General features: G+C 44.3%; 2 protein-coding genes across 4 annotated transcripts; both read left to right on the top strand.

Annotated features, from left to right (window-relative positions):
• The first annotated feature begins 25,588 nt into the window (after window positions 1-25,588).
• On the top strand, window positions 25,589-56,708 carry LOC147460484 (uncharacterized). Of its 2 annotated transcripts, none has more exons than XM_086507812.1 (2): window positions 25,589-26,044; window positions 56,421-56,708. In XM_086507812.1, the coding sequence occupies exons 1-2, from the start codon at window positions 25,721-25,723 to the stop codon at window positions 56,634-56,636; spliced, it is 540 nt and encodes a 179-aa protein (XP_086363938.1). In that variant the 5' UTR covers window positions 25,589-25,720; the 3' UTR covers window positions 56,637-56,708. The 2 variants fall into 2 exon arrangements, with proteins under 2 accessions (XP_086363938.1, XP_086363933.1); XM_086507807.1 differs by lacking the exon at window positions 56,421-56,708 and adding an exon at window positions 54,916-55,267 and having other exon boundaries at window positions 25,599-26,044.
• A 4,876-nt stretch (window positions 56,709-61,584) lies between these two features.
• On the top strand, window positions 61,585-62,660 carry LOC147460483 (uncharacterized). Of its 2 annotated transcripts, none has more exons than XM_086498694.1 (2): window positions 61,585-62,130; window positions 62,224-62,660. In XM_086498694.1, exons 1-2 carry the CDS (start codon window positions 61,789-61,791, stop codon window positions 62,227-62,229), a joined length of 348 nt encoding a protein of 115 aa, XP_086354820.1. In that variant the 5' UTR covers window positions 61,585-61,788; the 3' UTR covers window positions 62,230-62,660. The 2 variants fall into 2 exon arrangements, with proteins under 2 accessions (XP_086354820.1, XP_086354815.1); XM_086498689.1 differs by having other exon boundaries at window positions 62,210-62,659.
• The last annotated feature ends 9,429 nt before the right edge of the window (window positions 62,661-72,089 follow it).

Below are 72,089 nucleotides of genomic sequence, written 5' to 3'. Positions count from 1 at the left end.
GGCTTGTCGAAATTGGCCGTTGACCTTATCTCTTTTGCTTTCCATTGGTAGCTTGTTTTGGCCGGGTTTTTTAGTTTTCTTGCTACTTCCTTGGTTGCCACTGTTTTGTTGTTGATGGGCACCCACATAAATTGGTTTGTTGGTTCCATATGCAGTTGTCTGTCGTCCGATGTTGCTTGTACTGAAGGGAGTTCCTTTTGCTTCGGTTTTGGTATCCAAATGCGAGTCACATTTGAGTTATTGCTGAGCATTTTCTTTGAGATCCAGATCTGTTTTATTCCCTTGATTTTTGGTTGAATTATCTGCTTCGGTTGACTTCTTCCGTTGTATTGTTTTTTGTCTGCCATGTCATTTCTATCCTTCCGCACCCATATTTATTTTTCTCTTGTTGGTAACTCTGATCTATTCACTATGGACGGTGACTTTTCATATCTGTACTGAACATGGTTGGCAGTTTCCTGTTTATTAGCCTTGGGTGTCATTTTGTCCCTTAGTAGCACCCTTCCTTTCGGCTTTTTATCCAGTGATTGAATTGATGGCATCTGATTATTCTGGGGTTGTTGAGCAAAGGCTATTACCTGTTGTTCTTGTGCATGCTGAATTTTGATTGCATTCGCATTCCAATCTATCTGTACATTGTACTCTTTTTGTCAAGGTTGTCCCAACAACATGGGGTGTTGTGTGCTTTCATCCTCGACTACATAAAATTTGTGTGGGTAAATATATGTACTTGTACATGCAATATAGTCCAGCCCAATGTTTTCAACGAATGTGATGTACTACTTTCTAGGACTTGTGGAGTAGGATGAAGTTGACATGTGGACTTGAGCTGTTTGTATAATCTGTAAGAGATCAAATTTGCTTGAGCTCCAGAATCAAGCAATGCCGTCGATTCAACTTGATTGCTACCCACTTTGACTGCAATTATTGGCTCCATTGTGTCTTCATCAAACCTCGTTAGTCGAATGGCATTGATTCGCAATGGTGCTCCACATTATTGTTGTTGCCGCAGAAGTCTTCTTTTTACAATGCGTTCTTGTGCTTTTGCTTGAGCTTCTTCTCGTACCCTCTGTTTCTCCTTCATTCATTGTTTACCTTGATGGATTTGTTGAAGCTTATCCTGTGTTAGTGGTAAATGATATTTCTTTAATCGACACCCACTAATCCAATTTGGCATTTCTTCACCTACTAATGTAGCAAGCTTGACAGCTCCGCTTTGTGATAGGTCACTAATCACAAAGGGTCCCATCCCTCGCTTTTTAAGTTTCTTGGCATGTTTCTTCAAAGTATAAACAAGTACATAATCACCTATTTTGAACTCTTTTGTGCGCACATGCTTGTCAAAAAACTCTTTTTGTCTCCTCTTTTTAGCATAGATCGAAGCTACAGCTCTCAAGCGGAGTTCATCTAGATTTTCAAGACCATCTATTCTTAAAGAGAGCTCATGTCCTGTCCATTCTAGGTGTTTCGCTACTCGTAGAGTTGGAATTAAAAACTCTATGGGTAATATAGCATTTAGGCCAAACACCATGTTGTACGGTGTCGTTCCTATCGATGTTTTGTAAGCTACCTTGTATGCCCATAGTGTTGAGTGTAGCTGTTGATCCCAATATGTTCTTGTCTCTGACACAATTTTAGTGAGAACCATGCAGAGTGTTTTATTTGTGGCCTCAGCTTGTCCATTTGCTTGTGGATGGTATGGAGCAGATTTCCTATGTATGACCATGAATTCCTCTAGCAGATATTCAATGACTTCATAAAGAAAATGTGTTCCACGATCACTGACAATTTCTATTGGTAAACCGTATAGTACGAAAACATTCTCATACAAAAATTGTGCAGTGGTCCGTGCATCTGCTTTTTGTGTTGCCTTGGCTTCCACCCATTTTGTGAGATAGTCCGTAGCCACAATGATATATTGGGTATGGGTGCGATATGCAGGGGGTGAAATAGGCCCCACAAAATCAATGCCCCATTTTGCAAATGCCCTTACTCCCATCATTGGCCGTAGTGGCATCTCATCTCTCTTTATCCGTACCTTGGTGCGCTGACATGCGTCACAACGCTTTACAAACTCTTCAGCATCCATATGCAATGTAGGCCACCATATTCCTGCGGTTAAGACAATTTTTGCCGTCTTATCGCCTGAGAAATGGCATCCACTTATTCCGCTATGTGCATGTTCTAGAATGAGTAGGTATTCACTTTCACTTGCACAGATTCTAAGTTGATTGTCCTTTCCTCGCTTATAGAGTTGGTTCCCAATTAAGTGAAAGTCACGAGCCTCCAGCTCTATAGCCCTTTTCCGTGCTCTTGTTATGTTTTCAGGAAACGTCCTTGTGTTTAAGAAATCAAGGATATATTAACTCCATGCAAGTGCAATGTTTACCTGAAACAATGTCGCGTGATCCACTGGTCTTTTGGCACTACATATAGTACAATTGTTAACATAAGCATGTGTGTCCACGTACATAGTTGGCCAATAAACCCCTAACTGTTTCAGTCTCTGGTGTGTTTTCACTGTTAAACAATGAAATGCACAATCATGGACATGTGCTTCTTCAAGATAACACTCGAATTCTTTCGAATTTATACATAATTGTAGAATTTGGTCCGATCCTAGATGATACAGCCGTCCTGCAATCAACTGGAAGTTTTTTGTTTGTTGAATTGTTTGTTGTTTGGATCTGTCTTCCGTGTTATCAAACCTCCCTCCAAAGGAAAGAATGCTAACAATTTCCTGAGACCATTTGGGTATCATTTCAATATTGAAAAGATAAGCATCTGGTATGTCATCATCTACTCCTTCAGGAGCTTCCCCGTGGTGTAGCCTTGAAAGATGATCCGCCCGTAGATGGGTTTTACCCTTTTTGACCACCACTGTGAAATCAAATTCTAACAATATAATAAACCAACGTACAATTCTCCCTGTATTGCATGGTTTATTCATCAGATACAAAAGAGCTTGATGATCTGTGAAGAACACAAATTTTTTTGCGAGCAAATAATGCCGAAATTTCTTTACAGCATAAATCATTCCTAACCCCTCTCTTTCGATGGTTGTATAGTTCTTTTCCGCACTATTTAATTGTCAGCTGGCATAACAAACTGGAAAATCCATTGTTCCGTCTCCAGGTTGAGCCAGAATACTCCAGATTGCATATGCAGAAGCATCGATGTGAACATGGAATATCTTTTCCCAATCCGGTGCTTTAAGTACAAGTGCTGATACAAGGTTTTCCTTCAGCTTTTGGAATGAAGTTTCACACTCGGTCCAGTCGAAATTGACTAGCAAACGATACAGAGGTTGTGCGATGACTGCATACATATATATGAATCTTTGATAATACCCACAGTGTCCTATGAAGGATTGCACTTGTTTCACATTAGTAGGCTTGGGTAGGTCTACTATGACTTTGACTTTGTCTAGGTCAGTGGTTATGCCATTTCTTGAGACAATGTGTCCTAAGATGCGGCCTTGCCTAACCATAAAAATACACTTTTTTGGGTTAAGACAGATTCATATGTCCTGCATTTTTCAAATACCTTTTGCAAATGGTCATTATGTTCCTGTCATAGAAGAGAGTGTACACAAAGATCATCCATGTATATTTCTAAGAATATTCTCAGGTATTCTTTGAATACGTGCGTCATTAACCTTTGAAAGGTAGCTGGGGCATTAGTTAAGCCAAATGGCATAACTCGATACACATATATTCCCCATTCTGTAGCAAACGCTATTTTGTGTTGATCCTCCATTGCAATTGCCAGTTGGTTGTATCCCGAAAACCCATCTAGAAAGGAATAAGCCCGTTTTTTGGCCACCCTCTCAAGTACATGTTTCGTGATCGGCAAGGGATAAGTATCCATTATGGTGGCTGCATTTACCTTTTTGAGGTTCACACACACTCGCAACTTTCCGTTCTTTTTGGGGACTACCACAATGGGTGACACCCAATCTGTATGTTCAATTTCATAGATGAATTCAGCTTCCATCAGCTTGTCAATCTCCTCTTTGATTTGTTTAGCAAATGTGTCATTATATGTATAAGGACGCTGTTTGCTAGGTTTTACATCTGATTTCAAAGGAATTGTATGTTGGCATATCGATGGATCAACTCCTTTGAGCTTTATAGGACCATGCAAACACATCTTTATACTTCTTGAGAAGTTGTGTTACCGTTCTTCTTCTTCAGGCTCTAAATCGGTTGCGATATAGACCGGCTGAGGCTTCTCACCTGGTTCCGCGAGGTCTATCGTTTTTGCATCTTCTGGCCCATCGTAAGATTCCTGGTTTGTTCTTTCCTTGACTGGTGGTGTCATTATGATTTTTCTGTCATGGATGGTGAATTTTCGATAGTGTGATGGTACATTCAAGAATCCCTTTTCTAACTCCCCTTTACCATCACTATCTTCCTCAGTAGTCCATATCTCTCGTAAAGACAGTTTCAGTTCTTGATATTTTTGTTTACGCTCCAGTTTGGTCCACTCTTGATCTTTCGTTGTTTCTTTTTTTTATTTTTGAGATTTCTGTGATTTTGTTGCTGTTTTAGCTTTTCGTACTTGTCTTTTTTCCTCTTGCGTTCTTTCCCTTTGAACTTTTGAGAATCTTCCTGATATTTGATCTTTTACACAATTCTCTGCTTTTACAAGCATCAAATAGTGAGTTTTATCTTTCATTCTGGGCATCAGGTTCTCTCTCGCTTTGTTTCCCTGCTCGTTTTCTCCTATAACGTTCCTGGCGTCTAGGGTGCTGATTAGCAAAATCATAAAACTTGATATTCTCTATTTTCCCCCCACGCTCACTTGAGCTGTCTGAACACTCATTATCTGCATCGTTGTTTACTTCCAGATGTTCAGAGGAGTTATAAAACTCTTCTTGTTCTGGTGGTTCTATCATCTCATCTCCTCCTGGTATAATGCTTACCATGTAATAGGGTAGCACATCATAGCCATCCTTATTGCAAAATTTTGTTGTTGGACTATCTGTAATGGTACAGACATCCAATGTTGCTAGTATGTGTTCCCATTCTAGAGGTTCCAAAGCTTCTTCAGGAAAAGGTTCCGAAATATACTCCTTGTCCTCAATCGCTCTTTCTAAGACGCATTCCTCTCTTTTTAGGCTTCCACAATGTGAAGCTCCGCACATCCATAGCTCTTTTTGTTGCCCTAACCATGCTGGGAGTTCCGATCCTGCGACTATAGCTGAATCAAACTCTTCCACTGGTGTCTGATTCACATCCTTGTAACTATGGTCTTTCAGGTGTATTTTGGTTGTTGTCTTGCCATGTTTGAGGTATATGTAGTCGTAACCCCAATCTTGGACTGTCTTCAATTGTCGCATGAATGGTCTTCCCAAGATGATCTCATAATTGTTCTTTTTGTCAAAATCGACTATTGCAAATGTATGCTCATACTCGATTCTACACGAAGTGACAATCACTTTTTCTAAGAGTCCTAGAGGCTTTTCCATGAACCCATCTGCCAATTGCAATTTCATTTTGGTAGCTCTTAAAGCTGGTTTTCCCCATTTTTTCCAGATTTCCTTGATGGCTATAGCGACTCCCGCACCACTGTCAAGAATAGCTTTGGAAACTACTCCTTGGAATTCTACTGGTAGCGTGGTGTTTCCATCTTCTGCTTCGCAATACTCTCCAACTTTGTTTAATGGTACTGGCCTAGTGTTTAGTTGAGGCCTGCCCAATTCTCTGATCTCTTCCTGAAGCTTCGAGGTGGGGTCTTTCACTCCAAATTTTTCTAGGCATTTGCCTACTATGGTCCACATGTTTGGTCGTAACCTTAGGAGTTCTGCTAATGTGATTGTGCATACCACCGGGGTGAACAATAACTCAATCAACCCTTGTAAATCCATCACTTTGTTAGAAGAAAGTCTTTGAGATGGGATTGCTCTCACTTCAGACTTGGCTTCATACTCTCCTAGGTAAGAGGGTAGAGTTTTCAGCGAGTCTGGTTGGATGTGCCCCGAACTAATTGATCCCTGGTCTCCCCCTTGTGAATGTATATCAAAGTTCACTTGTGATCTTGCCTCAAATTCTTCAATAGGAGGTAAGATCTCATTTTTCTCTTTTCTCATGTTGTTCATGTGGTTACTCACCTTGTTAGCTTCTTTGGCCTCACGGATTTGTTTCCACAGGTCATCTAGGCCATTATAATCCTTACCCATTTTTGCCAATGTTTTAGGTTGGAACCCATCACTTGCCTCATATGTTGTATTTGGCACTATGATAGGTTCTCCCCTAGACTCATAGGCATTCGTGAGTCTTTCCTTCGTTTCTACTTGTTCCTCTAAAGCTGGTGGGATAGGGGTTGGTGCTAGTACTTCATGCCAATTTGCAGGTTTACCAAGCGGGTTTTCCATCAAAGATTGAGTTGTTTCAATCATGTTTCTACACATTTCCAACCTCTATTTTCTATTTCAGCATATGGATAAGTCATCTATCTTTGCTCTTGGGTTTGGTTCTTTTTGAGTCTGGCTTCATAAGCTTTTAGAAGTGCATCCAACTGCTCATTTACCTTGTCTGCCAGCATTGATCCTCCTGATCCTGCACTTTTGGGTTCTGCTATTTCCTTGGGTGCTATGGTTGCCGTGGTGTGTGAGCTTAAGCTAGCTAGATCCTCTAACCGCTCAAATCTATCCTTTGTGTGTTTTAACTCCTCGGATAGAGCCATTTGCTCTCGTTCTTTCCTGGCTTTTATCCGCGCCTTTCTAGCTTTCCATGTGCTTCTCTGATTTTTCATTTCTAAACTTGGGGCATCGGTTTTTGGCTCTTCAATTATGGGTTCGTTCATCATTCTTTGAGCTTGGGCTCGTGTCACCACCTAAATAGGTATGATTATTTCATTTTCTGACCCTCCACTGGAAGGCACTTCTTCCAACATGGTCAAGGTAGTTTTTGCTCCTTTGCTCGGGTTCTTAGGGCAATCAGGAATCAAATGAGTAACTCCACACTCGGTGCAATATGCGTTGACTCTAATGATTTCATCATGAGGATAGTCTCTTAGCCAATGGTCTCCACCACACTTGTAGCAGGGTCCCTTAGGTTGTTGAGGTGCTCCTTAAGCTCCTCTTTGTTGGTATGCATGTCTCTGTCCGCCCATGCCTCCGTTGGCTATGAACAACAATGTTCGTTTATCTAAGCTATATCTTCCTTCTCCTACTGCCTGTGCAGCTGTTGGAGGTCCTATCTTTCCTATCATGCTCCATGTTTCTGGTGTCAAGGGTTCTTCCGATGGATAATAGATAAGGCTTGCCGCATATCCATTGGGATCTTCATAATATGCATGCATAGGCACCAAAGCCTTCTCTTCTGATTCGATTACGGTTGGTGTGTATCTTATGCCGACTGGTTGTAATCCTGGTAGGGGTGGTTGTTACCCCAACACTCGTTGTGGTCTTTCTACACCTAGAGGTCCTGGTAGGTTGCCTGCTTGATACCTAGGCATCGGTGGAACTTGAGGAGAAGCTACCTGAGCTTGGGGAGCGTAAGGTCTCTCTCTCACATATCTCTTGTTATAATAACATTCCTCCGTCCCATGGTTTGTCCATTTTTGTTCAATAGCACACCACTTAAGCTGTTTAGCTTGGGGTTTGGCGTACAAGTTAATCTTTTTTAGCACTTACTCTACAAGCTGCTCCTGGTTTACAGCTACTTCTCCTTTCTGGGCTGTCTTAAAAGACTTGCTTCCACTTTGTTGTGAAGATGAATCGTCGTCAAGATCCTTGAACTCACCCTCTTTGTAGACCGCACAATTCTCCACAAGGTAAAGAGCCTCCTTGGTTAACTCATTCAACGTCGTGCTCCTCTTCATATGTAAGTCCTTATGGAGATCTGCATTCCTTAGTCCTTGGATAAATATAAGCATAAGTCTGGATTGAGTTGGCAGTCCTTCCACAGGATAGAACTTAACATACCTTTTTAGTCTTAGGACTGCCTTTCACACAGATTCCCCATCTTTCTGTTTGAATTTATGGATTTGTGAGACGATATTATGAGCTATCCCCCTTTGTGAGAATTCCTCAATAAACTTGTCAAACACTACCTCCATAGACTCAAAGTCTCTACACTCCACAGAGTCAAACCAAGTAGCAGCATCATCCTCTAAGGTTAGTCCAAACCTTGCAAATTGGGTAGGGAAGTCTAACACCTCTTCCGCTCTAATTACACGCACAAAGGCAGCTACATGATCTCTTGGATCTCTGTTTCTTGTGTATTTTTTGTTTACCCATTTTTGCACTTGAGAAGGTCTAATTCTACGATGGTCTACAAACCTCATCATTGGATCTCCCCGTCCCAATCGATATACCTCCTCTGGTCTTCTCTAGTAGGCTGGTTCCTCTCCTAGTGGTGCTCCTAAGCCATAATTTCTAACAATTCTTGCAAGAGATGGTTTCTCTCTTCGAACTCGTTCTATGGGTGGTCTTCCAGGCTCTGTTGACCCTTGAGTTCTTGGCTTACTCTCTCCTTGATACCGTGAATAGAGTGGTGGTTCCTGTAAATCCCTTAGCCCTCGTGCGGCTTGATAACCATCTCGATTTCGGTCTTGCTCCAATGTTGCAGTCTGTCGAAGCCATGCCTGCAATGATGGTTGAGTTGCTGGTTGGTTTTGATTGTTGAATGTCTGCGGTCGAGTAGAATGTGAGGTCGCGTCATACTCTTCTGAAAAGGGATTTGTCGACTTGCTAGGGGTGTAGGTGGCTCTTGGCACTTCGTCGGGGGCATATGTTGATGCTCCTGGAACTGTTGCCTTTTCTACCTCCTCTGGGAGAATACGTTGGTATTCTAGCCCGTACCTATCACCAAAACTATATCCTTTCCCATAGCAGTTTCATAAGAGAATAAGTAAAGAACCTTGTCTTTGTTTAATTCGGTTGGGTATGGTTCTTTGCAATGAAAGTAAAAGACTATTCCCTCGCTCTCATGCTTGTAGATTCCCACATTCTTATTATAAGTTGAAACCCTGGTTGTTTTCTTATCATACATAAAAATTGCTCCAGGTCGATCAATGTTTGGTGGCGGTTCTTAAGTTTCTGAAACCATTTTCCCATTCGCCACGTTATCTCCATATCTGTTGTAATCTTCAGGGTTACTAATTATCAGATAGTGGTTCCCCTTTTCGTCTCAGAATCTATCTCCATCATCATAGACTCGAATTATCTCCAATCTCTGAGCCGGTCTTTCTTCAATACAAATGCACTTGCGTCCTCGATAGTCATAATAGACTAGGGCTCCCCTCGAGTTTGTTCCTTCTAAGAAGATCACAGTGAACTTGGAATCATTCAAAGGATTTAGGGAGGTGCTTCCTCCTGGCATGGGTCCGTCATAGGTAAAACCTCCTGGCTGTTGACTACCCATCACGAAGAAAGATTTGTCTGACGAAGTGTCAGTATCACTACCTTCCTCAATAATCTGTGCTAATGGATCTTGCCTTGCCTGAGTTACACTCTCCTCGGTGAACACTAAGCTACCTTGGTCACCTGCCACCTTTTGGTCTCTAAAAATGTATCTTCCTGACCTTAAATTCATCAAACTTATCAATGCAATCTATCACAAATCCAACCACTCACCTGGCAATGGATCAGTCTCCGCACAACTTCTTGCTTTGCTGCTGAGTATACCTGTACACAAGCGTTTAATTTCGGCAATCGAATCAAAGCATTTAACTGCTAGAGGTGATTTTAGTAATGATTGGTATAATTGGAGAGTTAATCTCAACCACTACTGTATTTTATACACTGCTGATGTTCTGGATTAGGTCTGCTAATCTGGAACTGTACTTCCCTCGAATGTTGGTCAATTTACGTGAAAAAGTCTGAATTCAGTCTCTTTGCTCCGTCAAATGGACAAACAAGGTCCAAATTCACTTCTGAAAGAAGTTTTGGAACCCTTAAGCCAAATGGAACCTCACTGTCTAAGCCCAGTCAAATTTTCTCTTCACTAAGCCCCAATAGACATCCTACGTGTAGGATGTCTCCTGCTTTGTCTTGCCTGGATTCTTGCACTATGAATTCCCCTTGATGTGCTGAGTCCACAGCTGTTTTTACTTTTTGATTTGGACAACTATAAGTTGGTCAATGGATCAGAAATCTGTTCCGACAGCTTGCTGCTGGTCTTGATCAGTCTAATTAACTCCAATTTGGACCAAAATTGACTAGGAGGCTTGCCTCATGCTATACAACACCTTGTTATGCCCACAGTCAGTATCTGGCTTCAATTTCTTGCTTTAAACATCCTACGTGTAGGATGTCTTTTTCATCAGAATGGCTTCAAATTCAAAGCACAGGCTCCCCTTGAGGTGTTGATCACTTTGGTATGCTCAAAATTGAGGTTTGGAGTACAAAATCACACAGATGACATCCTACGTGTATGATGTCTTTTTGGCCTGTTTGACCCCATACTTGACCCATAGCTTCCCCTTGATGTCAGCAACCCAGTAGTATGCTTAGATTTTGGTTTGGATTTCAAAAGTCCCCAATTTTAGTTGTTCTTGTCTTTTTCAGTCAAAAGTGCTAAAGTCTGCTTAGAACCCAATTTTCTCACTCAAATGAAATGAAACCTCTCTCAGTCACTCAATATATCATGCAGATCATGCTCATGCAGGCATCCTATGGTTTTGGTCTTAAAATAATGCTTTAGCACAATTTGGGTAGGATGTCTGGCAATTTCAGTCTATCTGGCCTTATCCTGTCAAGATATGGTCAAATTTCCACTTTCCAGGTGAAAATAGGGTAAACCCCACCTTTTGAACACACTGGTCTACTCAAAATTCCAAAATTCCCACCATATTAGCCTGTAGACATCCTACGCGTAGGATGTCGCCTGGCTTAAAATTAATTTTTTTCCTAACAAAAATGCTCCCGATGCTCTGCAGCTCTATCAGAAACACTCACAGTAACTTTTGGACTTCACTTCAGCTTTCAAACACACTTTTGCGTCTTTTACATCCTTGTGATGAATCTACCAAGCAAGTATACATGTATGAAGTGCTCTAGATCCTGAATCATGATGTCCTACTTACTCTACTCCTACTCATCATGTGAAATGGTGTTAATGGTGTTTTGGTTGCTTCCTGGCCTCTCTGGACTCTCAAGCTCTCCTCTCACGGCTTCTACCACTCCAACTCTTACTCTAGAACTCAACTAATATCTAAAACTATCTCAGTCTACCTAAACCTACCTAAGTCGAAGGATCTAGGCCAGACACACGCTACCTAGACTCCCTCTAAGACCTAGAGAGTCCTCCACCCTTTGATCCTATCTAAATGTAAAACAAAACTCTTGGCAAGCCAAAGAATCCCTATCCTCAAGGACTATTCTCGATCACCTACCTAAGGTTTTCATCCCCGGCAGCGGCGCCAATGTTGGACGGATGTCAGCACAGCGAGAACTCACCTAACAAGATTTGTCAGCTAAGGACGAAGCTCGACCCGCATGTGCGTGGAAGCAAGCATAGGGTGTCAACCTACACTCGACCGACTCCTAACTAATTCTTACAGAGGTCTCTACCCAATGTCCAAGTCACAGCCTTCAGGAGTGCGAGGAAACTTCCTACAACGCTTTCTAGAGCCGAACACCCATCAAACAATCTCGAAACACCACAGAATTTGAAGGAGACCCTACTAACACCAATAGATCGCTCTCCCTAAGGTCTATGAACCAAAACCCCAACCCAAAACACACGGTGCAAAATCACGTAGGATGTCTGGCCGAAATTTGCAGATCTTCGTTTTCGAAATCTAAAGTGCCTAATGTGTAGCTCTACTCAATGTGAACGCGTGGATATGCTACAATGCAAAATCGGACAACGTATGCTCACCGAATCACCAGATGAAGCTCATAGATGGAGCTTGCAAAACGGAGCGTACGCGCGCAATGTAGGTATCGACGCATAGCTCTCGTCGGGGGCAACACGCTGCACTTCTCCACACTCGATCCGACCACCGGTGCACACGTAACGTCAAGATGAAGCTCACACTCTCTCTTGTACACAGTACGCTCACTCACAGACTTCAAACTTTTTAAAATGACAATGGTTTTTTCATTAAGGTCAAAAAGTGGTATAAATACCTTACAATTCTCAAACCCTAAAGTTCCAAATTAACCATCTACTCAATCTAAATGTCAAAACTGAGATACAATCTGGAAACTTTTGTAAGCCCCAATATTTACAAGGTGAAATGTCGGGTTTTCTCAATAAATGAATAATTACAAAAAATGATAATCTACCGAGCCGTCATTTTCCGTAGGCTGTGTCCAGCATCTAACAATTGTGGATAGCTTGGATAGAGTTCTTTGATAACTCAGTTGGAAAAAAACAAAGATCTCAAAATGCACACCTTTACCATAAAAATTGAACCAAAGTTGGACACCAATACTCGAAATCAAAAAAGACTTCCAAGTCGGCATAAACCCACTCAATCTAGTCTTAAGAACACAACTCCCAATACAAGCAGCAAAGGCATGCACAATCCATAGATCCCAAGACTTGACAATGGCAGCAGTGGCATTTGACGCTAGTGGCATTCAATCCCAGGCTTGGTCTACACAGCTTTGTCATGTATCAAAGACCCCACAAATCTGCACATGCTTAGTCCCATTCTTAAGACCCACATTAGAATTGATCCCATCGTGCTAAAAGAGATCGAGCACCTGCAAATAAATGCTTAATAAACCTACTTGAATAAGCCCTTGCTTGCACTAAAACAGACCCACCACATTATTGAATCATTGAATGTTGTATCGATTAAGAAACACATTGACCACATCAAGAATGATCCAAACTTCATGTCATTGAGCATCCTATGCTTCCAAGAAACAAAACAAAAAAGAGAAACCAACCTCCTCACACCAAACTTCCAACATATTCAACATCATAATGGTTATGGCCTATCCATATTCCATAATCCAAACATCCATGATAACCCCGAAAGCTGTCTCAAGATCGAGCCTTGAAATATTGGACACCACCTTCTCTTTTGGCAATTAGTCTCCAAGTCATATCCATGTCACAAATGTGTATAAGTCACCCGAGGCACCAATAAACACAATTATTTCACAGCTCCAACTCTTGATACAAAACAATGATGGAAACAACTTGAGCATCATACTAGGAGACTTCATATCACAAACACCCATTATCAACATTTGGAAGCTCTAGCCCATTCAAACGACTTATCACCAAAAAAACTAAAGAAACAACAACCATATACAAATCAATGCTTGACCATATTTGGGTAAGAATCCAACAACCTCACTACGTTTGTGGCACAAGATTTTGCTTTTGGTCAGATAATTCATCCACATATATACTGCTTCCAAAATAATCTCCATTAATAGACCAAAGGTCATCGGAGGGGGCACCTCCCCCTTCCTTCCCATCATCCCCCCCCCCGTCCCCACCCAAATTTTGAGTTCTCCCCTTACCAACTAATAGTCACTCCTCCAACTAACCATTGTAGTTCAACACTCCTTCCCTCAAAACCCTATTCATCTCACCATGTGTACCAAACAAAAATTTTGTAATCCATAGCTACTTTATCAATATGCTTTTTGCATCAATATCAAATTTGAGCATAAGCACATAACAATTCTTTCGGTCTTTCCATTCTCCGTCTCCATCCCAATTTTAGTCCAAAGGGCAAGCCTCGTGATTTTATCACTTGTTTTCTTTTTTCAAAGGTGAGAAAAGTCTCCATTAGTTGAGAAAGATGTTGGGTGTTGATTACAACAATCATATGTAAAAATAATAATGAGTTTGAGGTTCTCTAGTTGTGGCTAGCTAAATATGTGTTCTTGGTTTATGACCTTATTGCAGCTTGAAGAAATTTCTGATAGGTTCAAGATGTAGTGGAATTTTAATGAAGACGTGGTATAGGACTTTTGAATGATACCAAGATCCTTAACCTTGGGATTTATCATATCACTTGGTTAAAATTGAGAGAATCCCAAGTCTGGTTGGCCTTATCCTTCATTGCATCTCTAGCCCACTGAAATGCCTTTTCGGTACTTGCTAGGCTTTCTCCAAAGTGGCATGTATGGCACCGCCCACCTTCTCCATGGCAGGCACTGTCATCTTTCCTTAAGCAATAGGCTATCCTGGGCTTTGCCGGTGGCTAAATTTCTTGGTCTCCTCTGCTTTGCAGGCTGTCGTATCTTTGATTTATTGTGCATGGTCTACCATCTCCTCCTCAACCTTGATCGACATAGCTTCTACGTATCAAAATGGAATACTACTCTAGCTCTTCTGATCCAATTTCTACAATAAACCTTCTTCTCTCTTTCTCCCCTTCTCTATACCAATTCTTCTATCTACTTGATGCACAAACTAGGAATGATCATGGCACTTGACTTCACCTCCAAGCTCCATCTACAATAGCCCTAAAACTATAGTGTGGGGAGGGTACCATGCACCTCCTTCCATGATTGTTTTGGTGGGGAGAAGCCACAAAAGACAAACCACTAGCTACACTCTCCCCAGCACTTGATGTTGCTAACGCTTTCAAACACACTGATGGAAACACCAGCTCTCAGGGCTCATGATGTTGGCAACCTCATATACTCCCAAACTTCCCAAGTTGTTGCCAAAATTTGTCTTACTCTTTATCAAAGAAAAATAGCTTGTTGTAGGCACACTATCTATGTTCTCTTGCCGCCATGAGGTAGGTAATAATGAATCGGATGACAAAGCATGAAGCAATCCTTGATGCCTTTGAAAGTGTGCAACCTTCCTTTTGTGAAGCAGTTGACAATAAAGGCTGACGTTGCAAAAAAAAGAAGATGATGATGTAGTCAGTGGGTCATTCCTTATTGCTCTTGAGGGCCCCCTTTGAATCAAGTTACTATCCCCTCTATGGTTTCGACCATGGTTGGATGCTCTACAAGCACCTTCTTTGGCCTGCTCTTGCAGGCAAATCCTTTTCACAGCGTTCCCTTTTTCAACAAAATAACTTATCCCAAGCTTGAGTCCCAAGACCTCAAACACCTTCAAAGGTAGAGAGAGCTAGCAGGGAATGAGGAAAGATGGAGAGAAGAAGATGTATCATACTAGAAAGAAGTATTCTTCTCATCATTGATTACTCTTAGAGCATAGCATAGCATAGCATAGCATAGTAAAGAATATGGAGAAGAAGATGAGCATGCTTTTATTCTCAGGACAAGGGCAAGGCCAAAGAGTCATGGACATGCCAAGGGCCAGACTAGGCAATGTGAAAAGGGAATCCAGCTAGGGAAAAGGGCTAGGAGCTTGGCCTATATAGTGGAAGGTTGGGAGGTGGATTCCAGGCACTAGTCTCCCCTAGTCTTCACACTAATATCAAGAGCCAAGTTGCCTTTTTTGGGAAAGGAGGGCATGGTGTTTCTAAGCCACAAAAATCTTTTGCATGTTGCATGCCGTGGAGACTTTCTCTTGCTAAGGGAGGAAGGCGAAGTCGAAAAGCGTGTGCAGAGGGGCTTGGGAAGGAGGAGCCGCCGGGTGAAGGTGCAGCAAATCGGCCGCGGGCCAACTCAACATGAGCGCCACTGGATTCTGAGAAACTTTCGATACAGGGGCGGCGCTTGATTCTCATCATCTCGCTCCCCCTCAACTTCCCACTGCTTTGCACGATGTCTGCTCGACAATCATTGCTTGGTGAGCTTTCTGTTCACATATAAAATGCATAAGGCCCTTGGCCTCAAGGACTTAAAGTAACCTAAGGGTGAGTACCCACATCGCATCAAGCAAGTCGCATCGCAGCTTCGAACGTGTGACCACATATTCAGCTATGATCGGCGAAGGGGCCGGCAAGTAGATACTACCCTGCATGCTTGTTGCAAAAAATCAACAAATCGATAAATTTTTCAAAGGGATTCATTGGCAATCGTATTCATAGAGTCAATTGCATTAAAGCAATAACAATTGCAACCGATTTGGCTACGACGTGTCCAAGTAGGGTACCTGCACGGTTGGATTTATGGATTGATTACAACTTGGACAATCAACGTAATTAGCACAACTAATTACCATTTGTGGTGCCAATTACGAGTGTGGGATTATTTTTCCTCGACTCAAGGTATTTTTCCTTCTGTTCCTTCCACTGCACGGTGTTGCCATGGGTTCAAATATTAATATGACTTTTGATTTCGAGCATCAAACGCCTGATCCTGTGCCCGTGATGGCTCGTGGTTGGATGCTCTCATGAAGAGAGCCCTCGACGCTATGACGGGTGACGACGCTTATGAACTGCTTGATATTCAAGAATTTCGTGCACTTCAAACACGCATATTAGTCATGGAAGGAAATTTTGCAGCTTTAAATGAAAACGTCACTAAATTATCTACATTAGTGATTCAACTTACGCAACAGCAGGTCAAGGGCCCTATTGCCACACACATGCATGAGCACGTTGCTACACAGGGGCAAGGGCCTTCTGATCATGGACAAGGTCCATCTCCAGATTCTTTGCACACTCTTACTGCAAAGGAGGTGGATGAGTTGTTGAAAAACACCAAACCACCGACTTTTAAGGGAGAAGATCAAGATCGCAATAAGGATGCAGTGAATATCTTTCTCAGCAAGTGGGATGGAATTCACGCCTTACAACGTACTTCGGACGCAGTCAGAGCACTGCAAACCAGCTTAACTCTGGAAGGCGAGGCCTACAAGTGGTGGATGTCTCTCAAGGAGAAGAATATCATACAACAGAGTTGGGAGACCTTTGAGACTATGTTTTGCAAAGAATTCTTGCCTACAAATGAGGCAGATTGGAATTGGACGGTTTGGGACACGCGTTCCATGCGCCAATACCCATCATTACTTGAATATATATCTCACTATCGGGATGTATCCTCAAGTTGAAAGGACTAGACACCTTTCAGCAAGTACGTGGGTTTATCCACGGTGTGATGCCAGAGCTTAAGAAGCACGTCAAGACTCAAGACCCTAAAACACTTGAGGAAGCCATAATGAAAGCACACATTCATGATGATCCAGATGAAAAGAAATCACATAATAATCACGTGCCTGCTAATACACATGGTAATACAACATGGTAATACACGCACACCATATGGGCACAATAAAAGGAAATTTACAATAGCCAATTCTGAAGTAGCTAAAAAACCCAAGGGGTCTAGAGGTTCTCTCTCTCTTGAGGACTTTGATAAGGCTAAGAAAGAGAAATTATGTTTTCAATGCTTGGGAAGTAGTCATGGCAAAATGAATTGTCCCAAGGGGAAATCTGCTGCTCATGGCACGAAGAAAGCACTGTACACGGTGCAACTGCTGCCTCTTGAGTCTTCCTCAAGATTCTCTACAATGGAAGTAACACACACCGAGGTGGTGCATGAATGCTGTCTCACAGCTTCCATGTGGCAACAGACCTTCGGACCACATGAGTTAGTACGCATGCATGGATCTCTGCAAGGGCACAAGGTGTGCATCTTGGTAGATGACGGTGCTACTCACAACTTCATCAATTATAGATTGGTGAAAAAACTCAAATTGCCTCAAAATCCGAGTACCCACCTCTACAGGTAGCAATGATGAATGGACATGATGCCGGTCTGGGATACTCAAATCCGAGTTGTACCGTTGGAAGTACAAGGCTACTCCACATCCTTGGATTTTCAGGTTATGAACATGGAGAGGGCAGACGTGGTCCTTGGTAGGGAATGGTTGCATAGCCTAGGACCATCACTGAAGCGTAGCTATGAGCACAACAACTTGATGTTTGAATCCCATGGCGCACATGTGTTGTTGTTAGGAGAGAAGGATGTACCTTCTTCACCACTGAAATGTACAGCTGAGCTTATGCAGCTCGTTTCTGATAATGAAATAGATTAAGTTTTATTTGTTACTCGTTGTCTCATTTTCTCTCTAACATTGAATCTGTTGAACATTCCTCAACGCCACATGCTTCTCTCTCATCTCTTCCACCAATGGCTACTTCCCAACAAACAAAAGTTGCTAGTGATTTAAAAATTTTATTAAAGGAATTTCACAATGTTTTTCCTAATGATTTGCCATTACCACAAACACGATCGGTGCAACATAGCATTGATGTGGTTGCAGGCAGTAAACCTGTCAGTAAACCACCCTACCGCATGAGTTACCATGAAGCTACTGAGGTGGAACATCAGCTTGCTAACTATCTTAGCAAAGGGTTTATTCAACCCTGTTCTTCACCATGGGCTTCTCCTATCCTATTAGTGAAGAAAAAAGATGGCAATATGCGCATGTGCGTAGACTATCGTGGCTTAAATGCGGTTACTCTTAAGAACAAGTACCCATTGCCATGCGTGGATGAGTTGTTCGCCAAACTCACTCATGCTCGTATTTTTACAAAAATAGACTTGCGGTCAGGTTATCACCAAGTACGTATTCGACTTACTGATATACCCAAAACTGCATTCCAAACAAGGTTTGGACACTACGAGTTTTTAGTTATGCCTTTTGGGTTAACCAATGTGCCCGCAACATTCATGACACTTATGGATAGTGTCTTGAGACCGTACTTGGGAAAATTTGTTATCGTTTTTCTCGATGACATTCTAGTATACAGTGCTTCTGAAGAAGAACACTTACAACATCTGAGGCAGGTGTTTGAATTGTTACTAACAAATCAATTATATGCCAAGGAATCTAAGTGTGTTTTTTTGAAGGAAGAGATTCACTATCTTGGGTATGTTATTTTAGCTACTGGCCTACATATGGATCAATCCAAAGTTGATACAATTCGGCAGTGGCCTTCTCCCAAAAATCTGGAAGAGATACAGATTTTTGAAGGATTCGCAGGTTTTTATCGAAGGTTTGTTAAAAACTATGCTAACATTGTTGTTCCCATGACGGACCAACTGAAAGGCTTTTCAGTGGGGACCCGCTCAACAACATAGTTTTGATACGCTCAAGGATGCATTAGCTATAGGTCCAATACTAGCTATTGTAGATCCTTTGAAATCATTCGTTTTGGAAACGGATGCCAGTGACCGTGCTATTGGAGTAGTGCTGTTACAAGACGTGCGGCCAATTGCATTTGAAAGCAAGAAGCTTGACGTAGCACAATAGAACTACTTTACTTATGAACACGAACTCTATGCAATAGTGTCTACCTTGAAAACATGGAGACATTATTTGTATGGTGCTTAGTTTGAGATGTGTTTGACCATGAAAGCATCAAATGGTTTACACAACAAACCGATTTGAAGGGTCGGAAAGCCAGGTGGACTGAGATTCTTCAGGAATATGACACCAAGCTCCGGTATCATAAAGGACGACACAATGTGGTGGTTGACGCTCTTAGTCGTATGCCAGAAATCAATTCTCTCTTGTTCACGGAACTTCGTAGTGAATTTTTGGATTCTCTAAAGGGCAAATATGAGCAAGATGATGCATATTCCAAAGTGTGGAGCCATGTACAGATGAGGGATCCTTCTCACTCCAATGATGGTAGTGTAGCGTTAACCTCCATACATAGTTGTCCTCTGTCAAGTGATGAACTACAGCGATGGAAGCATTTCACCATCGACAATGGATACCTACTCCATAAGGGGAGAGTTTGTGTACCAACGGACATAGACATTTGGCACCAAATTCTTCATGAATGTTATGATAGTCCAAGTGCAGGGCACCCGGATATTAGAAAGACTTATGCTCTCGTATGACAGTTTTACTGGTTAGGTTTACATGGCTTTGTTCAAGATTATGTCTTGCATTGCCAAAATCATCAGGTTAACAAAGCAGAGCGCTTGAAAGTAGGAGGACTCTTACATCCTTTGGAGATTTCCAATGGTAAATGAGAAAGTATCCCTATGGATTTTATTGTGGGTTTACCAACCACTGTACGAGGTCATGACTCGGTATGGGTGGTCGTAGACTGGTTGACTAAACTATGTAAGTTTATTGAAACCAAATCAACAATAAGACTCCAGAGTTAGCCAAGTTATTTGTGAACAACCTATACAAGTTGTATGGTTTGCCAAGTAACATTGTCAGTGATCATGATTCCAAGTTTAACAGTCATTTTTGGAGGGCTATGTTTAAACGATTGGGTATACAGCTAAACCTCAGTACAGCCGATCATCCAGAAATGGACGATCAAACTGAACGAGTTAACCAAGTGCTAGAGGATATGCTACGCGCATACGTTAGAAATAAATAGTCAGACTGGGAAGAATATTTACCTCTTCTTGAGTTTGCCTACAATAGTGCTAAGCATGCCACGACTGGATTTATTCCTTTCATGCTCATGTATGGTTTTCAACCTAGGTCACATGTCATGGTCGGGTTGGCAACCTAAAAAGTCCAACAGGTTAAGGATTTTCTCCAAGACCACATGGATATGCTAAAACTCGCTCGTCAGAACGTCCGACAAGCGCAGGATCGGTATAAGAAGTACGCTGATGAGAAACGTCGACAAGTTACCTTTGAGGAAGGGAAGGAAGTATTTTTACGTGTGCCAGAGCATTCAGAAAGTCTGAAAACTGAGCCAACACCTAAATTATCTCCACGATATTGTGGGCTTTTCAAAATACTCAAGCGAGTGGATGATCGTGCCTACAAACTGTCGCTACCTACACATTTTCGTATTCATCCGGTGTTTCATGTAAGTTGTTTAAGTAAGCGGTTACATGGGGACGACAATGTCATTGGCCAACAAATTCTGGTCGATTTCGTTGAACCTCCTACCTTACCACATGAACCTGAATGAATTCTCGACTATCATGATTTATGTACACATCATCATGTACGTCGACAAGCTTTAATCAAGTGGAAAGATCGACCTGAGGAAGGTGCCACTTGGGAAAACATTAGTGTTCTTAAGAAGAAGTTTCCCACTTTTGTTTTCGAGGACAAAAACTCTTCCTTAAAGGGGGAGTAATGTCAGGACAAGGGCAAGGCCAGGGAGTCATGGACGGGCCAAGGGCCGGACTAGGCAATGCGGAAAGGGAATCCAGCTAGGGCAAAGGGCTAGGAGCTTGGCCTATATAATGGGAGGTTGGGAGGTGGATTCCAGGCACTAGTCTCCCCTAGTCTTCACATTTATCTTGTCTCTTGCTTGGATTTGCATTCCATTGTGAAGAATTGTTGGTGTAGGCTCTTTACTTCTCATGCCTTGGAGAAGGAGATCAAGCTTCACACATGAGTGTGTGTGTGTGTATGTCTTGTGTGTGTTCTTCTTCCTTCAAAGAGAGAGAGAAAGAGAAATCAATTTTCCCATTTACTCATGCCTGTATCTGATTAGTTCAAACCCGGGACTGGCTAATGAGAGCTCTTCTTCATTTGAGGCAATAGGCGTAGCATTGAGACAAGTGTCCCTCCTTCCCCCTTTCAGAAAATGGCTTTAATCCTTATTTATTTGAAGCTTAATTCTCATTGGTCCACTAAATCATCTGGCCAATAGGAATTAAGCTTGCCCATTTCTCATTGAACCCCTTGGTAGACTGTCCAATAGCATTAAGGAAAGTCTTAATTCTTATTGGTCCTTTTTGTAGACTTTTCTAAATTGTTTAAGCTTAATTCTCATTGGTCCATCCCATAAGCCATCCAATAGGATTCAACCTCACTTGGGGGGAACCTTGCTAGAGGCCTGACATGTGTCCTTTATGCCTCATGGGAAACGGTAGCTCCTTGGTGACTGTGTGTGTGTGTGTGTGTGTGTGTGTGTGTGTGTGTGTGAGTGTGATCTCTCATCTCACCTATCTCCCTACAGAAGTGGATTCGTGGGATCTTTTGTAGGAATTCTATTGACTTTTGAGCCCAAGCACACCCCTTGCTTGAGTCCCGGGGGATTCACTCTATATACAAAACGGCACGCCACCTCGAGCGGAAAACTTTGATAAAACCCCTATATACGACTCATATTAGGGAATATGACCCCCCTTTCTATGCTTATACGACAATCAATGAAGAAAACTATCATACCCTTATCTTACACATAAAATTTAGGTCTCACATGATCTAACTAAGTAAAACTAGTCAAAGAGTGTGTAGCATAGTGGTTGGCAACATACTAAGGAGCCACTTTTGTTGATAACTAGATGTACCCTCAATGTATCTTAGTTTGAGTTTCAAACTATGTGCCCGATCAGCCTGCACTTTGGCTACTTGTCCAAGTTTGACTCATCCAAAGCTGGTGTAAATCAGACCTTGACCTGCTCCAAATTAGCCCTTATCTATGACCGGCTTGATAAAAAATATGATGTGTGCCCTTATAAAAACTTCCCCAAACTTCATCCGAGTTCTAGTGCACACCTGTGACCAATCATTACAAGTAATCAAGCCCGATCAGTCCCCCCTCCCCCCCTAAACCCCCCTCCATTACTTTTAAGCTTGGGAGATAAATTATTGGGGGCCTGCCCCTAACTTATATGCTTATGTAACTTGTAAAAAAAACCCCCTCCCGTGCACTTACGTGGTGCGTTAAGTTTCCAATGATGATTCCCCCGGGGCTTGATCACCCTTTCCCACCAAGGTTCAAAGTTCTTAAGACTGGCGGATGTCTTGCATCTTGCTCCACTGCTTAATGACTTTTAACAACAAAATTTTGGAGGCTTTAATGAAGCTTACCCTAAGGTCTTTTAAGCTTCATTACATGCACATTGCTCTTTGGTTGACTACCTCTCCTTTTGTACTATCTCTACTCTTGGTCCCCTGTTGAGATAGGTCTAGCAGCACTTTTGCTCATTGCTCTTTGGTAGTCTATCTCTCCTTGTGGACCCATATAGAGATATAACTATCTCTCCTTTTGGTCCCTTGTTGAGATAGATCTAAAAGCACATGTGCTCATTGCTCATTGGTAGTCTATCTCTCCTTGTGGACCCATACAGAGATATAACTATCTCTCCTCTTGGTCTCTAATGGAGATAGATCTAAAAGCACTTTTTAATATTTTAACTATTGTTTCTTTATCTTCCCATATAATGATCAGCCTAATATAAGAAAACTATTTGGGAAAGCTAGATATTAAATTTTATAACACTGAGCTTCCTTTCCTTGTTCCAAGCTTCAGAGGCTCACTTGATCATGTGGTTGCAGACAAGGCTTGATATGGAAGCATTGATAGGTGCATGAGCCCTCCATTAAATTGAACTCGACATGTCTGTAGTACTCCCAGCCTTCATGAAGCTCTTGTCAAAGTTAGCAGAACTCTCAGTCCACCTTTGCTAAAGTGGCTACTCACAAGTATGGTACAGAACTTTCAGCACATGTTGCCTTGCCCATTTTGTGCAAGCAATCCTTGTGATCATTTTTTGCCCAAGATCTTATCTTGTCACCGCTCGCTCTTATGAACCACATGTAAGCTGAAATCATCCTTTTACAGTCCACGCATTAAAAGTTTTCCCTCTTCTAAGGAAGCCCACCCTAAGCAGGTCCTTGATTTGCACATCCTTCTGCTCTTAACCTTTAATCTCGGGGGGTGCACTATGTAATCATGTTAATGTATAACGTGAGTTCGAAAGGAGGGGTTTTAAAATATCAAAAAAATGGGCAATTTAATAGAGATACATTAAAATAAGGGTTTTTTATATTCAATTCTGGAAAATAAGGGGTCATTTTATTCAGTTAGACATGTTTAAAAGAGAGGTTTTTTAAATACCCCACGAACGCACGTTATATAGGGGGGTATTGAACAGTGAACCCCCCGAGCCTTTAATATGGTTCTCTTATTGATTCAGCAAATGGGAGTCACTCTCTATGTTGTGGCAAGTTTCTTCACACTTCGTCAAGTTCAAACCTTACATTCCATATGGGCACACTATTAAGATAGGCGACCTTAGGCTCTCATTCACTCGCAGGAGGGAATTTATGATATCCAAGCCTCCCAAAAGCTTGTTACTCACGGGTTGCTCACATTAGGCCCTTGAACCGGAACTCATCTATATGATGTTATTCCAACTCGATGAAGCTTCAAACATTCATGACTTGTATTGATAGCTACATCTTTTAGCACAATTCTCATTATTGTTTATGATGGATTTTAATTCTCTATGCAAGCTGCATTAGCTTCTAGTTGAGTTATTTATCCCTACAGAAATCTAATTCTTGTCATGGAAATTGGGCTTCACTCATGCAGCTCAATTTTCTCTCTAATGTTAAGCAAGTTTGTTTTCTAAGAGCATGCTTGTATTGTAGAATTGCAAATTTTCACAACTATCCTCTTTCAAATAACAAGGAAAGTGCTTGTTAGGATCATATTTACCAATTTGACCTAGTGCTGTTGTTGTTTTGAATGTTAACGTCAGAGGGTCTATTCCCACGTTTCTTGGGCATAACCTCCTACAAGACCTTCACTGCATTGACAATCTCATGGTTGAAATAACAAGGGAAGTGCTTGCTAGGATCATATTTACTAATCTGGCCAAGTGTTGTTGTTGTTTTGAATGTTAACTTCATAGGGTCTATTTCCATGTTTCTTCAGCATAACCTCCTACAAGACCTTCACTGCATCGACAATCTCATGGTATGTGTGCTTCCATACTTGAAGAGAATGCCTTAATATAAGCTTCTACATGAGCTATCCATCCTTTCTAGCTTTTATTCTCAAATAGGAAGAAGAGGTGGTATGAAAACAAAGAGGATGATGTTAAACGTAGTAACCAAAATGAAAAGAGCACGCAAGAACTTATTAGAGGACCTATGAAGACAAAGAGGGACATGATAAATCTAGTGATCAAAGTGACAAGATCACACAAGCACTTATTAGAGAACCTATCCGTGGTCACATCATATTAGTTTTGATATGTGTGCTTGTATGTATATATGTCCCTCTTATGGAAAGAGACGCTTTCCTACATATGAATAACTAGATGATTTCATCTAATTTAGAGGTGCTTAAATATGGGTGTTCCACATTGAGATGCATCCCATGAATGGCAAGCCTCCTGATTTTATCACTTGTTGAAAAGCAACTGGAAAAGCATTCCAAAGTAAAGGATGGCAACAATTTCACTACTCGCATACCTTTAAGATACAGGGGTATTTTGGGTAATACTGTCGCTCTGCCTTGCACAGATGGTCATCTCTCTCCCCGCTTTGAAGCAGTGCTCGTGCGCTCTTGGTCATAGCTTGTTGCCCGTGCTCTGGTGTGGTTGTCCGAGTTGTAGTCTGCATGTGGTTGCCAGCAGAGCGCTACAGGTTGAGGTGGTGGCGAGCATACTGTTGCCCAGCTTCCTGCCTGCCAAAGAGAACACGTTGAGCCCGCAGGCGGTCAGCAGGTTGAGCCTGCCGCCCGGGCTCCCTGTCTGCCAAAACCTTATGTAGTGAAACTTTTTTTACTTCGTTAGCGTAGTGGCCATTTTGCAATCCCTTGCCTATCATAACTCCACATGGCTCCTACACTTAGAAGCTCTAAAAAAAACTACGCCGTCAAAAGCCCAGCGCTGAAAAGCCACAGTAGAAAAAACTACGCCATCACCAAGCAAATAAAATAGAAAAAGCATTCTGCGTTGCTCTCAGGAGCAATTCGATGGAACATAGCTAACGAAGCACTCTAGTTGTGGGTTTTCTGAAATCCTTTTTTTGGAAAAAAACCTTGACTGAGAGCTTTCACGGGAATCAGCAGCCTTTTATGAAATAAAGCAAGTAATGTTTAAAATACATTCATAAGTAAGTAAAAGCGAGAGATCTTCTGCTTACACAGCAACCCGACGCACGCACACAGGAAGCTTCTGCGCACGCACGGGGAGAGAGACAGAGATTCTGCGAGCTTACATAGCACACACGTGCACATGGAGATGGAGGCCGACAAATCATCATGGAGCGGGGAGGATTGGGACAAGTACATGAATGTGACAGAGAAGGAGATGGAAGAGGAGCTCGAGGCTTTTTTTTTGCACCGACGTCCCATTTGCATGGCCTATGAAACAGATGGTGTCTTGACGCGAGCCAAGAGAGCGAAGTTGGGAAAGCAGCTAGAGGGGCGATGCTATGGCGTAGATAAGTGGGTGCTCAAGGGAGCAAATAAAGAAGAGTCCAAAGTCATGAACGAGTGGAGCGCCAGAGTTCCCAAGAACGATTGGAAACATCCAGGGCATTTCAAAAACATCACAGAGGTGCACATCTCTCTCTCTCTCTCTCTCTCTCTCACACACACACACACACACACACAAGAGCTTCCTTTGAATCACACAAGTGGTCCTCAATATAGCTTTTTAAAATCTGCCACATGCGTTAGAAGAAGTGGAGTAGGCTTTGTGCTCTCACATGATTGGAAATGTTCCATGAGATGCGAAAATGTAAAAGTCATGCTTGTCCTTAGCTTCTTTGAAAACTTAGTAAACATTGCAGCAATGTCTTCGTGCGTATGAACCACCATTAAAAAACCCAACTGGATCATCTTGAATGTCCCTCGTGCAACTAGCAATGACAAAAATGCAAATAGATAGCGATTTTTGTTTTTTGACCCACAATTATCCAATTGTAATAGTAAGTTATCGGGCAACTTTTTGAAGCCATAGACATCACCATGCCCTACATCTTCATTTTCACATTTTGATCCTTGTGTGATCCCTTGATGATGATCTAGTGCTTTCCTGGAATTTAGAGATTGAAGCACTATAGAAGAAGACCTTGGCATTCCATCTAGCTCAAGGTCACCCTTTTCATGACTATCCAACCTCTCTAGATTTCTTAAGCATAGAGATGAAGAGCCAATTGTGAAGTTTGGGTCATGTGGCTTCTGAGAAGACTTGCGTGGCTGTAAGGTGCAGTAGAATTGTTGTTGATTGAGAACTCAGAGTTCTTACTTAACACAGACTCAAGGTTCCTTAACTGTGAGTGAGAGATTGGAGAAAGAAAAATGACACCAGATGGGGTCCCAAACACCCCTCCAAGGACTCCCCACTCTATTGCTAGAGTGGTATTTTCTTTTAGATTGTGCAAAATGCTATACAATGATTCTGATGCTGATACCGCTGCTTTTGGTACTTTTCTGATATTGAAGCTGATGCTGAGTGAATGCTCCAAATGCTAATGGAGCAGAGATCGCTAACCCCAAGGGATAATTGTAGGGGAAAACATTAGGCCTGGCAGGATGCCGAATGATAAACGTTGGCCAAGGTGTTCGCCAAAGGAGAAAACGTTGGCCCTTTGTGTGTTGATGTTGAGAATCGTTGGAGCTCCCATAACGCCAACGCGGAAAACGCTAGAGCTAGGGGAAGCGATGGGTTGCCCTAAACGCTAGAGCTAGCTAATGATTCCATCGTAGATACTTGGGTACTGCTTTATACTTAGGTGCTATGATCCTTTGATGATTGAAAGTACTTGCTTGAGGCCTTCTTTTAAGCAAAAATAACCTCAAGTCTTATAATGGGAAAAAGTCACTTATTAATAATAATAAGTGACTCTAAAAATGCTCTAAATTTCTCAAAAATGCTCTGAAAAATTCTCTAAAAATCTAACAGTCTCATACACACACGACCGTGTAATATTGCTTGATTCTGCCTTGCGTAGTCAGAGGGTATGCATCCTAACTAAAACCGTGTGGTCATGCACGTCGTGCATACAGACTCACAAATGTGCCAGAACAGTCTCCTAAGATATCCTATGCCAAGCTGAAGATGTAGCTTGTCCACATGCACATAGGGCTAGATGTGCATGTGACAATGACACTATAAACAATTAGTACATGTGGAGTTTTCAATTGACACATTGAATTTGTTCAAATTGATTTCCCCAAATTCGATTTTACTCTAAGGTATAATATGTCCTCTTCATAGTTTTTTCTAACGTCAACCATGCGGCATACGCGAGCGGGTATGGAAGCCCGCCACAAGCCCGGTTCAGCCCCCTCGAAGATTCCATACGTGGGATACCATACGGCAACCTAAAAAACACTAGAGAGTAGCACAAAAACCACAGAATGCAAGTTTAAACTTTAAAACACTAGAGAGCATTGGAGCAACACAAAACCACAGAATAGATTAAAACTTTAAAGTTTGAAGTTTAAACATCATAGACAATTAAATTTTGCCAGATTATTAAATTCGCTGCCCCACGTATGGAAAAGGCAATCATACGTCAATCATGCTCATACGCGTCCGGAAGCATGGTTGGCCAATCGGGCGCGTGAGAAAAAAACTATGGTCCTCTTTATGAAAGCTTGGTCCAAAAGTTTTTAAAACTCTGTCATTTTAAAGTGTGAAATCTGCATAGTCACTAGTGCTTAAATTAAGTCGAGAGAGTTAAAAACTCTCATAACTCATGCTCTCAGCCCATTTTTGCCTCTCCCATTTGCTCGTACTCTTGTGCTTGCGCCATCATCATTCCTGTGCTAGACGCTCCCACCAATGGGGCTGTCATTATTTTTTTCGAATTTTGCGATGAGAAAGTTTTTTAAAAAGCAGTTTTTCAACGAAAAATTGAGGTCTTCTCTTCAAAATCGAGCCATGGATTCTTCCATATCCGAAGTACAGCGTAACGAGACTCTAGATAGCACGCCCATTCCATTTATGCATGCATTTTATCAGTGGATTATGTCCATACTCTAAAATTTGGACCAGTGTGTTTCTGCTCTGGAACGTAAGGATGCTCAGATGAATGTTAGGGTTACGCGTCTTGAAGGAAGCACGCAAACGTTTAATTCACGTGTACTACATCTAGAGAATGTTGCTCAATTGACAACATCGCGCTTTTTAGAATATGATACACAAGTTAATCAATTGCAGATGCAATTGGCGGTCTTTGTGCGTCAACTGACATGACCCACAACTACTATTCCGCATAAAATCACTCATATCTCTCGTGAGGAGAAAGAGTATACGGAACTGGCGGTTAATAAATAATAATTGGATTCATCAGTGGGCAACCTACTTCGATTTGCATGCGGAAACTAATGAGCAAAGGATTCTGGCGATTCCTTTGTATCTGTGGAAGTGTTCTGGAGTGTACATTGCCTATATGCAAACTCCCATTGGTATCCTTGTATCATCGGTAAACTCCTCTTTGGGCTCTTATGGGTCTCGGTCAGTAAAATGATCTCTCTCTCTCTCTCTCTCATCACCTCCTCCAATCTGTTTGAATGTGTCCATAGATCTCCATTGCAGTTCCAGAACGCAATGTGGATCTCCTCGTGTCCCATAGGCCGCAAATCCCTATGCGATGGCCTTGCTGTCGATGATGACTCTTCCATCTCTGTATGTTGCCTTTCTCCCCTACTTGCGAGCTTGATGCACTCTTGGCGGGTATGCCACTTGCATTGGTGTGATACCTGGACATGTGGTGGGCGGCGGACCAAATATAGGACGCTCGAACAAAAGGCAGGCGGCCGCGGCCCAAAAGTGACTGGCCAGACACTGATGCAACCTACATGATATGCGAAGGGTGGCCGGATCGGGAGACATAATAGCCATACAAGTATGCCCTAGTGCATGGTGAAGCAAAAGAGTGCTGTATACTCTTGAGTCTTAACACCCCCTCTCAAAACCCGATGCTGAACAAATTGCCAGGAGTCTAAGTAATGAGGCCAATGATGAAGATTTGTTGCAAACTCCAAGAGTGTGGTAGCAGCTCACGTCCAAGAAATCTCCATCCACCATGCCGTAGAACTCCGCAATTGCAGAAGAAAGAAGAGGATACCGCTCCAAGAGAAAAATCCCAAACTGAGTGTCAAAACTATTCTTATGATAGACCCACCAGTCGTAGAAAGAGTGCCAATAGGCCTACAAATGTCCCTGTCAAACCAGTGCCAAGAAAGGAATTGTCGTGTTGATAGTCATATGTCTGGAGAAAAGATGAAGCAACCCAGGAACTGTCATAAGCATGCACGGAAGCCTGCTAGTCGATGAGCCTGTAACCCAGTGTGGCTAGGCGGCTGAATCCATGTGAACTCCAGGAAGGTCAGACGAAGCAGTCTGCACCGTAAACATCCTCCATAACAAGGAAAGAAAGCCAGACTCAGCAGTCTCGCTGTAGAAGCTATCGTATGCTGCAGCAGTCACCGATAGACCGCCCGGACCACCACTGGACTGTGTCCTGTCAGTAGGTAGGGTAATCCAAGATGAGGGAAAGCTAGAATAAGCATTTTGCAATATGAACATCTCCGAGAGAGGGAAAGCTAGACAAAGCTGTCTGTGCTGTAGTCATCCTCCGGGAAGAGGGAAATCAAGACTAAGCAGTCTACGCTATGTAAGGATCCTCTAAGAAGAGGTGTGGCTAGATCAAGCTGTCTGAGCCGTCGTGCCTCCAATCCTCTGGTGTCAACCAAAGCACGGTCCACGCAAACAACTCCACGAGCCCGCAGCTCGGTGTGGCTCTCAATCTGCATGAGCTGGGAGAGCACCTCTGCCCAAGTCGAGCGGTAAATCTGCTGTGCGGTTACGGAGGGTGAGTGTAAGCAACTCTGGATGTAACAATCCAACGGATCAAGAGTGCAGAGGAGCAACTGTATTGCCATCCAAGCCAAGCTCTGGGTGACTTTGGATGCAGTCGAGGTATACTTGATCTCCCGCATCTCGGACCCTCCATAAGAGTCCAAAGCATTGAAGTCACACTCCAGTCTGTAGATCGAGGTGATGAACTTGTCCAAGAAGAGATCATAGATCCTCTCATAAGTCCATGTTGCTGCTCCTCAGTAGGCAAGTGATATGTCCTATCAAGGTCAAGTGGTAAATCTCCGTCCACGTAAAGTAGTGGTGTCTTCTCTTGGAACGTCAAGGTACCATATGCTAATAGCACGGCCATATCTCGTGTGAACTCCTTTGATGAGTGCATAAGTGTGTCCAAAACAATCCACAAGTCACCACCCCCTCTGGAGTGTGCAACCTCGAAGGATGGCTGGAAAGAATGGATTTCCCGAGAATCGTACGCCCATAGATGATCAAGCCGATGTCAAAGCTACCGTGTGTTGCAGTAGTCAATGGATCACCATCGGATGGTGTCCTGGCAAGAGGTAGCCTCATCCTCTGTGAAAAAATGCAAACCATGTGGCTGCGAGGGTGTAGGGAGGGTGGTGAATCAATGTAACAACCTCTGATAGGCTGAAAACAGAGAAAACAGCAGGGATATATGGCTGAAATCTGATGAAAATCCTGAGGATACGGGCCAGCAAAGCACCGGATGCTAAGCCAGGTGGGCGTAGGCAAGATCCGAAGTGGGCTGGGCATAGCGCTTCCCTCCTCTGGCTGAGAACGGTGGTGTCCCACCATAAAACGCAGATGGCAGAAAAAACGCACTCCAAAAAACGCACATGAAGCTGGGGATTTTTTGGCGATGAAAAGACCATAGAAGGCCAGCGCTTGGTGTAGAAAGCCCAGATCTTAGGTCCAACAGCAAAAACGTAGGTGGCAAAAGGAATGTTTGCGACGAAACCTTGTCCAGCAGGTGGCGCCACCCCCTCTTGCAGAAAACGCTGGCTGATTTGACTCTTGGGAGAAGAATCGATTGTAGAAGGTGATGCGCTTGATCCCAGACCATGAAGAGCGTAAGCTTAGATACCATGTGAGAGTGCGCGTGTGCGAAAGTGTGAGAGAGGAGAGATGAGAGTAAACGCCAAGGGCGTGTATGAGAGAGAGATACAGGAGAAAAACGTATGAGCATGAGAGAAGGGGAAGGGGGCGTCACTGGTCAACCCCCCCCCCCCGATCATCATGACAGAATGACACTGTAGCGTCGTGTGTATAGGCCGGCCACTTTCTGTTGGGTGGGCGGACCAAATATAGGACGCCCGGACAAAAGGCAGGCGGGTGGCCCAAAAGTGGCCGGCCGGACACTGATGCAACCTACATGATATGCAAGGGTTGTCCAGCTCGGGAGACTTACTAGCCATCCAAGTATGCCCTAGACCATGGTGAAGCAACAGAGTGTTGTATACTCTTAACATACGTATCTGGCGGATGGCACACCGCACCCCATGAGATAAGTGTGTATCCATGTAACTAGGTCTAATCACCCGACCATCCGCCATGAGCTGGAGAAGATGCTCTCTGTAAAAAGCCATCTTCGTGCCCAACTCCTGAATCGGCTCTATCCATGTCCTCCTTGTGTCCAACTGAATCAAGTCCTGATGTATGAGTCTAGTGATCTCTGCCCGTGTGAGAGTGAGAGAGGACGCCTCCAAAGAGGATCGGAAGGGAGGCAATCTGTCCGTGCAAAAACCATGTATCGGGAACCATGATGTTATCTGTCCATACCAGTAGGCTGTGTCTCCTTGTAAAGCTAACTGTCGAGAGGACTCCTAAGCAAGTCCCACAAGCTATGTATAAAGAAGACCGATCTAGTGAGTGCCTCAACCACCAAAGGAGCAGCAACCTTCTCTGCTCGAATAATCTCATGAGGTATTGAAGCCTTGGCTCTGATCATGTGAGAAATCATAGAGTTTAGAGGCCTCTCCATCCCTCTCCACCCATCCGTGCTATCACGTCTGGTGTGTCGGCCCACTGAAGGTCCCTAAATCTGCACCCCATAAAGCATAGCTGATGTCACAAGAGTATCAAAGAGCCAAAGTTTTGTTCGAGGTTCCTGGAAGTGAACCTGCGAACACATCCTCTCCAAACCGCCCAGTGTTGCATAGGCTCTCGTCAATCTAGTCTCTGCTTGTCACGAGTCTGTGGCAACTTTACTTGTTGATTTCTTTTTGGGGGAGTTTTATTTGACCTATTTTAAAGCACCCCTTTGGAAATGCCAATGCCCGAGTTGCATGGTGTGAGGCTGACAGTGAGAGTCTAGGCCGGACGGCCAGTGAGCACTGAAGTTAGGCAAATGGTCTAAGGTTAGCCACGGTGGGGCTACGAGTATAAATCACCTGATAGCTGGCCGACATTGCATTTTCCGATGTGGTTCCAGTGGTGATTGATGGTCAGACGACCAATGTGAGTGCCGTGGAAGCATCTCCTAGATTTAGGAAACTGCTATTTTGGACCTGAAAATGTATTCGCGTCATTAGCTCTGGAATGACAAGGGGAACATTTTATTGCTCTGCTGCCAAGTCAACTGACGCACCAGTTGAGGTATTTTTAGCCAAGTTGGCCAAAGTCGGAAACTGGGCGAGGCGTCACTCTGTGAGCGCTTCTGCCACTCTGGGCGAGTCTACAAGAGAAAGGGGGCGCCATTTTCAGCTGTAGGCGGATTGCAACAGGTTGCAAGAGCTACGGAGTGCTTCCTTTCCCTCTTTGTACAGTCCGGTGCCAGGACTGATGCCCTGCACGCTACGCACTGCTCTCTCTCTCTCTCTCTCTCTCTCTCTCTCTCTCTCTCTCCCCTACGAGCAGTTATGTTATGCCCCTCTAGTGGGCTTCTCATTTGACCAATGTACAATTGTGTGGGTTCATGCGCGATTGCCGAGGCAAGAGCCTCTTGCACAGGTACTGGATTAGGTAGTGGCTAATCCCCCGTAGGTACAGGTGAATTCGGAGAGGTTTCACATGAGAAATCTTGTCCGATTCAAAGGGCAAGTAGCCCTACAAGTGCGGGAGCTTGAGGACTTGGTACGGATGTGACCGGCATACGAAACGGAGCCCGAAACAGGGAATTACAGCCTGCTGTGTATTTTTGCAGGTTTAGGGTTTCGGCCCTAAACGGTCCCTAATACCCCCAAGAAGTTCGGGGACGCGAAGGGACCGCTGTAGAGGTGATCTGGCACATTTTCGGGGCAGAAAACAGAGAATTCAGCGTGCTGCAGATCCTCGCCAGGTTTTGCGAAGTGTCCGTATGCATCGGGAAAGTCATCTATTGCGTGGGGTTACTGACTGTGAAGTGACCTAGTATAGTTATGCTGCCGAAATGGGGCCAAAACAGATGCAATTCAGCCCAGATTGTGCGGGGCAGCTTGTAGGAAATCACAGGTTTTATTCCCTCTATTAAAGAATAAAGAAATACCGAAAGGGGCGCCAACCTTTGTGGCCTACAGGTGTCGCTGTCTGCTTGGGAGCATTCTAGCTTCCTGGCCGTGTTTTCGTTTAAAAGTGTAATCGCAGTCTCAGTTACAGGTTCCTTTTAAGTCATTGCTTTGTGTCGTAAAGTCAAGTGTTGAAGAATCAGGTGAAAGCTAACGTCTACAGCCCTACGGGCCAGTTTCATGGTTCCGTTGCCGGGACAAGATCAACTTTTGCTTAAGAAGTGAGCCTTGGTTGGTTTGCGGCGTAGACACAAAGCACAGGAACTTGGAATTACATTATGGTTGACAGGACAGACAATGCTAGAGAAGAGGGTTCCTCTTCCCAGGGTAGACAGGCTATTCCTTTACAGCATGAAGTTGGCGAGAGTTCACGACCGCCACTGTCTATGCCTTTTGTTCGTGTGAATGCACAGCGAGAACAAGTTCAAGGCTTCATGATTGGGCACTTTGAAGAGGATTCGTTCAGGACGCAAATAGTTGCTGCTGTGAATGTCTTCACTCAGTTGGTGCAGAATCCCAGGTTTATGGATTATCTGCAAGCACCATTAAAGTCACAGCAGGCAAGGGAATGCCCTCAGTGTACAGAGCCTGTTGAGGCTCAAGCCGAGGTCCTCCATGTGACTGAGCAGGATAGGGAGCATTCACATGTTGCGGAATCACGTCAGGCTCCTAGACAGGTCCCTCCTATCCATGAACAGGTGGCGAGGATCCCTACTCCACAAGTTTTGCCAGTTCAGCCCGCCACCTTTCAGGGTCAAATGTTGCATTGAATGGACAGGGAACCAGTCTCCAGGCAATGCGTCAGGTTTTTCCACCACCCACGGTACATCCTGGGTATTTCAGGGGTGGATCCGTATTCCAAAGTATGGCTGGTTATGCGCCTGGAAACCAGCAGTACATACCTGGAACAGTGTTTGGGGGTATGCATGGCATGACGCCAAACCCCATGTATGGTAACATTGGCATACAGCAAGGCTTTCAGAGCAATCAGGGCCAGTTTGGGGTGCCACAGGTCAATTTTGGCATGGCTGGTTTTTCTGGACAGCAGCCAGATATGGCACCGTTGATGCAGAATTTCAATGACCAAGGGGCACAGATGGTCCCTACTACAGTGCCCATGCTGCAAACTCTTCCCTAGGACAATTTGGGGCCAATAGAGAAGCCAAAACCATACAAAGAAGGAGGTGCAACTGTGAAGTTCAGCACCTTTAGTGGCTTCGAGGATAAAGCAAAGGCTCTTACTTTCCTCTAGCAGTTTGATACAGCTTATGCAGGAGGGAATTTTACAAAAGCCTCTAAAGTAAGAAAAGCTGCCACTTTCTTAAAGGACCATGCACTCACATGGTGGACGACATTGCTAATGCAAGGACAGGCACCCGCCACTTGGGTTTACTTCAAGCAAATGTTTGCATCTGCTTGGCTGTTAGATGAATTTGAAGCCGACGTCATGACAGATTGGCACCAGCTTACTTCGGCTACATGCAAGAGCTTGCTGGAGTACAATAGGAGGTTTTGTAAAGCGTTACTCTCAATGACCTCGTATAGATTTGTGCCATTGACAAAGCAGATAGAGAAGTACTGTTGTGGGTTGCCTAAAGGGCTTCGCGATTATTGTACCAAGAACAGAGTGGCTACCCTCACTCAGCTTATGGAAGTTGCTAACACTGGTCTTGCCTTGTTGAAAGGAGAAGACAGTGGGTTTCCGAGCAACGAGAAAGGAGGGCAGCAAAAGAAAAATTCAGCAAAGCAGCCCTTTACGAGAGCGGCTCTTGAAGCGTCCCAGGGGCCAGCTAGGTTCAATAAAGGCAAAGGTTCAGCCGAGACTTCTAGAGTGCAGGCAAGGAAGCAGAAAAGGAAGCCTTTTATGCGTAAGACGCCCGAGGAAAAGAAGGTCTTGATTGTTGAAAACAAGTGCTTTATATGCTAGCAGACTGGTCATTTTGCAATCAACTGTTCCACAAAAGAAAAGGCCAGTTGACTGAGATGACAAAGAGGACAGGAAAGGAAAGAAGCCTATGCCCTCGGCAGGTTTAGTGCCAGACATGTTGGGTGACAGGCCTAGTACAGATGCCAGTGAGTTATGCAGAGTGGGGTAAAGTTAGAGACTAGACGGAACTCATCTTCTTTGATCTAGGTGCCAAAGCGAAGTTTTATCACGCCAGAATTAGCTATGAAGCTGGGCATCATAGCTGAAGAGATGGGGTATACCGCAGAGGCAGGATTGGCATGTCCTGGCCACTCAGAGTGCGTTACTCCCATCATTGGAAATCTGCGTCTGTATATTCAGTCGTATGTGGACACAAAAGAGTTCTACATCATGCCGCTGGAAGGATGTGATGTCTTGTTGGGGATCCCGTGGATGTTCCGAGTGCATGGAGTCTTGGATGCCTACAACAAAAAGATCATTGTACAGTATAGGGGCAAAACTCACATCTTGGATGTAAAGCTAAAAGGAGAGTCAGTCCCTATTGTATTCGCTTCTGCTATCACTTCTGTAATAAAGAATCATCTTTCTGCGTACTTGGTTTTTGCACGTGATGTTTCAGACAATTGCCAGTCAAATTTATCTGTGTTAGATAAAGACAGGTTAGCATTTTTGCAAAAGTTTAATGGCTGTTTTTCTGATTCATTACCGTCTCAACTACTGCCGGAGAGGCCCGAGGATCATGTGATTGATTTGGTGCCAGGTTGTAGCCCACCAAATAGGCCACCGTATAGGGTTAGTGAGGCGCAGCGGAAAGAGATTATGAGCCAAGTGGAGGAGCTCTTAGAGAAAGGGCTGATTCAGCCTAGCTCGTCACCCTATTGCTCTCCAGTGCTCTTAGTACAGAAAAAGGATGGCTCGTGGCACATGTGTATTGACTACCGTGCGTTAAATAAGAATACCATCAAGAATAGGTTTCCTATTCCAAGGATTGATGATATTCTTGACCGCCTAGAGGATGCGGCGATTTTCAACAGGATTGATCTTAAAAGTGGGTACCATCAGATTCGAATTAGGCCTGAGGATGTGCATAAGACTACGTTTAGAACGACATTTGGTCTCTATGAGTTCTTAGTGATGCCATTTGGTCTTACGAATGCTCGTGCTACGTTCAATAGGATGATGGATAGGATCTTCCGTCCATATCAGAACTTTCTTGGCACATTCTTTGATGACATGATAGTCTACTTGAAGAATGAAGAGGACCATAGGCATCACTTGACCATTGTGTTCGAAGAGTTGCGCAGGAACAGATTGCTCATCAATGGCAAGAAAAGCGAGTTCTTCTTGGAAGAGATCCACTTCCTCCGACACATTGTATCAAAGGATGGTGTTCGAATGGATCCTGTGAAGGTGGAAGCAATCAAGACATTAAGGACTGTGCACGATATCCGTAGCTTTTTAGGGCTATGTTCTTACTACACATGATTCATTCGCAACTTTGCAGAGATTGCTTCACCTTTACATGCTTTGCAGACGAAAGAGGTCACTTTCAGATGGACCCAGAAAGAGATTTCAGCTTTTAATCTCTTAAAGGAAAAGATGACTTCAGATCCAGTCATTGTTTTGTCAGATCTGTGGTTCAGTGTGACGCTTGTGGCAGTAGCATTGGTGCAGTGCTAATGCAAGATGGCAGGGTAGTAGCCTATGAGAGTAGAATCTTGCAAGGGCCAGAGATGACCATGCAGGTCTATGAAAAAGAGTTACTAGCTGTGATTCATGCCCTCTTAAGTTGAAAACACTATCTGCTAGGTGCTGATTTTGTTGTCCAAACGGATCATCAGACCCTGCGATACTTTCTGACACAGTCAAAGCTATCAGAAAAGCATATGCGATGGGCAAACATTCTTTCCATGTTTCACTTCCAGATTGTGCATGTGGAAGGCAAGAAGAATGTTGTGGCTGATGCGTTATCAAGAAAGCCACAAATTTCAGCTGTGTCAATTCCTTATCATCATGAGCTTGATGACATGAAGGAACAATATGCGAATGACGAAGATTTTACAAGGATCTTCGAACAGTTACAGGAAGGACAACATGATGAGCACTATCTCCTCAGAGATGGTTTTATGATGATGCATGGCAGACTCTGTGTCACTAGGCCATTGCGATATAAGGTCATGGTAGAGAGTCATGTCCCACCGTATGCAGGGCATCGTAGTATAGATGCTACAGTGAAAGCGGTTGAGACATTCTTTTATTGGCCTACCTTGAGGAGAGATGTGGATGCCTTTGTGCGAGCATGCGTGATTTGCCAAAAGGTCAAGTTTGACAGGCAAAAGGCACTAGGTCTGTTACAACCACTGCCGATTCCAGATAAACCATGGGAAAGCATAGCTATGGATTTTATCTTTGATCTTCCAAGAACACAGACAGGGAATGATGGAATCTGGACCACTATTTGCAGATTAAGCAAACAAGCTCATTTCATTCCTGTTAGGAAGAAGATAAAACTAGATGAGATGGCACGTCTCTTTATGTACAATATCTTTAAGTACCATGGTATGCCACAGTCGATTGTCAGTGATCGTGACCCACGGATGACAAGTCTATTCTGGAGAGGCATATTTGAGAATATGGGCACTGCGCTTAAGTTCTCATCGTCGTTTCATCCCCAGACAGATGGGCAGTCAGAAGAGGCAAATTCTACTGTCTTGGATCTGCTTAAGTTCTATGTGTCCGAGCACAAGGCGAAGTGGGAGCAGTATTTGCCGTTGGTTAAATATGCGTACAATAACACAGTGCATTCTTCAACAGGCAAAGCACCTTTTGAAATTATCGAAGGTCATGTGAAAGTTCCTCCCATTTTGCATACCAAGGAAAAGATCTTTTAGACAGATCAATATGTACAGAATATGGATGAGATGTATCAGAAGATAAAGTATGCCCTTGAAAGGACACAGGCAAAACAAAAGAAAGCTGCTGATCTCCATCGTCGTGATTTGCTGTTTTTACTTGGTGATTGGGTACTGTTGCGGTTTGAAAAGGCACGCTTAAAGAAACGAAAAGGTAAAGAAAGTCTCTTTACAAAGCTTAGTATGCGCTATTATGGGCCTTTTCAAGTAACAGAGAAGATCAGTGACCTCAGTTATATGCTGAAATTGCATGAGAACTGGAAGATTCACAATGCTTTTCACGTGAGTCTTCTCAGACCATTTATTGGTGATGTGCCAGAGGATATGCCAGTTGAAGAGCAACCAGAAGTTGAAGAGCTTTATGAAATTTTGGTCCCAGAACAAGATCATGGCACACAAGGAAAGAAAAGTCAAAGGTAAGGTTACAAGGCGATATTTGGTGAAGTTCAAGAACTATCCACCTATAGATGCAAAGTGGATGGAAGAGAGTGAACTGTTAGAGTCACCAAATGTATTGCAGCTCTACCTTGAAGCCTTTGGTTTACCACCTACGTATTCTCCAACTCAAGTAGAGCAAAGGTCAAAAGGAAAGAGACTACGCTAGAGGGGGGTGATCCAGGAGCTAGCACTTCTCATGTATCTATGGATTTAGTGCAATAGAAGTGTACCCTGCTTGGCAATTGCCCTTGGGGAATAAAAGTTTTGTCCAAAAGTTTGTTCAGTGCTATAGAAGTAAGTATGTCTTGTCAGTTGTCAAGAGTACAACAATTGCTTCTAATGAGTACATGTTGATGCATTTTTAAACTGTTGGTTTATTATGCTTCAAAGGATTCGAAGTGTACTAAAAGTTATGGATTCTATTAAAGCCAGTGGCACAGTGTGAAAGCTATCCACTATGTCAATGGAACAGTCTCATTGGTAGACCATACATGAGTTAACAAGCATTGAATACACAAGAGTGTTAACTATGAGCATGTATGTCTCGTACCATGTTAACTAGGTGTGTACACACGAAAAGGTTGACAGCCGTGATACGGTGTCCACGAAGTGCTGTACACACTAATGGATTGATATTCATGCGAACGAGGACGTTCGCGATTTCAAGAGGGGGGTATGTCATGAGTCTGTGGCAACTTTACTTGTTGATTTCTTTTTGGGGGAGTTTTATTTGACCTGTTTTAAAGCACCCCTTTGGAAATGCCAATGCCTGAGTTGCATGGTGTGAGGCTGACAGTGAGAGTCTAGGCCGGACGGCCAGTGAGCACTGAAGTTAGGCAAATGGTCTAAGGTTAGCCACGGTGGGGCTACGAGTATAAATCACCTGATAGCTGGCCGACATTGCATTTTCCGATGTGGTTCCAGTGGTGATTGATGGTCAGACGACCAATGTGAGTGCCGTGGAAGCATCTCCTAGATTTAGGAAACTGCTATTTTGGACCTGAAAATGTGTTCGCGTCATTAGCTCTGGAATGACAAGGGGAACATTTTATTGCTCTGCTGCCAAGTCAACTGACGCACCAGTTGAGGTATTTTTAGCCAAGTTGGCCAAAGTCGGAAACTGGGCGAGGCGTCACTCTGTGAGCGCTTCTGCCACTCTGGGCGAGTCTACAAGAGAAAGGGGGCGCCATTTTCAGCTGTAGGCGGATTGCAACAGGTTGCAAGAGCTACGGAGTGCTTCCTTTCCCTCTTTGTACAGTCCGGTGCCAGGAGTGATGCCCTGCACGCTACGCACTGCTCTCTCTCTCCCCTACGAGCAATTATGTTATGCCCCCCACTAAGTTATGTTATGCCCTTCTAGTGGGCTTCTCATTTGACCGATGTATAGTTGTGTGGGTTCGTGCACGATTGCCGAGGCAAGAGCCTCTTGCACAGGTACCGGATTAGCTAGTGGCTAATCCCCCGCAGGTACAGGTGAATTCGGAGAGGTTTCACGTGAGAAATCTCGTCCGATTCAAAGGGCAAGTAGCCCTACAGGTGCGGGAGCTCGAGGACTTGGTACGGATGTGACCGGCACGCGAAACGGATCCCGAAACAGGGAATTACAGCCTGCTGTGTATTTTTGCAGGTTTTAGGGTTCGGCCCTAAACGGTCCCTAATACCCCCAGGAGGTTCGGGGACGCGAAGGGACCGTTGTAGAGGCAATCTGGCGCATTTTTGGGGCAGAAAACAGAGAATTCAGCATGCTGCAGATCCTCGCCAGGTTTTGCGAAGTGTCCGTATGCGTCGGGAAAGTCATCTATTGCGTGGGGATACTGAGTGTGAAGTGACCTAGTACAGTTATGCTGCCGAAATGGGGCCAAAACAGATGGAATTCAGCCCAGATTGTGCGGGGCAGCTTGTAGGAAATCGCAGGTTTTATTCCCTCTATTAAAGAATAAAGAAATACCGAAAGGGGCGCCAACCTTTGGGGCCTACAGGTGTCGCTGTCTGCTTGGGAGCATTCTAGCTTCCTGGCCGTGTTTTCGTTTTGAAGTGTAATCCTAGTCTCAATTACAGGTTCCTTTTAAGTCATTGCTTTGTGTCGTAAAGTCAAAGTGTTGAAGAATCGGGTGAAAGCTAATGTCTACCGCCCTACGGGCCGGTTTCACTGCTACTCTCCTCATCGAGAATACTGGTCCGCTGAAGACTACTCCAAGGTATGTATATGCATTTTTATACTCCACAATGTCCTGTCCATAAGTAAATTTGGGAGCTGATCTCCTGACCCACTGCGGCATGGTGTTAATTTTTAAACACCATGACCTTGGTTTCACCAAGGTTTACAGACAGTCCACTATCATGTGCAAACTCGTGCAAGGCATCCAAATGGCGTTGCATCCCCTTCGGGGATCAAAAATCAGCACAATGTTATCAGCATATAGCAACAATGGAATCCATGTCCCTGCTAGGTGTGCTCCTCTGTCCCCTAATCTCTCAATGTAGTCAGAAACCTCATCCACATACATACCAAATAATGTAGGAGATAGAGGACAACCCTACTTCACCCGAATAGTGGAGTGTATCAAGGTAGTGGAGTGTACCACCGATCTGTACAAAGCCATAATCCCCCACATGAGCTCTGTGGGCACTGCCATCGCCTGCAGTCGCCGCATCAATCGGGCTCTAGGCACTGTATCAAATGCTTTTTGGAAGTCCACAAAGCTACAATAGATCCATCTCCCATGTGCTCTGCCCTCCTCAATAATGGCTCGCAGTGTCAAAATATGGTCAAGGGTAGAGAAACCTCTCCTGAAACATGCCTGTCCTGTTGCTCGGACGCACTCTCTCTCTCTCTGCCCATCTGCTCAACTGCTGCTCAAGGATGGATGCATACAACCGTGCCAATGTGTAACCAATCATAATAGTCCGATCGTTCCTCGGCTCCATGGGGTCCCCTGCCTTAAAAATAGGTACAATAGTAGACATATTCCAAGTCTCAGGTAGGCCTCACACATAGCACGGTTGAACATCATAGCTAGAAGCTCTGTAAGCATGTCTCTGGCATGAATAAAATGCTTTGCTACGAACCCATCATGATCATAGGCTCTCCCAGTCTTCATCTTGTCAATGAATTTCTTTCGCATCTCTGTAGTTTAGAAAGTACAAGTGTGTGGGCATGGCTCTGGTAGGTCAGGAAGTGGTGGTTGCCAGGAATAGTATAGAGAGAAGTCCATAACGACCCCAAACCTCTGTAGAAGTGATAGCTAAGGGAGGAGAGGACTCGTGAAAGAGCCGCCATGCCTCAACCGAATCCTGACTCAAGAACAATTGATATATCTCCTGCTCTAGGTGCGCAAGGAAGGCACGCTTCAATCCGTTGCACTAAGCACCGGAAGGCAATACGGGACTGTCTATGAGTGGTGACACCCAAAGCGACCTCTCTCTGTAGCCGAGCTCTCAACTCTCTGCACTCATCATACCAGCTATTTTGGGGCGTACTCCCAAAATGCCTCTCTAGCTGCATCCTGTTGTTAGAGTTACACCACATCTGCTTCGACGTCATTTGCATTCATGTATGGCTAGTGCTATTCCCAAACTGGCCACCCTATGCATCTCACGGAGGTTGCATGGCCGGGCACTTTAGTGACGTGTCCGGTCGTCTTTTTTTTGGGTCAGTGAGTGGTATTTCCCATTTTTACCCACCACGTGGGGTATTCTCCCACTCACTTATTGGATGGTCACTTATTCCCAGCCCCATTGCTGTAAATAGCCAAGGGGGGGCTGGTCATTGTATATTGTGCATCTGATTGTCAGGGTTATTGCGATACACTCTCCCTCCTCTCTTTTTCTCACGCCCGTAGCATTTGCAGCTTGGGAGGGCTCCTGTGCTTGCGTTTCTGCTACATGCTCCATCGCTCTCTCTTGCTCACTCTCTACCACTTCCGCCTTGCACATACTCACATGGTATCAGTCGCGTACATCTTACTAGCATAGAGTTTACTGCTTATCTAACCTAATCTGAGGTTTTCATCGCGAAAACTCAACCAAATACACCTGCTGTACCTGCGTTTTCTACAGGGCATACCAACATTTTCTTGAGGGAGAACCTGCGTTTTGAAGAGGGGGAAACCGGCATTACCCAGCCTTCAAGAACTCTGTGTGTTTTTCATCGCCGACACTCCTGCGTTTTCAGCCAACCACAGCAGCGTTTTGGAGGTCAAAACTGCAGCAAAACCACTCTTGCTTCACCCCTAATCTTGCCTACATCGTTACCCGGCATCCGGTGCCGACACACGTGCGAAAGCTTGTGTTCTCTGCACGCTTCCAACCTCCGAAAGCTTGCTGTTTTCTTTGTTTCCAGCCCTACGAAGGCTGCGTTTTCGGACAGCAACTTAAAAGCTTGTGTTTTTGTACATCGACATGGACGGCTTGGTTATCCTAGATCCCTGGGCACCCGATCTTTCCAGTCTATAGTGCGGTTGTTTTCTCCAGAGGGGGACGACGACTGGTGGATTACATCGGACACCTTCCCTGAGTTTATCTGAGCATCCGCGATGGCGACTCCATCCAAAAAGCAGAAGGCACCCCCAAAAGGCGGTCACATTGTCCCCTGCGACTCCGGCACCTTCTACTTTAGGGACTACGTCGTCAACAGCAAACGCCACATCCCAGCATTATGCCCTCACCCGGTTCCCTGAGGACAAGAAGCGTTTCCGGCACAAGCCGGATTACCCTCTTCAGCACTACACCTACCGACCCCAAGTTCAGTTTAGTGGAGGTGCTATATGTTCCAGACATGGCCTTCAACCTCCTCTCTATGGAGAGTTTGGACTCCTTGGGGGTTGATGTACACTTTGGTAGTGGTAAGGTTACTATTACTGATTCTGCTACATGTGATGTACTTGCACGCGGTGAGCACGGTGGCTCTCTCTTCCACCTCACGCTCTTCTTCACTATGGCATGCGAGATTTGGTCATCTATGTTACAAGCAGCTACAAAAAGCTGCACGGGATTCTCTCGTGGAGGGATTGCCCACCATGCACTCTCCTACGGGCGTGTGCGAGCCTTGCCAGTTGGGCAAGCAATACAGGGTTGCCTTTCCGAAGCAGGCATCCACCAGAGCTTCGGCACCACTTGCACTAATCCATGCTGATTTGTGTGGACCTATGAACGCACCTTCACTCTCGGGTCTACTTTATATGCTTGTACTTGTGGATGATTTTAGCAGGTATACCTGCGTTTTCTTCTTGAAACTCAAGACGGAGGCTTTCGGTTCCATCAAGGACTAGAAGATGATGGTCGAAAAGGACAAGGACGAGAAGGTCAAGTCTCTTTGCTCTGACAGAGGGGGTGAGTTCCTCAGCGAGGACTTTGCACGTTGGTGCAAGTCAGAGTGCATACGGCGCCAGCTGACTACTCCATACACTCCATCTCAGAATGGGGTTGTCGAGCGAAAGAACCGGACTATTATGGAGATGGCTCGATCGATGTTTGTGCATGCTTCTTTGCCCTGGTCCTACTGGGCGGAGGCGTGCAACACGGCTGTTTACATTTAGAACCACTCCTCCACACATGCTTTGACAGACATGACACCTTATCAGGCTTACTTTGGGCGCAAGCCCACAGTGCACCACTTTCAAGTATTTGGGTGTTCAGCCTTTGTACACATACCAAAGGAGAAGCGACAGAAGTTGGACTTCACGTCAAGGAAGCTTTTGTTCCTTGGCTACTCGGCGGAGTCTGATGCTTATCGGCTTTATGATCCGGACACCAAGACCACTACTATGATCCGTTATGTAGTGTTTGATGAGTCATTCATTACACCTGTAGAGGGGGCATCATCACAGTCCATTCATACCCTACCTCCTCCATCCATTCCTGATCCTCCAGAGTCCACCCTCACCTCTCATTACACCATCGACATCCACCCTATACCCCCTATTCAGCAGCCAGCAGTATCCTCAGATCATGCTTCATCAGACTCCTACTCTGACTTAGACGTTGCTGATGCTCCTCCCGAGGTTGCGGCGGCACCCCCTTGACGGTAGAAGCTAGTCCTTGGTTGGTTGTATTCTACGGTATCTTCCTCTGGAGTCACGGAGTTACCATTGCCGCCAGACCCGGGACGGCCTCGACGTTCTACACGCCTCAAGAAGAAGGGGCAGGTTCATGAGGGCAATCATTTTTTTGAACTTTACTCTTATGACACAGATTCAGGCTGCACCAGTTGAGCCTTCCTCGGTGGAGGAAGCACTCCAGCATGACTGCTAGAAGCACGCCATGCATGCCAAGCTGGACGCTATCGAGCGGAATAAGACCTTGACTTTGGTTCCCAGGCCATCAAAGCGGAAGGTTGTCTCTACCAAGTGGATCTACAAGACGAAATACATGGCCGACGGTTCCCTTGACAAGCACAACGCGAGACTAGTTGCTAGGGGCTTCTCACAACGCCTAGGCGTCAACTTTGATGAGACATATGCTCCCACCGCTCGCATGACTATCGTTCGCACTATCTTCTGTTTGGCTCCCCATTTCGATTGGGTCATGTACCAAATGGATGTGGAGTGCATTTCTCAATGGAGATATGGAGTATGAAGTTTATGTGGAGCAACCTCCTGGCTTTCTCATTATAGGCAAGGAGGATTGGGTTTATTTACTGTGGAAGGCTTTATATGGATTAAAGCAGGCTGGCCGCCAGTGGTACCTTACTCTTGACCAGTTTCTTGTGACGCTAGGGCTGAGGCGTACCTCGGAGCGAACTGTTATGTTGTATCTGAGGGCTCTTTAGTCACCATTGTTATTGTCTATGTGGACGTTTTGGTCTTCACAGGTTCATGAACCGACATGATCAAGTCTATCATGCGGTTTATGGAGACTCATTTTCAGATGACTGATCTAGGCTTGCTTCACTAACTCCTCGGCTTCGAGGTTTACCAGACACCAGAGGGCATCTTCTTCTTGCAGCGAAAGTATGCCACATCCATATCGGACAGATTCCAGATGACAGACTACAGACCCATTGGCACTCCTCTTGAGCCCGGGGAGAACATTCCTTTACATGAGCCGTCAGCGCAGATTGATCTAGGCGAGTACAGGACGATTGTGGGTTGTATTGTGTATCTGACATACTCACACCTGGATATCTGCTACACTGTTTTGGTGTTGAGCTCTTTCTATGCTAAGCCTCGTCAACGACATTGGAACTGTGCTACTCGTACCATGGGGTACATACGTGGCACGATGAACTATGGGATTTTCTATGGTCGTTCCAGAGGTTGTGTACTGAGGGGCTTGTGCGACTCGGACTGGGCGGGTAATTCGGATACTTGGCGCTCTACTACATGAGTAGTTTTTACACTTGACTCGGGGCTCCATCTCTTGGAGCAGCGGCAACCCACTGTTGCGCTTTCATCCACAGAGGCGGCGTATAGAGCAGCTTGCTTTGCTGCTTGTGAGGCTATTTGGCTTCGGAGGTTACTTGGGGATCTTGGATTTTCCCAAACTGCTGCCACACTTCTTTCATGCGACAATCAAAGTTGCATTGTCATTGCCAAGAACCCTGTTTTTCATGCTCGGACAAAGCATATTGAGGTGTTCGGAGCGGGTTTTGGCGAGAGACTTACTCTTGGAGTATGTTCCTACAGCATAGAATGCAGCACACATCTTCACGAAGGCCGTTCCCCAGAGGACTTTGGCTTCTCTTCTTCGTCTCATCTGTGTCGTCTCATCATCGAGTGCTGAGAGGGGGTGTTAAGAGTTACACCACAGCTGCTTCGACGCCATTTGCATTCATGTATGGCTAGTGATATTCTCGGGCTGGCCACCCTATGCATCTCACGTAGGTTGCATGACCGAGCACTTTAGCGACGTGTCCGGCCAGTCCTATTTTTGGGTCAGTGAGTGTTATTTCCCATTTTTACCCACCACGTGGGGTTTTTAGGTTTTCTCCCACTCACTTATTGGATGGTCACTTATTCCTAGCCCCATTGCTATAAATAGCCAAGGGGGGGCTAGTCATTGTATATTGTGCATTTGGTTGTCAGAGTTATTGCGATACACTCTCTCCTCTCTCTTTCTCACGCCCCTAGCATTTCTAGCTTGGGAGGGCTCCTGTGCTTGCGTTTCTACTACATGCTCCATCGCTCTCTCTTGCCCACTCTCTACTGCTTCCGCCTTGCACACTCTCACACCTATAAAGTCTCTGTCAAAATGCGGGTGGGCTCATCCAAAGATCGCTCTAGCTCCTCTATGCATAGGTGGCTATAGATCCCATCTATGTATACAGAGTCAGTCTCCGAAGTAAAGGTGTATCGAGTAGGACCTGCTACCCGTGTCCTCTGAGCTCTGGTATACTGAAAGGAGATAGTAAAGTGTCGATAGGGCATGATCTATTACCACACCAATGGACCTGGGTCCGATTGTGTAATCCTCAATACAAGAGAGAAAACTCGGCATAGCCATAACATAATCCACTGTGCTCGCACCATGTTTAATGTCCTATGAGCATTTGACCAGCCCCATATCCATGGTGTCCAACTCTCTCAACATCTCCTGCGAATTATCATAAAAAACTGTTTGATGGTTGCCCGTCCGAGCGTTGAAGTCCTCCAATAGAATGATGTCTCCATCTCTAGAGAACTACCATATATCCTCATCCAGCACAGAGAAAGGTGACTCCCCTAGGTGTCGCGTAGACCGAGGTACTCAGAGGAAAATAGCAGATGGCAATATATAGAAATCTACTTGTGTCAGTCCTCAATCTCACTCACATATACCTGGCTTGGTCATCTCTCCTCACAATGTGTACAAGAGATTATAACTCCTCCCTGAAAAGAACTGCCACTCCACCCGATCCCCTATGCCATGCTCAGATCTCGCCTCTACTCGGTGAGCCGTCTCCCATATGTATCCAGTCACTTGTGGCATTCTCTGACCCAGAGCTTGGTGAGTCTCTGATTAGAAGACTATGTCTCTATCCCTGTAACTGTCCTCAAAGGCGCCTACATCAAGTCTAAGGGACCCGTTGCAATTCCATACTGCCAACCTTAGTTTGGTCCCATAGTTCTCGCACCATCATGTCGGGCGCTGCTCCATAATGACCACCTTCCCGTCTCTATAAAAAGCTATCTTGTCCTTTTCTCTCGCCGCTCTAATCTCCGGCATGACTTCCTTCATGTGGGCGAGTTGTGAGAGGGTGAGATCATCGCCGAGAAAGATGTGAGTCTTCTTTAAAGTGGGCCTCCTTTTCAAAAAGTACTCCTTCGCCTCAATAGAAGCGAATCGTAGGATGAGCGCTCTCTCCTCTGAAGTTTCCCCATTGCCTTTGCTTCTCTTACCAATTCTCCATGCTTTTGTATGTGCCGGTTTATCTATCCCATCAACGCCATGAGTTCCTTCACTTTCCCGGTCGTTGAGACCCGTAACCCTCACATACAATGCCCGAGATCGTTGCTGTTGTTCCTCTTCTAGGGTCATATTGATAATGGTGGGGGTGGGGGTTGGTGGCTCCTTCCCTTTGCCCTCCTTTTCAAAAAGTACTCCTTCGCCTCAATAGAAGCGAATCGTAGGATGAGCGCTCTCTCCTCTGAAGTTTCCCCATTGCCTTTGCTTCTCTTACCAATTCTCCATGCTTTTGTATGTGCCGGTTTATCTATCCCATCAACGCCATGAGTTCCTTCACTTTCCCGGTCGTTGAGACCCGTAACCCTCACATACAATGCCCGAGATCGTTGCTGTTGTTCCTCTTCTAGGGTCATATTGATAATGGTGGGGGTGGGGGTTGGTGGCTCCTTCCCTTTGCCCTTCTTAGCGACATCTATCCATTTTTCCGCCTCATCTACCTTTTTTTGTGTTTGGGTGATTACTTCCACCCAAGAAGAGGTCTTTACTTCATTCTTCTTCTCCTCTTCTTTGATAGCCTGTACTTGTTCCTTGATGACTTTGATTTCCTCAAATCATTGAGGGGCTGAAATTCTCCTTCCTCAAGTCCACCATTTTTGGCCTCGATCAATTCCCGCTTCAGGGTTGAAATCTCCGCTTTGAGAGTGTTGATTTCAGCCTGCATTTCCTCTTTCTCCTTGGTCCATAGCTTGAGGAGGGTTCTCCTTTCTCCACTTGAATCAATCTCTTGTTTGTCAGCATGAAGGAGGTCTTCATTGTCGACGGAGATGCCTTGGTGATCGGGGAGGACATCATCTTGGCGGAGTCGCTTAGCCTCCTCTCATGATGATATAGAGGGGGAGGGATGCAAGAGAAAAGGGGAAAGGGGAAATGAGGGAATGGGGAATGGGGAAGCAGCGAGCAGGTAGTAGCAAACAGGAGAGAGGGAGCAGCGACATCAGCCCAGCGCGCGCGCGTGAGAGAGAGAGAGAGAGAGAGAGAGAGAGAGAGAGAGAGAGAGAGAGAGAGAGAGAGAGAGAGAGAGAGAGAGAGAGAGAGAGATTTTTTAACGTCCATAAGAGGCCAAAATCGGCCTATGAGACAAATCAAAGTACATGAAGTGGGTGTCCTGGATATCTGTGAAGGATAAAAGGTACAAAGTAAAAAAATAGCTATCTTGTGTAATGACTGAGGGAGGAGGAAGGTGATACAATGGTGGGGGGTGGAGCTCTAAACTGGGGAAAAGATGCAATCCTATATGCGGGGGTAAATACAATCATGAGAGAAAGTACTATCCTATCTCTAGCTCCATCCAGTCCCATAGTCAGGGTGCAAGACATGATGCATGGGTGGGTGGGGTGTGAACAATCCGCGTAGGATGGTGGCTGGATCTGCAAAAGCCCGTATGCATCTCTCCTCTAGAGATCTGTAGTAGCGCTCCTGGATCTCTCTCTGGTGAAGTCGGAGTGCCCTACGTCCATGGGTGCGTGGGCGTCTGCGAGCTCGGACCTCCTCAACCTGTTGTAGGGTCACTCCTCTCTGAGTAATTTGGGGTGGTGGTGCTGCTGTGGCCCTCTGGAAGAAGTCTGTGAGCTGTGTCCGACGCTCGTCTCTCACAGCTCTGGTGTCTGAAGGAGAGAGTCCCGGTGTTGCTGTGCCTCTATGAGGAAGCGGTCGAATTGGTGCTGGTCTCTGGACTCAAGAATCTAATGTAAGGTGGGCTGATCTACAAACAAGGTTGGGTATCTATCTATGATCTCCTCATGTGCTCTACATTTGCATACAAAATGCTCCTCACTCTCAATCTTTGATGTGCAAAGTTTGCATATCCTCTGTGCTTTGGGGACATGTGCAGCTCTCCCGGCCTCGTTCTCTAGCTGGTGTGATGATCCTCTGAGCTGTCGAATGGCGACCCGTGCTCTATGTGGCATGTAGACGTCGGTCTCTGGATGAACCCATCTGCTAGAATGGTCAGGAAGTGGTCTCTGTAGTACTGCCTCTTCGTGGGAAGAGGCTCTCTGGGTGTGATCTATGTCTCTCGGATGTATAGCTGCCAGAGGTCCTGTCTGAGAACTCTATTCCTCTCATGGTGTGAGAGGCGTATGTGTGGGGAGTCGGGATCATACTGAAAAGGGGGCAAGGCCGTGATGTCCAGGCCATGGGATGTAAACCACTCTGTGACCTGAGTACCATGCTCTCGTGTTCCCCTCTTGGTGTAGCTGTATCGATGCCTCGAAAGCTCTGCGGGTGAGTCTATCTGGTGGGAGATCTCGCATGCGTTGGATGAAGCAAACTGTCCGGAAGAGGGCATCTACGAGCATCGGGGTGCCGCTAACTCTGCTCTGATAATGTCATGTGGTACTGATGGTTTGCTGTGAAGCAAACGAGAAGTCGTAATGATCTGTGGTCGCTCTATCTGTGTCCAGAGAGATGCTGATAGCCCTGGTGCTCATATTGCGGTAGCGTGCATCCTGGCAGGTGTGACGAGTGTCAAAAAGCCACCCCTTGGTGCGGGGCTCCTGGAAGTGGGCCTGGTGGCATCTGCGCTCTAAGGTGGCCAAAGCTGCATATCCTTGTGTAAGTCTATCTCTGGCTGCTTGGGTCATGGAAAATCTGCCAGTGGTGCCAGTAAAAGTCACCCCCAATTATACATATGAATCAACTACCTCCACCTGTCCACCTGTTGCGGTGAGCACTGCTCTACTCGGACTGTCCTGGAGGTGTGGAAGATCATGACCTTGGTCTTGCCAAGGTTCACTGTGAGCCCTCTATGTGTGCTGAAATCATCCAAGGCTCGTAAGTGGCTTTGTAGTCCCTCCTGTGTCTTAGAAACTAGAATGATATCATCTGCATAGAGCATAATATGGACTGGTATACCTGCTAAGTCTGATCCTGCCCCGCCTGCTCGTAGGGTGTAATCTGATAACTCGTCGATGTAGAGGCCAAATAGAGTCGGGGAGAGGGAGCATCCTTGCTTCACACCAATGGTGCTAGCAATGGGATCTGACAATCCACCTGGGCATCGCACTCTGCCTATGACCCGTGCATACAAAGAATGAATGGCCCATATCATCTCAGATGGTATTTGTAGCTCCTGGAGGCGCTGGAAGATTCTCTCTCTGGGGATGGTTTCAAAAGCCTTCCGGAAATCCACAAAGCAGCAGTAGAGTCTCCTTTTCCGTGCTTTCGCTCCGTCGATCAGGCAGCGAAGCACGAAGATGTGGTTGATGGTCGAGAAGGTGCGTCGAAAGCCTGCCTACCCTGGTGTGCGTAGTCCTGATGCCTCTGCGTATGTGCTAAGCTCTGCCTCCAGAACTGCCCCATATAGTTTGGCCAATGTGTGGCCAATCATGATAGTCCTGTAGTTCCGTGGGTCCAGGGTGTCGCTAGATTTGTGGATAGGCACAATGGTGTGCATGGTCCACTCCTCTGGTAGTCCCTCAACCAATGCGCGGTTGAAGAGACGTGCTATCAAGGGGGAGAGGGTGTCTGCTACATAGATGAGGTGCTCACTCTGTAATCCAGTGTGGTCTGCTGAGCGGCCATGTTGGAGGCGTCGAATAGCCCTCCGCACCATACTAGATGTGAAGAAAGTGGAGGTGGTAGGTCGAGGGTCGGGTGGCTCCGGGACCAATGGCTGCCCAGATATCTGGTATAGGTGCTCGGCATACTCATGCCAGATCTGAGGGTCCTCCAAGGGGGTGGTAGGGCGTGGCTCTCTGAGAACCCTCCATGCGGTGGTGCAGTCTGTACTCATGAGAAGGTGGTAGAGCTCAAGGTCCTGTGCCTCTTCAAAGGCCTGCCATTCGCGGCGTGTGATGGCCTTCATATGTCGCCTGACCTCGTTCTCAATGGTCTCCTCCAAGGCTCGTCGAGCCCGTAGCTGTCTACATAGATCCCTGCACTCCTCATCATACCCTCGGTTCTGGGGCATCGTCCCAGAGGGTGGAGGTCTACCAGTCTGGGTAGTATGTGGAAAGCAGCTGAGGGCTGAGGTGTGTAAAACTGCAGAGAGCTGGCTAGTGAGTGTAGAGAGTGGTATGTCTGGTTCGAGGGTGTAGATCCCCTCATAGACATGTGATGAGTAAACTCTGGCTAGCTCATGTGTGAAATGTATAGTAGTGTGGGGTGTGAGTGTAGGTGGTGTGTGTGAGATGGGTGAGCCAATGAAAGAGAGGGCAAGATACGCATGGTCAGCCCCGATAGGTATTGGTGGAATGGTGAAGGATGTGAGCAGGTGAGCTGCCTATCTGAAGCCGATGATGTAGTCTATTGTGCTACCTCCGCTGGATACTGAGGGTGATATGCAAGTCAGGCCTTCGGATGATGGCCATTGCGCCATCCCGTTGTAAATAACGAGACGTTGCTGTGATCCCAAGTGGAGTAGATGTCTCCCGTATGGTGTCGATGTGGTGGTGTCTTTCGAAGTCCTCTCTGCCTCTGTGCTCTCCATGGTGGAGAGTAGCTCTGGGTCGTCAAAATCGTAAATGTCACTGTCTACTCTATGTCCTGGCGTTGAAGTCTCCCGTGAGGAAGACTTCCCCTAGTCTGGAGTACTCCATGATCTCCTCCCTGAGACATGCATATGATAAATGTGTATCATTCTCCTCCTTCCCGCCGTGTGTATGAGCCTCATCTGTCTCTCCTCCACCCGTCTGTGCAAACCTAGAACCGCTGGGTGCGAAGTAGCAAATGGCAATGTAGAGAATGTGCTCCTCAGATAGTTCAACCCGTACCCACATGTAGCGTGCTTCTGGGTCACGGGCTACTATCTGTACCCTGCTATGGAGTGAGCAGCGATAGAGGACTGCTACTCCACCCGATCCTCTAGAGGTGTTGTGCCATCTGCACTTCCTGTGTGTAGACTCCCACTGATAGTCCTATACTCGGGGTAGACCTCTCTCTAAGCTCTTGTGAGCAGAGTGATGTCTCGGTCATGCATTATCTCCTCCAATCTCCTTGGGTGTGTCCACAGAGAGCCATTGCAGTTCCAAACTACCATGTGTATCTCCTCGTATAGTGTCCCATAGGCCGTGCATCCCTATGCTACGGCCTTGCCATCGATGATGACTCGGCCGTCACGAAAGGAGGCTCGTTTTCCCTCATTGCGCGCTTGTTGGATCTGAGGCATGCATGCTTTTCTATGCTCTTGCATTTTGGTGAGGTCGTCATCTAGGTAGATGGGGGGGCCCGTGAGACCTCGTAGGATTACCCTCTTTTGGATGAAAAGGGTACGTGCTTCCTCTGATGGGAATTGGAGTATGAGAGGCCTCTTCTTGGTGAGGTCTTTACCGGCTCGCCAAGCTTTGGTGAAGGGGGTTGAGTCCTTTATTTTGTATCCAAGTGTGGTGCATAAGGCTTTGCCATCTTTTTCGGGGGTGGATTCCTTCCCTTCTTCAATGTCGGTGACGCGTATGTTGAGGCGACGGGCTTGCCGCATGTTTTCCTCTTCAAGGGTGGTGTGGACGAGGAGGGCTTCTTCCTTGTGGGCGTCCTCTTTCGCTTCTTTCTTGGGGTTCTTCTTGACCACTTCTACCCATCCCTCCTTGGTGGCTTCGAGCTTGTCTTCCAAGCTCTTGGTAAGGGCTTTAGTGAGTTCTTCTTTAATGGCCTCCTTTGTTTCATTGTTGATTTCCCTTCCTCGGGGGTAAGGGATGCGATCGAGGCCTTGAGGATGGCCATTTGCTCACTCATCTATTCCTTCTCCTTATTCCATTCTTCTTGGGCCTTCTTCCATTCCTCAAGCTCCTTCCTTTTCTCCTCTTCTTTAGTTTCCTTCTCCTTTGCCCATGTGCCTTCTCTTTGTTCAAAACTTTTACTTCCTTTTCAAGCTTGGAGAGGCGGTTAATGATATTGGTGATGGCGGAGTTGGTTAATTTCTTGTTCTCCTTGATCGTGGCATGTAGCTTGTCCTCCATCTTGGTCATTTCATCCTTTCTGGCTCCTTTTGCCATAGTCGGGTTTCGGTGTGGCTCATGGGGGTTCAAAGGGCGTAGCCCATCGGCATTGGATATATGTGTGTGTGTGCACACGCACGTGCTTTGAGGGTGTGGGTGTGAGGAAAATAATTGCAGCAGCAACTACTGATGGGCAGCTCAGGCGAGCAGGGTTTGCTGAGGGTGGGCAGCTACTGATGGGCAGCTGCTCAAGCAGGCAGAGTCTTCTTACTCACTGGCAGGGCCTGCTGGTGTGCAGGGCTGCGTGTAGGCAAAGCAGGCAGCGCAGCGGGGCTGCGCGCAGGCAAAGCAGGCAGCGCAGCAGGGCTGCATGTAGGCAAAGCAGGCAGCGCAGCAGGGCTGCATGGAGGCAAAGCAGGCAGGGCAGCGGGGCTGGCGTGTAGCCAAAACAGTCAGGGCAGCAGGGCTGCGTGTAGGCAAAGCAGGGAGGGCAGCGGGGCTGGCGTGCAGGCAGGGCAGAGAGAGAGAGAGAGAGAGAGAGATTTTTGTTTTAAAACAGGGTAATTACAAAGGGTGGCTGTGCTACAAGTGCTTGGACCTAAAGGAGATTCCTGAGACTCTCCACTACGAGGGTTCAGGTGAGGTAGTGGAAGAGAAGAAGGCAATATATCAAAAGAACAGGAGAGCTTGGTTTGAGGAAGGTAAATTTGAAATCATAATGGAAAGAAAATCGTTCTCTCTAGATTTAGAGATTGAGCAGGTTGCTAGGCAGTTAGTAGATGAGGTTTATCTCAATGAACAATTTGAGATGGAAGAAACTGAAAGTAAGAAATGATTTTTTTATTGTGTATATGACGTTTTTGGACAAGGAAGGCCCTAGGGTTTCCCTTTTGGCCTCATTGAGTCATGTATCATTGAGTATCATTGAGTCATGTGCAAAACTATGCATAAATAGGCATGTTCAAGGTATCATTGAGTCATGTGCAAAACTATGCATAAATAGGCATGTTTGGGAGGCCATAACAAGGGATACAACACATATGTTGTTGAATTATAAGCTGCTAGTCTAGCCTAAAAGATGATTTTTGCATATAGGTTTGACTTGTATAGATGTATGTGTCGGTAGACAGAAAGCTATACTCTCTCCAAGTCTAAGGTTTTGCTTCAAAGGAGGGCTACTATATGGGATCACTCACTTGATGAGCGGATCTTACTGTAAATCCTCCTTAGAAAAACAAGTTTCTTTACCTCCCTAAATCTCACTCAGTTCCTCCCTAAAGTCATTCCATTTGTCTAGTTTATCGTTGATTCTTGTTACCTTCGAAATAAGGTGCACTCTAGTCCAAAGTGATATAGTTTTGATTTCATGAGTAACGACAAGTCACTTATGGTTCAAAGGAGTTTATTAGTGATATTGAAGTGATGTTTACATTTTGGTTGTCGTTATGGTCATGTGATATGAAATGGGACAAGTGGTCAAGCAGATCATAGTAGTTCTTTTGTTCCAAGTATGGGAACCATGTGACAAGAAAGGATTGATTGGTGTTTATGGATTGTTTGCTATAGTTGTAGTCTCTCTTGATATCCTTTTATGGTTGGGAGAGGTTATCCATATGTTTATGTCATGAAAGGAAAAGTTACTGCCAGAATACTATTAAAATCCTTATAGGAAAGGTATGTGTTTATCTTGTGATGTAGATACTTAAGCATTATTTTTGAAGGGTATGAAAAGGTTTTTTATATGGTTTATGGGTGGTTATGATGGTTGGATTGTGTTACTAGCAATGGATTGGTTTATGATTACCATATGAGGGTAGATTTTGCATGGTAGGGCCATTAATGATGGGGTTGCTACGGCAACTAAAAGATTAATTATAAGTGGATTAAAGTGTTGATTTGGATGACACTAAAACCTTGAGTTGATTTCACTGATTTGATTGTTGGTCTGGTTATGTTGATTCATGGTTTTGTTGGAGCTCTATACAGGCAAAATATTAAAATTTGTTGTCTGGAAAAGAACTTCACGTGATTTGATGGAGCTTCACGTGTTATGTTCCATTGCAGCTTCTTTTGGTTTGTTCTTATGATTATCTGCACCACTTAGTACAGTTTTTGGAGGTTTCGATGACCTACACTGTTGAGTTAAAAGTTAGAGGGGTAGATCATAGAAGAATAAGAGGCTGCTTGCACACCAACTTCAATCTTGAGGGACATTTGTCTACACTGCTTGGTAAAGTTGGGGGGAGGTTCCTTGGCTTAGGCCTAAACATCAAATGTTAAGCCGTGAGGCGTGGCATCTAGACTTATTTGGCCGGTGTTGATATCCTACTACTGACCGATATTTTGGAATCTCGTCAGAGCTCGGGACCATGGAGGGAAGACAAGTAACCATGTTTTACTCAGCCAGGGAACTGTGGTGTTTGACTAGTGCTTGGTGAAGTGGTATTCCATTTGTCCATAGTGTGAGCGGGTGGATGGTTGACCAACCGAATCCCACAAGAGTTTGGTGCTCATAGGATTATTTTGATAAACTGAAGTGATGTACATATTTCAATTTTTTGTTATGAGGATGAAAGTATTGCCTTGTGATTAGTTTGGCATTTTGCATTCTATTGCTACTACCGTCTCTATTGATGCACTTTATATTCAGCTGGACAATCAATTCACCATACACATATTCATCCTCAAGTCCTCTTGTGTTCAAGGGTAGTACTAGTTACTAGATACCTTGTGAAGGTAGTCCAGTGTATTTTTGCGTTGAGCGTGGGAATCACCTCCCCATCTATTTTGCTTGGCACTTTAATGTAAGAACTATAATTATATTGAGGGTATAGTTGTGTTGCAATGTTATATTTTTGCATGGACATTGGGGAGGGAATCTCTCAGTTGGTATTAGAGCCTAAGGACGATAAGGATGACCTTAACGATTGATACGAGTATGGGTAGGAATGCATTAAAGCACGCATGGATGATTGCTATTTTGGAAAACGATGTTTACCAACAAGACTTGAATTGCTATTATATGATAATTGTGTGAAGTTGGCTTGAAGAAATCTTTTTAATTTTAACATTCTGGCTCCTAGAGTGTCTTTGAAATGCTTTGGAAAGGGATATGAGGTGTTGTTGAGTGTTTGACCACTTAACTGCCAATCTTCTTTGAGATGAGAAAGAAGAATTTTATTGTGCTATTTGGACAAAAGTTTCTCAAGGCATAGACAAAATCAAGCTTGGAGGATAATGGACCACACAACTTTAACCAAAGCAAGAACCATTATTTTAGTTATTCATTAATATCAGGGACAATCCAAAGAAGCAGTTCCAAATCCTTAGACTCCTGCAAATTAGAGTCAAGTTAGGATTACTTATTCTTATCTTGCAGCTCAGTGTGAGATTTGTAGAATGCTCGAGGCTATTGCCAAGCTCAATATAATAGCAAGGATAGTGGGGAAAGACAAGATAGAAATCAGTTATTGACCTAGATTTAAGCATCCCATAGCCATAAGAGATTACCCCATGTAGGCCCAGAAGGCAAGGAAATTGAAGTATGTTAATTGTTGTAAATGATTTCTGGTTGCTTTTCAATGGGAGTGAATAAGGCATGACTTATGCAAAGGGGCCGAGTTGACCTACTTTTCAAATGTTTTCAAATGAGTATTTTGAATTGCGCAACGATTTTCCATTAAAGTTTGTTCAAAGTATCTTCTTCGAGTATGTTGTTATCTTTACTTGTTGCTGTGGGATGGAATTGACTCTGACTACGCCTCGCAAAGAGGAGGGTCAATTTAAAGTAACCGTAGAGCATATTGTTTCAAACTCATTTGTAGCTTGGGAGATGCATGTTAATGGACAACCCAAGATGAGAGAAGTAGTAGTATTTGACAAGTATTTGTTTGATCGATTGCTATTTGCTTGTTTAAGGCTTACCAGAAGGGAAAATTGGTCAAAGTTCATGTTCTATATGTAGATGCTTATGCGTTAATAGAGTTCCATCCAGAGAGCTTATCTATCAAAGAAAGCTTTGGAGTGTGCCTTTTGTATGAAGGTCAATGTTTAAGATAGCATACCATGAAGAATTTCCTCACTCTTCACATTGGGGGTCTCGTAGAAACCTATCTCCTCCAATTCTTGGCATTAAGAGTATTGGTTGTTTGGCCTAAATCTTACACTCCCTTGACCTCGATGGAAGGCTCCTCCTCGGTTACACTTCCCCTATTTTCTTCTCTTAAGGTGTTTTTGGTCCAATCTTCTCATGTTTCATCTTGAGTAGACTCCCCTTGTATATCCTAGTCTTTCCTCCTATACGTCAAAGATAAACTTTTTATTATTGTTATCTTCATACAAAAATACACTTCATACAAACCGGTTACATATACATGCACTAGCCACACACTTATATTACCACACATGCACACTCACTTATTTACTTACACATATACATCTACAATGACCTTCGTGCTACCTCTTTCTTAGGCGCTGATGTATATTCTCATACATACAAGCACTTCCGCTATATGCCCCCTACTACATATGCATGTATACATGCACTTGGTAACTGGCCATAGGGTGACTTGCATGGTGAATGCTAGGCAAGCTTACATGGCATCCTAATGTCATCACTTCTTCTTGAGCGAGCTAAGTTTAACTAAGATCCATCCACACGCTTCCATCGACAAATGTGCCAAGGACGCTTTCACCAGCAAGCAACTTGCTCCACTCCAACGTCCTTATTGCTCAATGTCTGTATGTATAGAGCATAAGCTTAAAGTGCATGTTGGGTCTCTTTCAGGTATCTGATTGCTTGAGTTCCATGAGTGAGATGATTTTCGTTATCAGCATAGTACCCCAAAGCTTTCTCTAGCATTCACTATCTACTCCCAATACCTCAAGCTTTGAAGCTTTTACCACTGCGCATGCCACATGAAGTGAGATAAAAGGCTGAAGCTCCGGATTGCCCCTTGAGGTCCACCATGAGTGAGATGTCTTTCGGTATCAGCATAGTACCCCAAAGCTTTCTCTAGCATTCACTATCTACTCCCAATACCTCAAGCTTTGAAGCTTTTACCATTGCACATGCCACATGAAGTGAGATAAAAGGCTGACGCTCCGGATTGTCCTTTGAGGTCCACCATGACCATCCCCCGCAGCTTGACTGCCTGTCTTTCAGGCTTTGCAGATCCAATTTAGGCCGATGGTGCTATATAACCTACAAGGTGAAGGCTCCATTTTGCAAACGCACGTGCTCCCATCATTGATCTAAGTGGCATTTCATCCCTTTGTATAAAGACTTTTGTTCTTTGGCATTCATTGCACTTTTCACGTATGCATTAGCATCCATGAAAAGGGTAGGCCACCATATTCAAGCAAACATAATATATTTAGCCATTGTCTCCGCCAAAAAATGGCCTGCTGCTTGCCTTAAGAATGGACAAGTCTTCACTTTATGAAGCACAAAGTCTAAGTTGATTTTGTTTTTACATTGATTGTATAGTTCATTATTAATCAACTTGAATGTCTGAGTTTCCATGATAATTGATCTCTCATTCATCTTGGTCATTGACTCTAGAATTGGAGTTCCATGTAGATAGTCAACTATATAACGACTCCATTGTGGGGCTATCGTGATCTAAAATAATATAGCGTGTTCTACTGGTGTCCTAGATTTTCATTTAGCACACTCTCATTAACAAATATATATGTATCATGCATCATGCTAGGCCAAAACATTGCAAGTCGTTTCAACTTCAGATATGTTTGTCAACTTCCATGATGTATACCACCTATTTCTACATGGGCTTCTTGTGTACACAATGGAATTTTTTATGGTTTGATACGCAACCATAATATACCATCTGAATCTTGGTGATATAATCATCCATTGATTATCTAAAAAGAACTATTGTCCTAAATGCTTTTCAAGTTAGCAATTCTCTTGTCTTCTAAGGTCAATTGTCCTATGGACAACAACTGAATTAAGCCTTCACTCCATCGAGGCACCATTTGTATGTTGAAGAGATAAGCATTAGGAAAATCATCATCAACTCCATTTGGCGGCTATCCATTTGTTATACTAGAAAGGTGATCAACCCTTTGATGGGTTGTACCTTCTTTATCACCACTGTGAAATCAAACTCTAGTAAATGATAAACCATCTTACTATTCTTCCTGTGTTACAAAGTTTGCTCATAAGATACAACAAAACTTGGTGGTCCGCAAAGAAAGTGAAATGGTTAGACAAAAGATAATGAAAAAATTTATTCATAACATAAATTATACCTAGCCCTTCTCTTCCGTGGTCGTATAATTTCTCTCTGCATTATTAAGCTACCTACTAGAATAACATACAAGGAACCCATGTTGCCATCTCTAGGCTGAACTAAAATGCAACCTATTGCAAAAGCCAACACATCTATGTGCACGTGGGAATTTTTTGTTTAGTATGGAGATCTTAAAATAGGTGTTGTTCCTAGGTTTGCAAAGCTTGCATTCTCATCAACCACGGTCTATCAAGGAAACATGCATAGCCATTTCTCTAGGTAGACATAACATGGCAATAGGCTTTTTAATGCCAAAAGCTTCTAACGTTTTGAATGCCTCTAGCTTAAGGGGTTGGACTAATAAGGTCAACTAAAAGAATTCTTGACCAGTCCCCCCCACCCTCCCCCTCCCCATCCCCAACGCCCCCCGCCCCCCCCCCCCCCCCCCCCCCCCCCCCCCCACCAAAACAATGTCTCTCCTCCCTAACTCTCTTTTTCTCTCACCCTCCCTCTCCCCTACTGGTTGCCAAAGAACATGCTCTCTCTTTCTTTATCCTATAAGTCTCTTTCTAATGACCTTTGTGCTACCTCTCTTTCTTAGGCGCTGATGTATATTCACATACGTACACACTCTTATACATACAAACACTTGTGCTATATGCCTAATACATATGCATGTATACATGCACTTGGTAACTGGCCATAGGGTGACTTGCATGGTGAATGCTAGGCAAGCTTACATGGCATCCTAATGTCATCACTTCTTCTTGACCGAGCTAGGTTTAACTAAGAATTTTTGAAATTTGAGGGGTATTTTGGGAATTTCCACAAGTTAGAGGGGTATTTTGGTAATTTTCCCATTAATTTTCTCAAATCATAGCTTAGATTTTCAAGGCAGTTCTTAGGAAAAAAATTGCATTAAAAACACAATTTTCTCAAAAGTGTTAGCACCCTCTCTCTCACTCAATCTCACACGCACACACACACACATTTTTTTTGTAACACACACGTACACACAATCCCTCTCTCTTACAGCTCTCTCTCTCTCTCTCTCAAAGAGAAATTGAGGATGGCGATGGAGGCAGAGTCCAACCTGATAAACAAGCTCGTCAATGGAGGGCTTGTAGAAGGCTACATCCTTGTGGCTCTACTCCTACTGTTGCTCTCCTCGTTGTGGTATGTCTGCCTTGCCATCGCTTCCATTCCGCAATTCCAACCTCCTCGCTTTCAACGCAGGTGCTCTGTCTCTTCTCACCATCGCCGCTAAGCCTTCTCCTCTCGATGATGCCTATGCCGTCAACGAAATCGTTCTCTTGCTCCAAACAGTGTCCATCTGTGCCGCCCTGGGCGCATTCATGCCCTCCATTGCCTCTTCGTTTGATCTCACCAACCAGCTGGGAAGCAATGTGGCTGGTGTCACATTGCTTGTGCTCACCACCAATTTCATCCTCTTCTTGCAAAAGTTTTATGTTCTGGATGGCACCACCGGCGAGCATGGCCTACCATGGCCTGTTATTCAGGTATTGCGTCTCGAGCCCACTCTTGTCATGGGCATTTTGTTCTCCCTGCTCCTGCTGATGACCCAGTCATAGTTCTTAGGCCTATGATGCTAGATATAAAAGCCAAAGTTGCAGAGAGACTGGATGAGCTTCAGCTAAGGCTGGGACGCAGGACCCGAACACAAGCACATAGGCCAAGGCCTTGGCCTGGGATGCTGTGGCCTTTTATGGGCTTGGTTTGCTTCATAACCTCAAGTTTCTGGTCTTCTCAAATGGAATAGTTGACTGCTGTTTGTTTGCCTTTAATGAATTGTATAGTGAATCCCACAATTTTTACTCATGGTACCATACAAATCAAATAGGCTGGCCAACCCCATGCTAAGTGATTAGGATGTACAGATTGAGAAGGATAATTATTCTTACCCCAAACTGTGACTTGTATCATACAAATGTACATCTGTGTGTGACATGTGTGGGTGTGTGTGTGTGTGTGTGAGAGAGAGAGAGAGAGAGAGAGAGAGAGAGAGAGAGAGAAAGAGAGAGAGTTCTCTGATTCAGTTTTTACATAAAGGATGAATGCATGCATGCAGTTGGTGGGCAGTGGTCAACCAAAATCCACTCTAGCTCAAGGTATCTTACCAATCTAACAAGGATTGTACAAAATGAGAAGGATAATCATGCTGTGACTTGTATCTTGCAAATGTACTGTGTGTGTGTGTGAGAGAGAGAGAAATGAAATGAGGGCAGAATGATCTATGAGACCAAAAAGTTACAATTGGTGAATCTGATACCATGTTTGAGTACGGAAACTACAAAGTTACAAAGAAAAAACACTAAAAACGCTAAGGGAAAAAGGATGGGAGGGGTGGGTTGGTGGGTTTAGATGAAATCTCTCATCGGTCGCTGTCGGATCTCATCGACCTCCTCCATGGTCAGTGCTCTGGTTGGGCGTCTTGCATGTCGAGCTAGGGTAATCCGTATCTTCTGTTGCAGCCTTCGTCCATAGTGGGAGACCCCCCGAGGTCTTGGGCGTTTGGATTTGCCAAGCTTAGTGGCTCGGTCGAGCATCGTACCTCTAGTATAAGTAGGCTCTAAGATTTGCTGTAATAACTGCTCCATCGGCTCTCCACTGGTGGCTGGTGTAAAGAAATCTGTGATTCGTCTTTGAGACTGTCTTTCCCCTGATGTCCTCAGCAAGTTCTCCCTAAGTCTGTGCAGCTCTAGTAGGAACAATCTGAGACACCTCTGATCCTTGTATCTCATGACTCTAGAAAAAGGTCCAAAACCTTCTCTGAACAGACAGTGGAAGCGGCCGCGTATCTCATAGTATGCCGGGCAGTGACGTGTAGTGCAGCTCTATCTCTGGCTCTGGGTTACATATGTGACATATCCTGGCCCTTGCTGGCACCCCTCGAAATCGGCTAGTCTCGTTCTGGAGCTCATGTGAGGATGTGCGTATTTGCCCAATAGCGCATCTTATTCCATGAGATAAGTGCGTATCCATGTATGCAGGCCTAGTCACAAAGCCGTCCTCCGTGAGTTGGAGAAGATGCTCTCTATAGAAGGCCATCTTCGTGTCCAATTCCTGTGTCGGTTGTATCCATGTGCTCCTGATATCTAGTTGAATCAAATCCTAGCGTGAGTCTGGTGATCTCTGTCTGTGTGAGAGATAGGGAGGGTGCATCTAGGGAGTATTGAAACGGAGGTAATCTATCTATGTTGAGACCATGTGACTGAAACCATGATGTTATCTGTCCATACCAACAAGTTGTATCGCCTTGTAGAGCTAGTTGTCGAGATGACTCCAGGGCAAGTCGGGCGTATCTGTTCTTGAGGAGATCCCATAGGCCGGGCATAAAGGATACTGATCTAGTCAATGCCTCCACCACGGGGGGGGGGGGGGGGGGGGGGGGGGGGGGGGGCTAGCTCGGCTCGGATAATCTCATGTGGCACTGAGGCCTTAGCCCGAATCATCCGAGCGATCATAGAGACCAAAGGTCTCTCCATACATGTCCATCCATCCTTGTCAATCTAGTCTCCGATGCTCTCCTTAGTGAAAACACCGGTCCACCGAAGACTACCCCAAGATAAGTATATGCATTTGTGTACTCCATAGTTTCCTAGCCATACGTAAACGTGGGTGCCGACCTCCTAACCCACTGTAACCTTGACACCATAACCTTGGTTTTTCCCAGATTGACTGACAATCCACTATCACGAGCAAATGTATACAGAGCATCCAAATGACGTTGCATCCCCTATGGAGAGTCAGAAATCAACACAATCATCAGCATATAGTAATAGCGGAATCCATGTCCCTGCTAGCTGAGCCCCCCTGTCTCCTTGACGATCTACATAGTCCGAAAACTCGTCCATATACATCCCAAAAAGAGTCGGGGATAGGAGGCATCCTTGCTTTACTCCAATACTTGAGTGGACCATGTCAGACATTCCCTCAGTGGTGCGTACCCGCCCCATCACCGTCCTGTATAGAGCAAGAATACCCCATATAAGCTCTGTAGGCACACCCATGTCTTGTAGTCTGGGTATAAGTCTGTCTCTTGGCACTGTGTCAAAAGAGTTGCAGAAATCCACAAAGCTACAATAGATCCTCTTGCCGCGGAATCCACGTCCCTGCTAGCTGGGCCCCCCTATCTCCGTGACTCTCTACATAGTCCGAAAACTCGTCCACATACATCCCAAAAAGAGTCGGGGATAGGGGGCATCCTTGCTTTACTCCAATAGTTGAGTGGACTATGTCAGAGATTCCCTCAGTGGTGCGTACCCACCCCATCACTGTCTTGTATAGAGCCAGAATACCCCATATCAGCTCTACAGGCACACCCATGTTCTGTAGTCTGCGTATAGGTCTGGCTTTTGGCATTGTGTCAAAAGGTTTGCGGAAATCCACAAAGCTACAATAGATCCTCTTGCCATGGTGTCTACCCTCCTCAATTATAGCTCCGAGTGTCAAAATCTGGTCAAGAGTGGAGAAACCTCTCCTGAAACCTGCTTGTCCTGGTGCTGTTATGCCCTCTCGCTCTACCCATCTACTTAGCCCCTGCTCAAGAATGGATGCATACAGCCTAGCTAATGTGTGACCAACCATGATGGTGCGATAATTCTCGGGAATCAGGCGATCTCCCGACTTGAAAATAGGCACAATCGTAGACATACTCCAAGTCTCTGGGAAGCCTTCATACATGGCTCTTTTAAACATCATAGCCAGGAGCTCTGCAAGCATATCTCTGGCATGGATGACGTGCTCTGCTACCAGACCATCATGATCATGAGCTCTCCTTGTTTTCATCCTGTCAATGGCTTTCTTTACCCTCTCGGCAGTAAAGAAAGAACATGTCTCCGGCATGTCTCTAGTGGGTCTGGCAAAGGTGACTGACCTAAAGCTATGTAGAGTGATGTGGCATATTCCCCCCATGTCTTAGTTGAGGTAACCGCTGGTGGTGGTGAATGCTCGTGGAATAGCCTCCATGCTTCACCTGAGTCCTGACTTATAAATAGCTGATACAGATCCCGCTCTAGTTGAGATAGATAAGCCCTTTTCTTACATCGCCCATTCGGGTTAACAAATGCTCTAGCCACATTCCAATGGCTAATGGCACATGCCTTCAAAGAATACTTGCAAATGTTTTTGGATATTTATATGGATGACCTATGCGTCTATTCTCTGTTGAGAGAAGAGCAGATAGGACATCTGTGGAAAGTATTCAAGAAATGCAGGACTTATCAAATTTGTTTAAACCCGGAGAAGTGTGTATTCATGCTAAAACAAGGTAAAATTCTTGGACATATTGTGTCTGCCAATGGAATATCAACAGATGAAGATAAGATTAAGGTAATCGTAGAATTGCCTAGACCAACCACAGTAAAAGGGGTATAGTCATTTATGGGGAATTGTGGATACTACATGCATTTTATCTACATGTATGCTATTACTGCAAAACTCTTTATGGATTGATCACTATCTTCATATGGACGGAGGAATGTGAAGAGTCGTTCATTAAGTTAAAGGATGCGTTGGTGTCTACACCAATTTTAAAAGCACCATATTGGACCAAGATTTTTCATGTGCATGTGGATGCATCAAGGTTTGCAATTGGGTGTATATTGGCACAACCTGATGAAGAAAAAACTGATTTTCCTATATGCTATGCCGGTAGACAACTCAATAATGTAGAGATATTTTTACCACAATAGAACGAGAGGGGTTAAGAATGATCTATGCTGTCAAGAAATTTCGTCACTACTTTCTTGCAAACAAATTCACATTTTTTATGGACCACCAAGCATTGTTGTATTTGGTCAATAAACCATGTAACACTAGGCATATCGTCAAATGGTTCATAATATTACTGGAATTTGACTTTACAGTAGTAGTAAAGAAAGGGATTTCGCACCAAAGGGTTGATCACCTTTCTCGATTACTTCGTGGTGAGGACGCCATTGGTGTAGATGATGATCTTCCAGACGCTTACCTATCTAACATTGAGATGGTACCAAGATGGGCAGAACCAATAATTTCACTTTTAACGTACGGGATGAACTTGGAAACGAGGCACACTGTTGAGGATGTAAGACAAGCATGGAGTTTTATCATGCTTGCAAGATGCATGTATCACATAGGGTTCGATGGAATTTTAAGGTTGTGTATAGGACCAGAGGAATGTGACGCCTATATAGACGAGTCACATACACAAACAAGTGGTTTCCATTGTGGAAATCATCAAACATACGAGCGGTTAAGGAGACTTGGAGTGTATTGGCTAGGCATGGCAAGAGGTGTAGCAAACTACATCAAGCAATGTAGTTTTTGATAGCCAAACCACCAATCGATTATGCTACGTTATACCAAGTCACAATATCATCTAATTGGAGTTATGCAATTGTTAAATATATGACAAGGCGCGAACTTCCAGGCGAGTGGTCTAATGCAAGATGTAAATCCTTAGAAGTTGAGGCTACTAAGTACGTCTTGATAAATGACCAACTATATAAAAGGGGGCCTGATGGGCAATTGAGGTTATGCTCTCATGAAAATAAGTACATACCATTTCTAGAACAAGCCCATGGTGGAATAGCCGACGGACATTTTTTTGTAGAAAGAACGGTCAAGATTGTACTCACAGCAAGAATTTGGTGGCCCACATTGAATCAACATGCGGATGAATACGTAAAACGATGTGACGAGTGTCAACGTACCAAAGTACTAATAAGGAGGGATAAGCTGCCTCTACGACCAATGATGAGTGCAAGGGCCTCTACAAAATGGAGATTAGACTCTGAAGGTCCTATTTCTCCACCAACATATCGCATGCACAATATATCATTGTAGCAACTGATTACCTTACAAAATGGATCGAGGCAAAGGCAACAACCAAGGCAGATGCAAGTACTACTTCATAATTTTTATATGAATATGTATTTGTGCGTTATGGCTTACCTATCAAAATTGTGAGCGACAGGGACACACATTTTGTGAATGAGGTTATAGAACATCTTTTAGATGAAATTATGGGCATTCATCGCAAATCGGCACCCTATCATCCACAAGCTAATGGACATGCAGAAGCAACAAACAAAACATTGTGCACAGTTCTAACCAAGTTGGTGAGTGATTCACGAAGAGATTGGGATCAGATGTTGCATTCAACCTTATGGGCATATAGGGTTGTGTACAAAACAACTATTAAATAGGTGTATGGATTGAATGCAATATTACCAATCCAATTTTTAATCCCAACTTTGAGGTTGGCTAAGCAATTAGAATGGACAGGTCATGAACTGTCCGAACGCCTTGATGATTTAAAAAAATTAGATGAGTTACGCTTAAATGACGTAGCATCCATCTATGCTAAGAAGAGGCAACAAAAAGAGTTCTTCAACAAATATGTAAAAAACAAGGAATTCAAAACCGGCGACTATGTGTTAATCTATACATTGAAACAACACGCCAAGAAATTGAAAAAGAGGGGAATGGGACCATATTTGTTCCATGATATATCATCTAGTGGTGCAGTTAAACTTGCTACACTAGACGGGACAGAAATGCCAAATTAGATTACTGGATGTCGTCTCAAAAAATATCATTTACCTCTAGCACCATATATGTTGTTTAAAATACATTATGGAAAAGTGTATAGAAAAGAACAGGAACAGATTCGACAACAAACACAAAAGGAGGCTAAGGAACGCATTGCAAAGCGGAAGAAGTTTTTGAGGACAATCAACATGATAAATGTCGAACAGAAGAAACCCTCACATGAAATCCATGTGATTCAAGGAGATGCAGACAATCAAGCTTTAGCCAGAATGATTCAGGAGTATATGGCTAATGATGCACATGCAGAGACAGAATACGAGGAAGATTGTCTATGTCCATACATCAGAATCAAGGTGGGGCAAACTCAAAGGGAAACCTATGCTCTACTTGACACAGGGGCGAAGTAGAATGTTCTATTTTATGAACTTTTCAAGAAGCTAGGACCCATGGCAAAATTCAACAAACACATCGGTACAAGTCGCAACAGGAGCAACGGTCACCACTATATGTGCGACAATAATCCAAATCCATGTAAATGGACAAGATTACCCTCACAAATTCCATGTCATGCCCAAAGGATCATCAACGCCATGTATCTTAGAAGTACCATGGATGGCAAAACATCAGGTAACAGTAAACTTGACCACTAGCACAACTCAATTCAAGGCACAGGGCTATGAGGAACCTTTTCTTACAAACAATGAATATACGACCATGGGGCAAAAAAAAATATAGTCGATATCTGAAACTCCAACAATCACACCACCTTGGCAAGAAAAATGGAACAAACCGACCAAAAAAAACATGCAGGGAACCAGGCAATTATGGGCGCACAGCATTGGCGCGGTTTCATCAAACAAGTAAATATCAGATATGGCTACCAAAAAACAGGCTCATTCCAATTGCTTCAATTGTAACTGCGTCTACCGCACCATATTTTACACCTCCACCTACCAAGGAACGATTCATGAACCACCACAGACTACAAAGGTCACAAACAAAAGAATAGAGACAAGTTTCACCAGCAAAGACTCCAACAACCACGTACAAATAGGTTTGGGTATCAAAGGGACAAATCCATACGCCAACCCAAATTTCAAAGGCGGCAGATGTAAATCCATGCATAAAATCAACAATAAGGTATACATGGGTGACTAAAACCGTGGCACAAATGCAAAACAACAAAACAACCATGTGGATACCTAAAACGTGCATTAACGATGAGGTAAATCAACCATGCAATTACAGGCAACCTCGACATCAAAAACCAATAAGCAACTCGATTATGCCCTCCTCTAGCACTGCATTAAATTCGACATGCATTGACAGTGTATGCATTCTAGGGCCACCTTACAAGGCCTGCATTAGCATGACGTTTTACGCCCATGCACAACACACACCCTTGGCGATACCATGTGGTCCAGGAGGAATCCAACTAGGAGGGGGGGAGGCATTCTAAATGCAAACCCAAGATTACATAAGTATATTAGAGGGCAATATATTGATTTGGATCTGATTCTTGCGTTTTATTGTGAAATTTTGATTATTTTGATTATGCCCTCATTTTACGGATCAACAAATATGGATGGGGACCAAAAAGGTGATATACGAGCCCCTAGGGATATGTATACTCTGTACATAGAGCTAATTTGGTTTTGTTTTGCAAGAATTTAGTCAAAATTGGCCAAAAACAGCCACAAAAAAGCCAATGATGGCATTTGCATACATACCTTATTAGAAAAGTGTTATTAGGGTGAGTTACTAATTTTAGAATTTTTTGGTGATTAATTTCTATTTTTTTAAACCAATTTTGCATTTTTAAGTCTTTTTTTAGTAATTTTCTAAGAAAAATCACAGAAAAAATCCATAATCCAGATGAAGAGGCAGCTGAAGAGACTCGGGAAGGTGACAATGCAAGCAGGCACAATTTTTTTGGAAAAACATTGAGAGATGGAAAAAAACTAGCCTACTCCAGGTCGATTTCTGAAACAGTGAAATGGCAAAAAATGATGGATCTGAGCAAACGGAATCCAAATCAGGAAATTAGCGAGTCTAAACTACGTTGCACAAAAAGTCATGGCCTCAGGTGAAGTACGGACAGTTTTCATGTCGGGACCCGGGCACATATAGGTAAGCCTCCTCTGTTTTCCCTCATTTCTCACTTTTGGAGCTTGTAGAGAGAGAGCTACTACAGTGCAGAGTGACTTCCAGATGCCTATACAGCACGTACAATGCCTTCCACTGCTACAGACATGCGAGATAAGATCATAAACCTTCACTTTACGTATCTATGATTCAAGTTCATCGCGAGAACGGGCTAGCAGGCAGATATAGCCAGCTGCAGGACAATAGAAAGACAGTTGGTAGACCTACCTAGGGACTTCCAAATGGTACAGAAATGGAAAGGCTTAATGTCAAAGGGATATAGACCAAGTCTGTAAGCTCCAGTGCCAGAATACACGTGATCCGAGAAACCCTAATTTATGGGCACACGAGGAGTACAGGCAAGCAAAAGTGACCCAAATGGGATGAAAAGTTAGGTATGGCTAGAGCAAGGCATCTGGAACTTGACCTCAAGGCTTGATATCAGGACGACACCGGCTTGACGACCTAAACACGTGAAACAGGTGGTGTTAGACAAAGTGTCACATGAGGCTAATGGCTAGGCCAGGCATCCGATGTCCACCAAACTTGACATAGAAGCTGTCAATGACCAGGACAAGACCATGAAGTATCACTATTAAACGGTCAACCGAACGTGTCAAACAACGATATCATTGGAAAAAAACGCTTTAAATGGTCGGTTTTTGTAAAGAAAGCATCAATGAGTAAACCTCGTGCATAGGAAGGATCCCCAAGGGCAGAGAATGAGATGCCAATCATCACAAGGTCTAATGGGCAATGCAATAAGAGTCATTAATTGATCTCGGATTCCCGAAAATGACAACAAGTGGACTACTCAGGGAGTCAATTTCCAAATTGTACCAAAATTGATGTGTGCATGTCCTAAGAGCCTACTAACCATGTGACATCATCATATGTGAGAAAACTGACACAACTCTAACACTTCTTTTTTATATTGCCATATAAAGCCTCGTGACTACTCGTAGGTTTTCACAAGGAGTTTTCATTCACACTCATTTCATGCATTGACTTAACATGTTTTATGCATACTTATCATGATTAAACATATATGTCAAGAGTTTCCATCAGCAAAGGAGGTCTCAGAAGCTTGCAACCTATTAAGAATCATGCTCAGTGGGTTGAATTTCTTGCAATCAGGGCAGAAGACTAGCCATATGGTGGTAAACACATGCTAGGAGCATGGACTTAAAAATATGATCCAATACAAGGAATCCTTTTATATCGCGATATATAATCTGTACCCTAAACTTGTGTCTTTTCAGAAGGTTGCTCATCATTCAGGGATTTGGCAAGATGAATAGGGCACATGTGAAGCAGTGGACACCTCAAAGGCAAGCCAAGGTCAAAATCCATATTGGAGGAAGTAAGAAGAACCAGAAATTGGTCAAAACTTGACCAAAATAGTGTACAGAGGTGTGAAATTCCTGACAGGGGCTTAAAAGCATATGGCCAACAGGTATTAAGGCATCATGAAGGAAAACATTCAAAATTACAAAGCTCATTTTCTATCGCAATATAAATAGTCAGAGAGTTATGGGGGTGTATTTCAAATTCTGGTGGCAATGGGGTAAATCACCATGCTTAGTAGAATATGCTCACTAAAAGTGGAAAGGTTTGGACAAAAATTCAGATGTGTGCTAGAGTATCAAGCCAGAGTCCCGGAAGACAAAAAGGAAAATACATGGAGACTGGTCAAAATCAATCTAAGGAATGTCATGAGACATCAGAAGGCTTGGCAAAGTACATGACCAACAAAAAGTGTTCAAAAACATACAAA

Source organism: Adiantum capillus-veneris, chromosome 3, assembly GCF_014529385.1.
Source record: "Adiantum capillus-veneris isolate H3 chromosome 3, ASM1452938v2, whole genome shotgun sequence".
Lineage (NCBI taxonomy): Eukaryota > Viridiplantae > Streptophyta > Polypodiopsida > Polypodiales > Pteridaceae > Adiantum > Adiantum capillus-veneris.
Note: the sequence above shows the minus strand (reverse complement) of the source record. Positions and strands in the feature narration are given on the sequence as shown.

Bases quoted from the DNA above. Each gene is read 5' to 3' on its own strand.
- LOC147460484 (XM_086507807.1), top strand. From the start codon at position 25,721: ATGGAGATGGAGGCCGACAAATCATCATGGAGCGGGGAGGATTGGGAC. The intron at 26,045-54,915 runs GTGCACATCTCT...GTTTTAAAACAG, and splicing joins ATTTCAAAAACATCACAGAG to GGTAATTACAAAGGGTGGCT.
- LOC147460483 (XM_086498689.1), top strand. From the start codon at position 61,789: ATGTCTGCCTTGCCATCGCTTCCATTCCGCAATTCCAACCTCCTCGCT. The intron at 62,131-62,209 runs GTATTGCGTCTC...CATAGTTCTTAG, and splicing joins TACCATGGCCTGTTATTCAG to GCCTATGATGCTAGATATAA.